Here is a 72089-nt window from a genome sequence, read left to right on the forward strand (position 1 = left end):
GGAAGGGGTCCGACACTTTGGAAAATGAAGGTATCGGCCAAAGGAAGACAAGGGCCACGAAGGGCATGAAAATGAAAGACTCCCTAAGCCTCCATATGTAAAACCATCAGGGTCGGAAAAGAACAAGAGTTGACCAAGGGAGATCGGATAAGATAGATGAAAGTGAGGATCCTGGCACAAGTAAGTGGAAGCAATGTCAGGACTCTGCTAAGGGCCCTGTGGTCGCCAACCCACGCTCCAAAGTACAGACCCCCTGGGGTTTCTTTTAGTCACCTCTTACGACAGGCAGGGGATACCATGGGGGTTATTCTACCGCTCCCACCCACAAGGGGTTCCTGAAGTAGAGAGACTGATTGGGTAGCGTGGGAAATTAAAACTGAAGGTGGTTAGGAAAGAAACAAAAGAAGAACACAAACAATGAAATTTCACATGTATCTTAGGAAAAACCTTGTTATTCTGGCACCGAGCTCGATAGCTGCAGTCGCTTAAGTGCGGCCAGTATCCAGTATTCGGGTGATAGTAGGTTCGAACACCACTATCGGCAGCCCTGAAGATGGTTTTCCGTGGTTTCCCATTTTCACACCAGGCAAATGCTGGGTCTGTACCTTAATTAAGGCCACGGCCACTTTCTTCCCACTCCTAGCCCTTCCCTGTCTCATCATCGTCATAAGACCTACCTGTGTCGGTGCGACATAAAGCAACCTAGCAAAAAAAAAGTTATTCTAGTCTGAGACCAATGTGAGATGGGTGACCCTAAGCTGGCTAAGCAGCCAAGGAGTCAAGGAGTGTACAAGTCTCCTACACTGACTTCGTGGCCTTGATATCTCTAAGTTTGCAAGTAATTAAGAAAATTGTATGTACGTCTAACTATTAGTCCCGTTTCCTTATATAGGGTCAGATGAGATGAAACTATAAGACTTTTTTTTTAATAGCCGAATGCCTTTTCTGATACCAACCTCAGTTGTGGAGATATTTAGGAGAATTTTTAAAATAATTTAATCTTTCTTATCTCTTGAAATTCAAGTTTCTCTGGGGCTCAAGGCAAAGAAAAAACAAGAATGTCATACTAATAATAATAATGTTATTTGTTTTACGTCCCACTAACTACTCTTTTAAGGTTTTCGGAGACGCCGAGGTGCCAGAATTTAGTCCCGCAGGAGTTCTTTTACGTGCCAGTAAATTTACCGACACGAGGCTGACGTATTTGAGCACCTTCAAATACCACCGGACTGAGCCAGGATCGAACCTGCCAAGTTGGGGTCAGAAGGCCAGCGCCTCAACCGTCTGAGCCACTCAGCCCGGCAGAATGTCATACTAAAAGAAAGTTTGTTTCAGTCTGTCTACATCAATCTAACTAATGGGGTGATACTTTAAGAGTAAGAACAACTTGGTAACCATCCTATCTTATCCTAATCAGAGAGGAAAAACAGGAAGAGGGCTTATCCTTCGAAGAATGATCGGCAAAAGAAAGGGAAAGGCCACAAAGGGCGTGAAAATTAAATATTCCCTAGGGTTCGCAAACCTGATACCGGTACTGTCAGGGTCAAAGTGAACAAGAGTTTACCAAGGAAGGTCAGGTAGGAAGAAGGAAAGTGAGAACCCTGGCACAATTAAGTGGAAGCTATGCCAAATTCAGCTAGGTGCCTGTTGGTCTCTAATCCATGCTCCCAAGTTGAGAGCCTGTGGGATCCCCTTTCAATCGCCTCTTAAGACAGGCAGGAGATACTGCAGATATGTTGCACTGACCCCACAGGGGTGGTTGATCTCGCTGGGTTCTTGGGTACCATAGGAGTAATTTTGGCGATTTTAGATGAGGAAAACCTTCGACAACTCTGGTTTCTTTGCTTGAGGTTTCCCATAGATATAGACCTAATGCCTTGCGGTAACAAGCCTGAGTATGTGGAGTGATTTTTCTGTCTGGATTTAGTGTAAGGGCCATTGACATTGAGGTCATCAGCATTATTCCCGGCGTCTTAAATATGGCGTCACTTCTATGAATCTGGCCTCCGAAGAATACCTTTTTGCCATACCGTATTGAATACTTGGAGAATATTTCATAATCAAGGTCATATTTACGATTAATATTATGCTCATATCCTGTAATGCTTTACGCCGGCTGCTGTTGTGACCTATCTTTTCTTAATTATTCATTTGTGTCACGACCCTTTTTGTAAAATTCACATTACTATGCTTGCCTGGAAACTGGCCTTCTAGATACTCTTCATTCCTCAATGGGGAGATGGGTGGCCGGAAACATTTCAACAAAAGGAATACTGTTATCGTTGTTGTCTCTGATAGTTTTGATTCAAGAATTTGAACATGGTCCATAATTAATTTTTATTGCTCTCCTGGTGAAAGAAAACGAACCGTTGTTATTGTTTATCAACACATCTTATCATTCAACGTGATTTTGACTAAACAATCGACAGTAGGCTATCTGTCGTGTAGTCACCATTTTTCTCGTGAACAGGTGTATGACATCGTTTATTATTGTGTAAATATTGAAAGAAATTGGACATTTTGAAGATAATGGTACGTGCATACGGGTTGTGGGGCTTAATTTTATATTCATCTGAAACTATATTACAGATATGTTTCATGTTGTACCGTGGAAAAGTGATGTTCGTAAAGTTACGTTCACACCCCTTTTCTAGTTGTTCATATATGCTTTGGACTAGAAATAACCTATACAATGCCACAGTTCAGTTTTAAAAATGGTTTTAGCTCACACTTTTGATCATAAGGCTTGATACGTCAACTGCAGTGCTGCATTGGTTTCTGACAGAATGCTTTTTTTATATATCAGACTAAGAATGAGTGTCTTCTGCAGATATGCTTGTCATTAATATTTCAGAATTTGAACTGTTGTGTGACAAGAATATCAGAGTGTAACTACGTAGTAAATATGCTTCACAGCTTTCAATTGTGGAATTTATATTGCTTTTCAATAAATGTTCAGTTCTTTGCATTTTACAAATGTTGAGAATGTTAAGGTTAGGTCCATCTTTAGTATATCATTATCAATATATGCATTTGCATTCTGTTTCCAGTATGGACTAACTTTTTCAGATTTTGGAAGAGATGTTGATTTAATTGCTTTGTAATCACAAGGCTACTTTCCGATTTTCATTGTTCAATTTTTTTACCTGCAGACGGACCAGCAAATGGACTGTGCATTAGATTTAATGAGGCGGTTGCCTCCGCAACAGATAGAGAAGAACTTAAGTGACCTAATTGACTTGGTGCCGAGCCTATGTGAAGACCTCCTGTCATCTGTGGACCAACCTCTAAAAATTGCTCGAGATAAGGAAATGGGCAAAGATTACCTTTTATGTGACTACAATAGAGATGGTGATTCATACAGGTCTCTGAACTATTTATTTATATTTTTGCCAATTTGAAAGGTTGATATAAGCAAATTAGCGTATAGTATTAATAGTAATGATTGCAAGAAATTACATATTTATGGTCAAGAAATGATAATCTGGTAACAGAGAAAAGTGTTTTAAAGTCATTTAATGTTATGAATTCAATGCTTAAACTAGTAGGCTAAAGTGTTAAAGCAGAGCTATTCTAATGTATTATGAAATATTTTAGTTACACTGTATAACACTTGACATTGTCTTAAAAGTGGGCTTAATCTACATTAGTGCTGATGCCAGGTAATTGGGAAAAGTCAGAAAAGAAAGAGAAGTAAAATTATAACATTGCATTAATTCTTTCAGAGAAAAACGTCTGTGTGAAGTTATCATATGCTCACCCTCTTTAAAGTTAAAGAACAAAATCTTCATAGGATATCAGTATACTTTTACATAATATGTTACTTCACAGGTCTCCTTGGAGTAATACGTATGACCCTCCTCTAGAAGATGGTTCCATGCCATCGGAACGTCTTAGGAAATTGGAGATCGATGCCAACCATGCATTTGATCAGTATAGAGAAATGTATTTTGAAGGTGGTGTGTCTTCAGTATACCTATGGGACTTGGATCATGGATTTGCAGGTGTGTTCAAGGTTTAAAACGATTTTAAAATTTTCATGAAAACTTATTTAACCCTACTTTAGTCTTTTGCTACCAACATTTATAATCATATTTCATAGGCTGTTGCTGTGTTAAATGTGATAAAATGTGTTAAAGACAGCAAGGATTGTGCTTCTTTACTCGGGCCACATGTTAGGAAAGAGAAAAATTTACCTGAAGTAGCAGATCCTTCCTGTATGCATGCCAGGAATGCAGTATCTTGCCCTGAGAAGTATTCTGACTTATATTGCAGAATAAAAACTGGTACTCTGTAAATCTGTGAATTGTGGCCATTTTCTGTGTTGCTCATGGTCGTTTCCTATTGTGTCCAAAAAAGCTTGCATCATGTCTGGCTACAGGGCTGCTGCATTAGGCGAAAATGAGAAAACTGCTCTGTCCCGTATACAAGCAGACTACAGTACCCGAAACTTTTAGTGATACTTCGGCTCTCAAGTGCTGAATCGGTAGACCTCGGTTATCTTCGAGATTCGTATTGGCAACCTCTGACACAAAAATATGAAACCATTATGCATCACCGTGAGACATCTGGCGGTATAATTGTAACACTTTAAAATAGTTGTTATTTACACAGCAAAGTCAAAATATAGGTTAACACTAGGATTACCAAACACTCTTTCTACCTACTTTTACCGAAGCGGTCATTTTGACCGATAGTGGCTCGTATTCGTTTCCTGAGGATATTGGTGCCAGAAAAAGGTTCGAATTGAGTATAAAAAATCATAGACCATAATTTAATTATTATCATGCATGATTTGTAAACAACTATTATGAATAAATAAATAAATAAACAAATAAGTACACTAGTAAGGCAGAATGTTATTCTTACATACTTTAGCTTACATTATATACATATCTACATGAATGTCACTTTCTGCTTTTCAACTTATTTGTCGCACTGTACACACACACTTTGCTTGGTCACCTTTGAAGTGAACTTAACCATAGACCAGTTTTCTACAGTTTGCATACCTTTCAATTGTCTTGTTCCCATTGCACACTTCTTCACTGATTGGTAAAAAACTCAGCAAGACGCAATAATTCGTATTCACTTAGGGTCCGATCGGTGGGTCGCGTTTCATCTTTACCAAGATAGGGAAAACCGTTTACAACATACTTGGCTTCCACATCGACAGCCAGCCAAAATTTCATACCAAACTTTTCTGGTTTATTGGCCATATACTGCATAAATGGGCATCTAGCTTTCATTGGAAAGAGTTGTTCATCCAAGGTAATGTTCTCACTTGGTCTGAAGCAAATAGTAAAATTAGATGTAAATTTGTCCCGCACAACAGATACAAGTGCCAATCTATCAATTTTCAGATGGTCCCTGCTGGTAGATTTTCCATCAAATACAAGAAACCTCATGATATCCAGGAAATGGTTTCGTGCCACAGTTCGGAAGAAAATTTCAGGACCCCACTTCTGTGACCACAGTTTGAGAACGTTCGTGTCAGCTCCATAAGTTCCGCGTTCGTATAAAATACCAATGACAGCGTCCAATTCTTCCAAAGAAAGTGTCCGTTCAGGATTGTTCAGAACTTTGCAGGCTCCAACCTCATATCATTCGATGTGGCGCAGCTCGGATTCGTCAATAAAAAGACGACAAGCTGTAGTGGAACAAGTTCCTTCAATGTAGCGTTTTGCATGTTCTGTGGGACCTCGGACTTCCCTCAGTACATTTTACTGTCCTCGATAGCCTGGCAGGCTTTTAGATCAACAAGAGTCCGCACTGTTCCATCCAAAGCGACTTCTTCCTCGCCGACCGTCATGTGCTGACCACGCCCATATGTTGACTTACCACAGCGTATGTTCGGCCTTCTGTACTTGATATCGTGCTCCTTGTCAGTAAATTCATTATCTTCCTTAGTGTTTCCTTCACCTGCAAAATATAATACCAAACTTACTTACACTGTGCACAGAATTATGTAAATACAAAATGACTAACTTCAAATAGGCTTACCTTTGTCATAAGCTGCTTTGCTAGTGTGCGTGCATCGCCATTTGACGGATAGTTTCCTAACCTTTGAAGTGGAAGGCTGCTGTGTGATTACATGTTCACGTGAAAATTCTACAGGCTCGAAGCAACTAGAATCACTATCCGAACTATTTCTGTTTGTCAAGTTATACACGTCTTTGCAATTATCGAGGTGTAAATCAGTCCCAGATTCATCGCATGATTGTGATGGGGAAATTATATGCTTATGCTTCAGAATTTCGGCATCCATTTGCAGACTACGCGAAAATATGTTTCTTCCGGGTAATTACAAACATTCGGGAAACGTAGTTTGAATGTTTGTAACGAGTGAACACGACAATTGACTGCTCTTTACGATTGCACACCTTTTAACTGAACAAATACTGACTATACTTTCCTGTCGGTGTACTTGTATCATTGTTTGAAAAGAGCCAACAGCTGTCCCATTGCAGCACAACAATAAGTTCTATTCGATACTACGGTAATAAAGTACACTGTAACAGCTTGTTAGAATGATATCCCGTAGTAAATGAATGCCACAAAAGTCTGATCGGGTAGCTACTGCAATACCGGTCAAAATGACCGTCCAGTAAAAGTAGGTATATGACCTCGTAGCGCTAACTAGAAAGGAGTTACGGGATTTTGAAGCTATATGCCGAAAAGTACACTTAATATCAATAAAAGCCACCGAAGGGTTTGTATGTTTTAACCATATAACGAGAGTGATAGAGAAAACAAAACTGAAAACGGTCATTTTGACCGCTGCGGTAAACCTAGTGTTAAGCTTGAATTTGAGTCAGGAAAATCAAGGTACATCACAGGAACAACCTAGAACTCCTACATGGAACCAACGGTTTAGAAAATTCATATCGATCTATCATTCTATTGATTCAATTCAAATTTCATTTCCATTCAGTTGGCAGTATTACCGGAACCGGGGTAGTTCCCTCCTTACTCCTCAGCCCCGTAAAACGAAGTATCGCTAAAAGTTTTGCGAACTGTATCTCCAGTTCAGGTCTCAGAAATTTTGTACCCTAAAGGGCGAATTCTGCCATGTCCAAAGAAGGAACTTAGTTGCAAAAAGTATGATTTTTTTTTGCCAGGTAATCACTAAATGCAAATATTTGCCAAGCACTACGGCTCTTTTGTCATGGTAGCCATGTTTTTAACATCATAGCCTTCAACTTGTAGGTCAGCCATGATGAAAGAATGACGTCACGGGCCAACATCTGACATTTAAATTGACGTAAAAAGACAAACTAAGCACACCATGGGTTACAGCAGGAAATGATCACGTCACATAATGCATACTGATGATATAAAGTCACCATAGAGATCACAATGAACCATTAAAATGTAGAAATTCAGTATGTGTAGTATAACTTTAATAACATCATAAGGGATTTTAAATGTTACAAATCTTGTGTAGAATACCTTGTAGAGGAGAGATGTGTTCACTATGACAGCCAGGGGCCCACCCCCAGTTCTCAGAAGTACATTTACTTTTATAACCTAATATATTTTATCACACGCCATTATTCATTGCTCAAGTGCGCCGTAGCATTTCCATTGGCTGAGATACAATCAGATATGACATCATTCCCAGCAGTCAAGTGAAATGCATTCCGTTACTAACCTGCGCACAATAAAACACAACTAAATGCAATCTGTAACAAAACAATATACAATAAAGACCAATAGCTTTGTTACTAGTAGGCATGATAAATTACTGCATGTTTTTGAATGCGCTGCTTGCACCGTATGGAATGCTGAGGCCTAACAGCTGCTTTGTGGCCCTAACCTGGAGGCTTACGCCCCAAAGCCCCCTTTGCTTGATCCCAGTCCAATGGTTTTGACAATAACCAATCCAGACCAATGGTTTGGTCACTATCCAGACCTAACCAATTCAGACCAATGGTTTGGTCACTAGCTGGATCTAACCAACCCAGACCAATGGTTTTGTCACCAGTTGGACCTAACCAATCCAGACCAATAGCTTTGTCATTAGCCGGCATGATAAATCACTTCAGCTTTTTGAGTGCACTGCTATAACCATACGGTATGCTAGAGGCCTAACAGCCGCTTCGCAGCCGTAACCTGGGGGTTGTGCCCCCAGACCCTCTTTACTCGGTCACAGTCCAAACTAATCCGCTAGTTTGTAAGTTTGAAACTAGCACTGCCGCACCTAACAATGTAAGACTAGTTCTTAATGTCAAGAGTTGGCAGCCCTGTGCACCGCACTATCATAACTATTGCAAGAAGTCTGAGAGAAAGAAACAAATGACAGTGCAATCATGCCTAGATGTCTGTGCTAAAAAAGTGCTGTAGTTACTGAACTTTCGCCCTTTAAATTACTTATTTAAAGTTAAAAACTTCATATTTAGGTTCCGTATTGAAAACTGTCACATAATATAATGTATTGAAAAGGTGGAACTTATTGTACTTTTCTTTGATGCTTTAAATTACTGGAAATTAAATTTACAAACGTGGGTGCATGTTTAGGAAGCAGAAAAGCATGTACAAACGATATGAAACAATATGTGAAGCAGCATTGAGGAGAGATCCTTCCTTTATGCTTGCCAGTGACTTACCGACCCACCCAGAAAAGTGTTACCTATTACTCTCACAGAAAAATGAAAAGGAAGGCTACATTACATTGCAAGTTCACACAGGTTATTTTGGTATCCACTTGCATGTACTGCCGGCATCGTCTACAAAGTCAGCCAGCTTTAATTTGAAAGCTCAAGGTTAGTTTCATCGCACTTTGATACGCAATTAAACACCTAAAAGAACGCACATAAATCCACCTTGAATGTACGAATCATTCCTTAACTCGTTAACTACACAATACCGCACAATGTGCATGTACGAGCCATGAAATAAATATGAAAACTTGAATTGATAGTAATGGCACCACTATCATAACCACGTGGTAATGGCTGCGGGTAACCGCCATGCATCTTTGATCTACAGATGTGCACGAAAAGTACCAACCTAACGAGCCGTGATCGGCCATGGCAGAATACTCACTAAAATGCAGGCATTCAGAAACAAAGCAGCAGTGTCACCTCTACAGTTATATACTTGAAACAGGGAAGGTGTGCGCAAAATTTTAATAACATAGTACATAAGTTGCAGTTTATATTTGCTTTTCAAATGTGTCAACTATTCGTGCGCCACCCTGTATAATATCGTAAATTTGTAATAATTGTATTATGAAATATTCTTTGGTATAGAATTTGCTTTTAAAAAACCTACATTTAGAAACGGTGAAACACAAGCTTCTGAAAAGAATAACATTTATAATATTGGAAGATTTCAAAAACACTTTCATTTATAAAAGCAGTAATGCTGTTACTGATCTTAAGAATAAAGCATGTACAAACGATATGAAACAATATGTGAAGCAGCAATGAGGAGAGATCCTTCCTATATGCTTGCCAGTGACTTACCGACCCACCAAGGAAAAATCACGGAAATATGTAGTGACTGAAAGGATTTTGACATATATGAAGATAAAAATGCATAATTTATTACATCTCAAGGATTTATATCCAGACACTTTTCAAAATTATCATGCTTAGTAAGTACATATCTACAAAAAGTAAGAAAGAAGAAGAAAGTTCATGGGTTCTTATGATGTTTATAGAAAGGAAGTAGTCACTGTGTAGGAGCGGACTAGTTAATACCTGGCAGTAGGTCATAAAATGCATATGGGAGTGGCGACCCCATCTTAATAATAACCTAAAATGTTGGCAAATATGGTTCAAACTCGGAAAATGCTAGGATACATGTAATTAATCTCATTATAGAACCGTATTGAGGATAATATATTAAAATTATAAAATCCTTTTATTAACAACCACCTACTCAATACAATACACTCATTGAATTATAAAATAATCATTAGGTGTCTTAAATAATGGAACATGTTTCGTTCGGCATAGCGAACATCATCAGCCGTTAATGTACAAAGACTACCATAAATTGATGAAAACGTATGCAAACCGGTTTGCTCTCTTATAAAATAACGTGGATTTAAAAGAACAACAATTTAAAAATAAAATAGTCTTGAAGAAACATTAGCTTAATTTATCACATGATTCTACGTCACGTTTTAAGAAGTTTATGGTTTAAGACTCGCAAGTCTCAGACTTGTAGAAAATATAGACTTTGAGACAGTATAATCATAACACAGTTTTAAGTTGTTAATATGGTTTTAAATTGTGTTCAATTTGGCGTAGATAAACTTATGCGATTGCCAATTTTTCCAAGAACCTATATCAGCTGATGATGATGCAGAGGGGAGTCGAAACTAGTTCTGATTGAAATATATGTTGTAATTTCATCTAAACAACAGTTTTTATGTATTGAATAAGGTGGATCCAAATTATAATAAAAGTTGTAAAGATTTGAGAGTACAGATGCCAAGGACAGATATCAGCGATGTGGTACAAGAATGGGAAAATTTTAAGAGGTTTTTTGTAAGTAGTGCAGAGACAACATGTGGAAGAACATCAGGAAAAGTAAGGGAAAAGGCAACAAAATTGTGGAATGATAGAGTGAAGGAAAAGGTAAAAGAGAAGAAGAAAACTTGGAAGGAATGGAAAACAAAAGAGGCTGAAGAAAGTAAAATAAAATATATATAGAAGCAAAAGAGATTGCAAGAAAGTAATTGCAGAGGAAAAGAAGGAAAGCTGGGAAGAATTCACCCAGGAAATCAGGGAGGATTTGAATTGTGTTCACAAGTTTTTCAAGATTGGTTTTGATCTTTTACAGAGGAATTTCTTACGTAATTTGACCACCGCATATTAGTAAAAAACAACAGATTATTTATCTAATGAAAAAAGTGTGTTACTCAAGGTCGAACCCAGGACTCTCAAGATTTTAACTTGAACGAAAAAGCATAACATGACCTTTCTAAAGTGTTCAGAGTGTTGCATGAATAGTGACTATCATGACTTTAACTCGTGATTACAAGAAGTTTTATGTTCCATTTTAGCTGTAACTTGTATTATTTTAACTATGTCTTCAAGTGTAATGTTATAATGAGTTTTGTATATATTTTTATATGTATATACATATGTATAAATGCCTTTTCCCAAGATTGGCTGAAGATGATGCATATCGGCGTCAAAACTAGTACCAAGTAAAATGTAATCAGCGTAACATATTTTGTATCGAAAAGATGGGCCTTTTAAGTTTACTTCTGTTATTCTCAGTTCAATACGGACACAAGATGAAATTCTTAACTTAAATGATGATGGCCTTGACCTTAGGTCGAAACTAGTACCACGTAAGTTTTACTTGTAATGTAAACTGCATTGAAAAAAAAAAAAAAAAAAATTCATTGAAAAGGTGGAACTGTTAAACTCTTTTAATTATCTATGTAATCACAGTTCAATTTGGACAAATCAACATGAAGTTTATATCCCATACTGTTGAGCTGTTTAGTTCACTGCACGGGACTGTGTTAAGTACTGCATTATATGTGCAGTCGAACCAACGAACAGTCGTGTGTTGCATAGCCAGTGGCACTGGGTTCAAATCCAGCTGTCTACGCACACTGGCTGTAGAAGGTGACTGGACTTCGGGAAAGTGAAAGTAAGGATTATAGATGTTCCCAGGTAGCAACCGGCTGGGACTCCCGGATGTGTGTACAGAAGAGAGATTTGTAAATAGACTGGTAATTAGTGTGGCCATTCATAACTGGTTATGATTATTTTCTTCTTTCATAGGGATTTTCGTCTTTGGCAATACAGTTATGTTTTTAAACAATAACCTCATTACTCCCGAAACATATCTGGACTGTATAACGTGTCAACTTGGGCGGAGAAAGCCAGTGCCTTAACCTTCTGAGCCACTCAGCCCTGTTGATACTTCTTAAACTGACACGATGTGCACGTGGTACGCTTCTCACTTATGGTGGAACACAATTGGGATTAAAATACCAACTTCCATATTTTTGTATGTCAGAAGCACTGTAAAATGTTGCAAATAATAACCGCACCCCAGTTTTTCTCTGCCAAATTCTGAAAAATTATGCAGGGATTATTTGTGAGTATGCAGTATATAGGACGACACCAAATTCATCCTGAGGGTACCTGCAATAAGTTTTCCTTCACATTAATTCATCAGCAAGGTCAATATTGCAACATTTCTTCTAATTATCTGTTTCCACAAAAAACATGTTGCCTTTAGTTGCTTTATTTTACCTCACTTGCTCATAAGAGAAATTTGAATGGTATATTTTTCATCTTCATGATCATTAATATACCTCTGATGACAGAAAGGTTCCTCCCCCTAGTGGTTTTCATTGCACTATCGGATTGAAGGTTTCTGGTGATGCAAGGGTGGGAAAGATAGTGGCTGTGACCTTAAGGTACAGCCCCAGCATTTGCCTGGCGTGAAAATGGGAGACCACACAAAACCATCTTCAGGGCTGCCAACAGTGGTATACAAACCCACCATCTACCGAATGCAGGCTTGCAGCTACGTGACCCTAACAGCATAGCCAACGTGCGTGGTGAAAGAAAGATAGGAACACATATTTGAACTCAGCGACAGGTCAGTGCAGCAGGCGTGGTTTTAGTATGGATTTATTGAACCTTACAGGCTTTCGCCCAGTACATAGTTCAAATCCATAATAGCCTAAGCAAAATACAGTAAAATAAAATAAACGGCAATTGCCTTCTTTGCAGAATCACAGTTCATTATTTTCTGTTAATTTGCACTAATATTTCAATTCTCTTTCTGCATGAAAAACCATTATAGTGCTGATGGTCACATCTACACTAATACCCTAACAGCATTTTAGGTCTCCTCACCACCTCCAATAATCCTGGGTTTGGGCCTGGTCTTGAGATGTGTCATAATGCCAAAATTGATTATTTTTAAAACAAGTGTTTTTAAGTGTTTCAGTCTGTCAAAACTAATTTACGAATAAATACAATTTATAAATTGACAGAGTCAAATTTGAAAAGAAATGGGTTCAAATACAACAACAAAATGTGGATTATGTGATAATCCATAGAAGAGGATTCACAAGACCAATGTGTGTTCAGTTGGAGGGTCGAATTGTCTCACTCTTACAACAGTAGTCATTTCTACAGTCTTTATGGTCGCTTTGCCTTGATTGGTGGACTAAACTTCCCCCATGTTTAAGGCAACCTTCAGTTCAAAGAATTGTTCAACAGTATTCTGCTTTAGAGTTTCTTTAAAATTTGAAATACTGTAATACAACCCCTGTTTCACCCTTTGGGTATATTGCAGGATATTTAAGTATCATAGGGTGTTTGAAGGGCATAATGTCAGTATCATCCTGCTAACGTACGTGACAGTACTACCTGCAACTGTTTGTCTCGGTCTAGTTTTATTTTAAAACAATCCTGTTCATCGAAAGGGGGGTAGCAGCCTTTCGGTAGTTGCAAGGGTGGCAGTCTAGATGATTGACTGATATGGCCTTGTAATAATACTCAACATGGCTTAGCTGTGTTGATACTGCTACTCGGCTGAAAGCAACGGGAAACTACAGCCGTAACTACCTCCCGAGGACATGCAGCTCTCTCTGAATGAATGATGTACTGATGATGGCTTCCTCCCGGGTAAAATATTCCGGAGGTAAACTAGTCCCCCATTCGGATATCCGGGTGGGGACTACACGAGAGGGAGCGATCATCAGGAAGAAGGATACTGACATTCTGCGAGTCGGAGCGTGGAATGTTAGAAGTTTGAATCGTTGTGGTAGGTTAGAGAATCTGAAAAGGGAGATGGATAGGCTAAAGTTAGATGTAGTTGGTATAAGTGAAGTACGTTGGCAGGAAGAACAGGATTTTTGGTCAGGAGACTACCGAATTATCAACACGAAATGAAACAGGGGAAATGCAGGAGTTGGTTTAATAATGAATAAGAAAATAGGGCAGCGGATAAACTACTACGACCAGCATAGTGAAAGAATTATTGTTGTCAAGATAGACACCAAACCAATGCCCACCACAATAGTGCAGGTCTATATGCCTACTAGTTCAGCGGATGATGAAGAAATCGAAAGAATATATGAGGAGATAGACGATTTAATTCAATATGTAAAAGGTGACGAGAATCTAATTGTGATGGGAGACTGGAATGCAGTGGTAGGCCAAGGAAGAGAAGGTAGTACAGTAGGAGAATTCGGATTGGGACAAAGGAACGAAAGAGGAAGTCGGCTGGTTGAATTCTGCACTGATCATAATTTAGTCCTTGCCAATACTTGGTTCAAACACCACAAACGACGGCTGTATACGTGGACGAGACCTGGAGACACTGGAAGGTATCAAATAGACTTCATTATGATTAGGCAGAGATTCAGAAACCAGGTGTTGGATTGCAAAACCTTCCCAGGAGCAGACGTGGACTCTGACCACAACTTGTTGATCATGAAATGCCATCTGAAGCTGAAGAAATTGAAGAAAGGAAAGAATGCAAAAAGATGGGATCTAGACAAGTTGAAAGAAAAGAGTGTGAGAGATTGTTTCAAGGAACATGTTGCACAAGGACTAAATGAAAAGGCTGAAGGAAACACAATAGAGGAAGAGTGGAGAGTCATGAAAAATGAAGTCAGTAGGGCGGCTGAAGAAATGTTAGGAAGGAAGAAAAGATCAACTAAGAATCAGTGGATAACTCAGGAGATACTAGACCTGATCGATGAACGACGAAAATACAAGAATGCTAGAAATGAAGAGGGCAGAAAAGAATACAGGCGATTAAAGAATGAAGTGGATAGAAAGTGCAAGGTAGCTAAGGAAGAATGGCTGAAGGAGAAGTGCAAGGATGTTAAAGGCAGTATGGTCCTGGGAAAGGTAGATGCTGCATACAGGAAAATCAAGGAAACCTTTGGAGAAAGGAAATCTAGGTGCATGAATATTAAGAGCTCAGATGGAAAGCCACTTCTAGGGAAAGAAGACAAAGCAGAAAGAAACAGTTGTATCAAGGTAACGATGTAGATAATTTCGTTCTGGAACATGAAGAGGCTGTTGATGCTGATGAAATGGGAGACCCAATTTTGAGGTGAGAGTTTGACAGAGCTGTGAGTGACCTAAATAGGAACAAGGCACCTGGAATTGATGATATTCCCTCTGAACTACTGACTGCCTTAGGAGAAACCAGCATGGTAAGGTTATTTCATTTAGTGTGCAAGATGTGTGAGACAGGAGAAGTCCCATCTGATTTTCGGCAGAATGTTGTTATACCTATTCCCAAGAAAGCCGGTGCTGACAGGTGTGAAAACTACCGCACCATTAGTTTAGTATCTCATGCCTGCAAAATTTTAACACGTATTATTTACAGAAGAATGGAAAAACAAGTTGAAGCTGAGTTGGGAGAAGATCAATTTGGTTTCAGGAGAAATGTAGGAACACGTGAAGCAATCCTGACTTTATGTCTGATCTTAGAGGATCGAATCAAGAAGGACAAGCCCACGTACATGGCATTCGTAGATCTAGAAAAGGCATTCGATAATGTTGATTGGAAAAAGCTATTTATGATTCTGAGGATGATAGGGATCAGATACCGAGAACGAAGAATTATCTACAACCTGTATAAAAATCAGTCTGCAGTGATAAGAATCGAGGGCTTTGAAAAAGAAGCAGCAATCCAGAAAGGAGTGAGGCAAGGCTGCAGTTTGTCCCCTCTCCTTTTCAATGTTTACATAGAACAGGCAGTAAAGGAAATCAAAGAGAAATTTGGAAAGGGAATCACAGTCCAAGGAGAGGAAATCAAAACCTTGAGATTTGCCGATGATATTGTTATTCTATCTTAGACTGCAGAAGATCTCGAGAAGTTGCTGAATTACATAAAATCAGCTTCATGGTCCGTATCGCACTTCAATAGATTCACAATTAAGTATTTATTTTCCACCTAGTCGATACAATGATTGCTTAAGGCAATTTTTAATGGTCAAAAGTGGTACATGTTTCGTATATTATCAACATCTTCAGCCACATAACACTGTTTAGATGAAAAATGTATAAAATTGACAAAGTAATGCTTTAGAGGAAGTGTCCTTAAAATTAACATAAGATTGACAAGATTAAAACAAACAAATAACTCAAGAGAAAATATATAAATTATTTCTACAATAGAAAGCAGTCGTCAAGGAAACACTTGTACAATATTCCATAGAGAAATTGTCCTAATAAATATTCTTTTCTTAATAATTCATGAAAAAAGATCAATTTATAAATTAAAAATTATACAATTTACAAGTAATTATCGAAATGAAGAAATCTTGATATCACAGTGCGGCTCTTATTATTAATGTAGTTATATCTTCATCTACATTAATAATAAGAGCCGCACTGTGATATCAAGATTTCTTCATTTCGATAATTACTTGTAAATTGTATAATTTTTAATTTATAAATTGATCTTTTTTCATGAATTATTAAGAAAAGAATATTTATTAGGACAATTTCTCTATGGAATATTGTACAAGTGTTTCCTTGACGACTGCTTTCTATTGTAGAAATAATTTATATATTTTCTCTTGAGTTATTTGTTTGTTTTAATCTTGTCAATCTTATGTTAATTTTAAGGACACTTCCTCTAAAGCATTACTTTGTCAATTTTATACATTTTTCATCTAAACAGTGTTATGTGGCTGAAGATGTTGATAATATACGAAACATGTACCACTTTTGACCATTAAAAATTGCCTTAAGCAATCATTGTATCGACTAGGTGGAAAATAAATACTTAATTGTGAAAGTTGCTGAATGGTATGGATGAAGTCTTAGGTAAGGAGTACAAGATGAAAATAAATAAGTCCAAAACAAAAGTAATGGAGTGCAGTCGAACGAAGGCAGGTGATGTAGGAAATATTAGATTAGGCAACGAAGTCTTAAAGGAAGTAGATGAATATTGTTACTTGGGTAGTAAAATAACTAAGGAGGACATAAGATGCAGACTAGCACAAGCAAGGAAGAGCTTTCTTAAGAAAAGAAATTTGCTCACTTCAAACATTGATATCGGAATTAGAAAGATGTTTTTGAAGACTTTTGTGTGTAGCGTGGCATTGTATGGAAGTGAAACATGGACGATAACTAGCTCAGAAAGAAAGAGAATAGAAGCGTTTGAAATGTGGTGTTACAGAAGAATGCTGAAGGTGAGATGGATAGATCGAATCACGAATGAAGAGATACTGAATCGAATTGGTGAGAGGAGATCGATTTGGCTAAATTTGACGAGAAGAAGAGATAGAATGATAGGACACATCTTAAGACACCCAGGACTTGTTCAGTTGGTTTTTGAAGGAAGTGTAGGTGGCAAGAACGGTAGGGGTAGACCAAGGTATGAATATGTCAAACAGATTAGAGCAGATGTAGGATGCAATAGTTACGTAGAAATGAAAAGTTTAGCACAGGATAGGGTGGCATTGAGAGCTGCATCAAACCAGTCTATTTACTGATGACTCAAACACATAGCAGATATCCTGGATTCAGGAGGTCAAAAGGACTGTATCGCGATTGACCTCTCTAAAGCATTTGATAGGATGGATCATGGAAGACTACTGGCAAAAATGAGTGCAATTGGACTAGAAAAAAGAGTGACTGATGGGTGGCTATATTTCTAGAAAATAGAACTCAGAGAATTAGAGTAGGCAAAATTTTATCTGTCCCTGTAGTAATGAAGAGGGGAATTCCTCAAGGCAGTACTATTGGACCTTTATGTTTTCTTATATCAGTGATATGTGTAAAGAAGTGGAATCAGAGATAAGACTTTTTGCAGGTGATGTTATTCTGTACAGAGTAATAAATAAGTTACAAGATTGTGAGCAGCTGCAAAATGACCTCGATAATGTTGTGAGATGGACAGTAGGCAATGGTATGATGATAAACAGGGTTAAAAGTCAGGTTGTTAGGTTCACAAATAGGAAAGCTCCTCTCAGTTTTAATTACTGCATTGATGGGATGAAAGTTCCTTTTAGGGATCATTGTACCTAGGTGTTAATATAAGGAAGATCTTCATTGGGGTAATCACATAAAAATGATTGTGACCAAGCTCGATAGCTGCAGTCGCTTAATTGCGGCCAGTATCCAGTATTCGGGAGATAGTAGGTTCGAACCCCACTATCGGCAAACCTGAAAATGGTTTTCCGTGGTTTCCCATTTTCACACCAGGCAAATGCTGGGGCTATACCTTAATTAAGGCCACGGCTGCTTCCTTCCCACTCCTAGCCATTTCCTGTCCCATCATCGCCGTAAGACCTATCTGTGTCAGTGCGACGTAAAGCAACTAGCAAAAAAAAAAAAAAATAATAATAATAATTGTAGATCTCTGCACATGGTTATGAGGGTGTTTAAGGGTTGTTGTAAGGATGTAAAGGAGAGGGTATATAAGTCTCTGGTAAGACCCCAACTGGAGTATGGTTCCAATGTATGACACCCTGACCAAGATTACCTGATTCAAGAACTGGAAAAAATCCAAGAAAAGCATTTTGATTTGGTCTGGGTGATTTCCGACTAAAGAGTAGCGTTACAAAAATGTGCCAAGTTTGGGTTGGGAAGACTTTGGAGAAAGGAGACGAGCTGCTTGACTAAGTGGTATTGTAATTAGTGTGTATATTTGTCTTTAGTTATTCTCAACAGTTCATAAAGGACATGGGTTGTTCCGTTTTTAAATTACAAGACAGCAACAATGAGTGTTGTATTCTGTTACAAGACGTTATAACGGGCAAGTCATGTTTCAAAAAATGTTTCAAGTTTTAACGTTGAAGATAAAGTTTCTTGCAGGAAGTGAGGACAATTTTGTGTAATGTGTATATTTTATCTGTAGTGCATTCTCAAATAGTTATTAAAGGACATGGGTTCTTCCATTTTTTTTTCAATGACTAGACAGCAATAATGAGCTTTGTAATCTACTACGAGACTTTATGGCTGATGAAGTCTCAAATGAGACGAAACATGTTCCAGGATATGTGTTGTGTTTTTTTTTTTTCTTCTTTCCATCGCACCGACACAGATAGGTCTTATGGTGACGATGGGACAGGAAAGGCCTAGGAATTGGAAGGAAGCGGCTGTGGCCTTAATTAAGGTACAGTCCCAGCATTTTCCTTACGTGAAAGTGGGAAACTACGGAAAGCCATTTTCAGGTCTGCCGACAGTGGGGTTCGAACCCACTATCTCCTGGATGCAAGCTTACCGCTGCGTGCTCCTAGAAGATGTGTTTAATATGTTTTTATATTAAATAGTTTTCACTTGCAAAGTGAGGGGTATTGATTGGGTGGACCATTGAACGTAATGTTGTTTCTTATTTTAAGTGGTATGTTCCGAGCTGTCGGTAGAGAGATGGCGTGGTATGACATTAGTGGACGAATAAGTTTAAGTGTAGTCTTTAAAAGTAGGAAAGATCCCTATATGAGGGCAAGCTGGAATTCAAGGGGACAAATTGGGGCGAATATTAATTTATAGGCAGGGGAGTTACAGATTGGAATAACTTAATAAGGAAGATGTTCAATAAATTTCCAATTTCTTTGCAATCATATAAGAAAAGACTAGGGAAACAACAGATAGGGGAATCTGCCACCTGGGTGACTGCCCTAAATGCAGATCAGTAATGATTAATTGATGATTGATCTCCTTGAGGCAGCACCTACAATGGGAATCGTTCTGAGATCTTCCTGTTGTCGATCTAACTGCTGAAATGTTTGCTGTCATCTCAATTGCCTCACTCCATTTACTACATGACAAGCCTTGACGTTCTCACTTAATACAACATTCAGAGTTGGACATTACATAGTTAGTAGTCCTATTTTTATATGTTGTATTTTGGGATCAGTGGAGAAATGAATCTGTCATTATGCTATCTTTTGAACTATTAATGAATGTGTATGTTGAAAATTATGTTAAATACAATCTTATTGTTAATCAGTTTACTTAAAAACGCAACAGCCGCGAAGGGACCAGGCCTACCAAGCGACCACTACTCAGCCCGAGGACCTGCAGATAATGAGGTGTCTTGTGGTCAGCACGACGAATCCTCACAGCCGTTATTCTTGGCTTTCTAGACTAGGTTTGCCATCTCACCCTCAGATAACTCCTCAATTGTAATCATGTAGGCTGAGTGGACCTCGAACCAGCCCTCTGATCCAGGTAAAAATGCCTGACCTGGCCGGGAATTGAACCTGGGGCCTCCGAGTAAGAGGCAGGCATGCTATCCCTACACCACAGGGCCAGCACTTAAAAATAGAAAGGAAACTGAAATGTATCTAAATTGTATCTTTGAGTTCCCACATTAAAACTGAAATGCACCTACAATGATGAAAGTTGAGAATTCTTGTTTTATATTAAATCTGATTGTAATCTATGATGTACATGTTTGACAAATCTGACCATTTAATTTTACTGGTTATTTGAAAAATACATTACACTTAATTTTCAGTTCATCATTTTTTACCTTATCAACTTGGATAGCATAAAATTTTAAATCCATTGTAAATTGAAAATGTGGTGGCCAAGACAGTAATGAATGTTGTACGCATGATCAGGGACACCAAAATACCTGGTACATGTTACTGCCAATAGTGTTGAATGAAAGTATCACTGGGTGAGTTGGCCGTGCGGTTAGGGGCGCGCAGCTGTGAGCTTGCATCCGGGAGATAGTGGGTTTGAATCCCACTGTCGGCAGCCTTAAAGATGGTTTCCCATTTTCACACCAGGCAAATGCTGGGGCTGTACCTTAGTTAAGGCCACGGCCGCATCGTTCCTGTTCCTAGATGTATAATTTTGTGATAGATACTGATTTGTGATGACATAATGAATAAGTCTCTGCATTCTAGAAGGCAGTTCATTTTGGCATAATTCAGAAAAATGATAATTTTGCATAGTTTTTTTAATTAGCATGTGAAGTTAGTTATGTCTTCTAAACAGATGGCAGCACACACAGTGCAGTATATACATTTGAAAACCTGTGTCACTCTTTACTGAATGTTGCTGACAGATGACATTAATGGGTAGTTAAGTGTACGATAAAGTTACTGTACTACCAGTTGTGCTTCAAGGTGAAGGTAAGTAATGTTGAATATCATTCATATGCGAAAATTGCAGTTTTCTAATGGCAGAAATGTTCATCAATCTCATGTGGTATTAAGAGAAGCATTGGGTGATAATCACAGAACACTCCCAAGCCTATGCTCTGAGCAGTCAACATCGCCAGAGAGCCCAGCCACCGAGCGAGTACCCTGACAACTGACAGCGCTTTGCCGTCTCCCGCTTGCCACTCTCGCCTTCGGTACCAAAGTACTGCTCCCCGCCGCTTGGAGCGCTCCACCGAGCTTTCCTGCTAAGCGAGCCCGGCTCGCCCTCCAGTCACCGACCGCCAGCTGCATCAAGGTTCGCCCGGCAACGGCCGCCATCTTGTCGTCCACAGCCGTTCCCAGCGCGGTCCGACTTTTCGGATATACTCCAACGAGTCGTCCTGCGGTCGCCATCAGTCACCCAGCTACCTCCAGACCATTACAGTCCGCCTGCCTTGTGCGGGCACACTAAAGAAGCCTGAAAAAGAAAAAGAGCTTTTGTCTAGTGCACAGTTTGGTTGCCTGCTCGTGACTTGTCCCGGTGCGACCCGGCAAATCTACACCTGGCACGACTGGTACCTGCTGTGTACACCCTAATAGGCGATTGGTCCTCCACGGAGTTTGACCGTTCCAGTGCTTCTTTTTCCCAACCCACCTGCCAAGACTGACAATACCAGTAAGGAATATGGACAACCCTGGTGGATTGAGTAGCTGGGGCCCATATTCCGATTTCGCCCAGCCCTTGAACGTTACTTTCAACCACCAATTAAAGCATGATCAAACCAACTATTTTATAATAGCCTGCCCCAATCTCGATAAACTACCATCCTTCAGGAAAATGTTCGCCTCAAAATTTCGACCCTGCACCCACTTCATCCATAGCATCAGAGAAGAATCCCACTTCATCCACCGCACCCAAAAACATGCACTATTCTTCATCCTACTCACCAACCACCCTACCCATAACCAAGCAATAGCCGACATTCTCACCAGCACCAAAATCCCGTACCAATTCCGTGAAAACCAACCCACCCCCACCGCGCAAGAAGAAACTCCTGAGGAAGAAACTGAATCATCCGAGGAAGAGGCAGAAGAAGAGGAGGAACAGCACGATTTTGAGCACCCCTTCCGCTACATCAGACACGATTCTCCATTCCCCACTTCGCAAAAATGTGACATCCTCCTACTACCCCTAACTTCTCCAGGCCCCATACCACTTTCCCGTAAAATCATCATTGAAACTATCCAGCCCTTCATCAGTAAATTCATTGCAGTTATTGAGGAAACACACAACTGTCACCTCCTCATCACCCCCATCAGGAATAAATTCATCCCAGATATAATTAATATTTTACAAAAGGCAGGTATCCCAACTCCAATCCTAATCCATCCTGTACCCACCGAAACCATAGAATCATCCTCCCAAACGTACCCTCCTCTTCCCCCCCCTCTCCCTCCCCCAACCACCTACACCAAGAACACTCAAACTGACGAGACAGAGGCAGAAACTACCCAGGAAACAGCCTCTAGTCTACTCGCAAACACTGACACACAACAGACCCCTCCCCTCCCCCCCCAAACAACCACCGAGCCCGGGCGTGGGATCTCATCAGTCTCACCACCGGGCACGGAAACACTGCACAAATACACTCAGACTAGGAGCAGGCGTAAAAAACCTGCTCCCAAGTCCAAGCAAACACCAACACCTCACACAACTACAGAAACTCGAACCCGTCCCCCCCCCAGACCCACACTTGTAACTCAGTGCTTTAACTGCCTCAAACTCCATCACTCAGCTGCCAATTGCACTGAACCCACCCGCTGCAACAGATGTGGTGGTTCCCACCGTCACACTGTCTGCACGGTCCCACGGAACGAGGCTAAGTGTGCTAACTGTCAAGGCGGCCATGCCGCCTCTTTCCCTGGATGCCCCTTTATTAAAAAGGCAGTCAAAGCACATCACAAACATTCACGGCACCTATTCACACGCAGTACACCAGTCTCTCCTCAGTCGACCCCAGTACCTACCCAGTCGAACCCAGTACCTACCCAGTCGAACCCAGTACCCACCACCCCAGAACAACCCATCCAAATAAACCAGGACATCTCTACCCTCATCCATCTACTACTACTCAAACTCCTTACACCCCAGAATCAGCCCACAATTCCCATGCCCACTAGACAGCTTATCATTAACTAATCCCCCCCCCTCCCGCCAAGAAGAACCACCAAGCAATTGTCCTCACTTCCAAAGCACTGGAACTCGGGTACAGCCGAGGCGGTGTGCCAATAACTGCACATATCAGATGCTCACTACTTTCCAAATTTAACACCTAATGCTGTTCTTTACATAACACCCGCAATAGCTGCTATTTTACAACACAAAATAGTATGCTGCGACAGTAAACACGATGTAGCGTTGCAAATTTCTGAAAGCAACACTAGCTATGCAAGCCCTATAATCAGGGCAAGCAACATCGTATACACAAACTGTGCTAGCCATGATCACGGAATGTCACGTTTTCCCCGGCCAAATTAACACACTTACAACACTACTACTCAGACGCACAACACTCACACACACACATACACACAAACACACATACAGACAGTTAAGCAACATTGGGACTGGTCACCCACTGGATGGGTGACCAAAACACATACGCACACAGAAACCCACTATAATAATGAACCTAACACATAACTGATCAATTATACACATAAGGAAAAATCACACAACAGTCAATAACACATAAAAGCCGACAGAGGAGCGCGGAACAGCGCACCGGTATCGGCACCTTACAAACCATCTATCTCTACGGAGATAGGTGGAACATACGGATGACCAGGGTGATAATACTTTACCATATTGCAGTGTTGCTTGTTGGATTAAGGCCTTAACCTTTTGAACTCCATTACCCTTAGCGTATGCTTCCTGCTCCACTCCTAATTAATTTCTGTACTATGAACAGCTGTAGGATGTGAACAATGCAAAAGAATCTAACACAAAGTATATGTTACATGAATATATTTACAATTAGGCACACAAAATACATTAATCCTTGTAGTTTTCACTGTGTGGTACTTTTCAAAACAGTTTTCTGGGTGGAGACTGTTTCCTTTCTACCACCTTTAGCATATCTGTTGATCTCGTTGTCAGTTTCCGTGAATAACTCGTCACTAAAAATAAGTTGAAAAAATCTGTAAGGTGTTGAGGGATTGTTTCTACCTGATGCTTTGTATCCACAAATTTTTTCATTGAATTAGAATACAGGTAAATCAGGATCGCCAGCTTTCCACTTGTGCCATGGGTATGGAGGAGCATCACCACGTCCAGTTTCATTATCACTATCACTTTGTTCACTTTCACTTACATTATTCACTAATAAATCATCAAAGTCAGTTGTTGATTCATCATCGTTACTATCACTGTCCACTAACTGTCCTAAAATATCCAGTTCCGTGAGTGAAGACGAAGCAGAAGCTCTTTTTACATTCAAACATCATCTGTGAACTTGCATAAACATTCGAGAATAACAGAGCTTAAAAAAGTTACCACAATTCCCGCGAACTGTTGTAAATAGGAAAATGTGTTCTCTCAAGATAGCTCTACAATACCAGAACACGGCACAGTCATCATACGAGCGCTGAAAGTACGAGATATTGTCATGTCGAGCGGAGCTCGACATCGGAGCACAAGTCTAATATTTTAATGTCGAACCACACTCGACATAGGAGTGCAAAAGGTTAAAATATAGGCGTGTAGCAGTGGTTGACTCATTCAGTGAATGTCCTGTGTGTTGCGTCAGTGGCCATTATTGAACAGTTCTTAATGGAAGATGGGCGTTGGACTGTGCAGAAATTTTACACTTTCATGGGTATTTCTTTCGATATCAGTGTTCCAAATTTAATGTCCGAACTTGCAGGTGTGCAAGATTTATGTAAGGTAGTTGCCATATTTGTTACCTAATGTCCAACTTCATGTGGTTTCATGGTGACATAGTTGTCGTCATATCTGGTTATGATTTTGACTTCCAGTAACGTTGATGCAAAATTCTTACCTATACAACCTTTACAGTCCTGGGATGGATTCCAGAGAGGAGAAATTTGATAATTTACATTCCTGGCATTGCTCCTTGGGCATTTTCCCACATGAGCTCTTCCATACAAGAAACGGGAACAGCAATCCAAATGTGTACAGTATCAGATAATTTCAGTTGGTAAATGTAAATGCTGCAGCATTGTGTTCATGATTCTGCATTTGGATGCTGAGTCCATTGGTAAGGAAGCCAGGTTGGCATGGAAAGTTGTATCAAAACATTCTATGGACTAAAGCCCCTGCAAGCTGCTTTACGTCACACCGACGCAGATAGGTCTTATGGCGACGATGGGATAGGAAAGGGCTAGGAGTGGAAATGAAGCGTCCATGGCCTTAATTAAGGTACAGCCCCAGCATTTGCCTGGTGTGAAAATGGGAAATCATGGAAAACCATCTTCAGGGCTGACGACAGTGGGGTTCGAACCCACTAAAGCCCCTGAGCACACAACCAACCATGCAAGGAAATTGAAATGTTGATAGTTGCCTCATGTTCTTATACGAAGGCAGATCAAATATAAATGGGAATTTGAATATACCGCTGCTGTTAGTAATAATGTTGAGGCAGGTCTCTGCCAGGATGTTGGTGGGGGTATCTCGAGAAAGAGATTGTGCATGTAAACGAAGGTGGAGAGCTGGGCTGCTTCAGTATGCCATGAGTGAGCAATAGGTACATGCGTCTGTTAGAAACACACCAAAATCAAATTTCTCTCAAAAGAGGTCACCAAACCTTCCAAAATTTTGAGACGGCTCTGCGCACAGTTTGGGGAAGAAACACTTTCGCAGACTTGAGTGTATGAGTTTGCTAACAAATTTGTGGCAGGAGGAGAAGCTGTGGAAAATGAACCTCATGAAAGCAGATCGCAGGCAAGCATCACTGCAGACAACATTGTTGCCGTTCGTGACATTATTGGTGAAGATCTGTGAATAAAAATTTTGCAAATTGTTTTAGCCGTAGGAATAAGTTACAGAAGTGTTCAAACCATCATCCAAGATGAACTCCATTTCAGAAAATTTTCTGCCAGGTGGGTTCCTCGTCTCCTCAACCAGGAACAAAACCTTTACGTCAGGAAGTTTGCCAGAGACTTCTGCGTTGCTACGAGGAGGAAGGAGAGGATTTCTTACGTGATCTTGTGACTTGTGATGAAACTTGGGTGCATCATTACACCTCAGTGTCAAAGCAAGCAAGCAAGTAAACAAGCATGGAGTAGCGGCGAAGAAACGAAGCAGGTCCGGTCAAAGCCAAAACATGCCCATCTGCTAGAAAAGTGCTTGCAACCGTTTTCTGGGACTCGGCGGGTGTTTTGCTGGTGGATTTTCATCATGAGCAAAGGACAGTTAATGCAGCCTATTACTATCGCCTTTTTGGATGAAGCAAAAGCTGTGTATCGCAACAACCGGCAACCAATCCGAAACGTCATTTTTCTCCATTATAATGCAAGGCCGTATACTGTTGCTTTAATGTGGGGAAAGCTGGAGGAAATTCACTGGACACCTCTGGAACACCCTCCGTTCAGTCCAGATTTATTGCCCTGTGACTACTGTTTGGACCACTCAAACAAGACCTAGGTGGACAGCAGTTCGATGATGATGCAAGCGTAGAAGAGATTGTGCGCAATTGGCTCCACACACGTCCCTCTTCTTTCTATCAGGACAGCGTTAAAAACTTCCCAATCTGATGGAGAAAATGTGTATCGAAGACAGGACACTATGTAGAAAAGTTATCTCTACAGTATATGTGTGTTTTTTTTGGTTGATGTAATAAATTTAAAAAAATAATTTCTGTTTATATATGATCCACCCTCATAATATACACTGCTGGAAAAAAAACATCCTCAAGGACAATGTCATTTTTTTCACAGGTGATGTGACAGGTTGGTCATCATTGCAGGAGTATATGATTACAAATTCAGACCAAATGAAACACACATCACAGTAAAATGTGCCCAAACAGTTGCATCAGTACACAGTGTACCCTCCCTCTGGCGGCAATGCAGGCATGTATTCGTGCATGCAAATGATCATAAAGGTGCCAACTGTCATCCTGTGATAGATTGTCCCAAGCATCTTGCACCTTTTGATGCAGTTCAGCAATGGTTCTTGCTAGCTGTAGAAAACGCATAAGTTCCTGCTTCATTATGCCCCATAGATATTCAATTGGCAAGATGTCCGGTGATCTTGCTGGCCAGGGCAGTTGTTCTACACCACATTGAGCACATTGCTTCGCAGCAGCTGTATGTGGACGTGCATTGTCCTGCTGAAAAAGCACATCACCTTCCTTTCGAAGAAATGGCAGAAGCACGGGGACAACAACTTGCGCAATGTAGCGAACACTGTTTACGTTACCCTGCAGAAACGCCAACTGTGTCCACGACTTGTAACTGATGGCCTCCCACACCATGAAGCCTGGGGTGGGATCTCGGTGTCAAGGGCGAATGCACTCTGGAATAGGCCACTCACCTGCTCTACGCCATACACGTGTATGTTTATCACTTGCATACAGACAGAACCTACTCTCGTCACCGAAGATAACAGAGCACCCTTCCCCTCTCCGGTCAATTCTTTCATGACATCAGAGTAGCCGTGCTTGGTGGTGTCAGTGGTAGCCTAGTCAGAGGCACACGTGATCGTAATCCTGCTGCAAGCAGACTGCTGTTTCCAATGATTCTTGGTGACACAGCAGGTGCAACATGTGACCGGATTCATTCCTGGATGATGTTCAGGATTCATTCCTGGATGATGTTCAGTCAGCCACAATGCATCGATCTTGAAATTTATGTATACTACGTGGACATCCGGAACCTGGTCTACAGGTGTGAGAGTGTTCCACATACCACTGCTGAAAGCTGCGACATACCACCGATACATTGTGCCCAACATGTGCAGCAATCAGTCGATACGTCCATCCAGCTTCCCTCAGGCCCACAATGCGACCCCGTTCAAATGGCTGCAGTTGTTCAACAGGAGCACGGTTGTACCCTAGAATGAATGTTGCAAACACTCTTCACCTCTAACCTCAGTACAGTTACTGGACAGGCCTCCTGAGCATCATGTGATCGCTGATGTCCGTGACTCAACCCCTCAGTGTGCACATATTATACCCTGGTTCTTTTTTTTTTAGGCAGTGTAGAATTATTGTATTGTGTATGTGATCACTTTACAGCACACAAATACTTCTACTGAGCAAGATGGCCGTGTGGTTAGGATCACATAGCTGTGAGCTTGCTTTTGGGAGATAGTGGGTTCGAACCAGACTGTTGGCAGCCCTGAAAATGGTTTTCTATGGTTTCCCATTTTTACACCAGCCAAACACTAGGGCTGTACCTTAATTTAAGGCCATGGCCGCTTCCTTCCCACTCCTAGCCCTTTCCTATCCTACCGTCACTATAAGACCTATCTGTGTCAGTGCAATGTCAAAAAAGAAAAGAAATTTTTCATTCATAGGAGTAATCTCAGTGAGGTGGCTATGTGGTACTTGTGATGTTGTCATAAACTTGCTTTCAGGAGACAGTGAGTCGAACCCTTCTACAACCATGAAGATTGTTTGTGGTGATTTCCCATTTTCACACCAAGCAAACGCCAGATCTTTTCGGTAACAGCCTTTTTAGTCCTAGTCCTTTCCCAGCCCATCATCTAAAACCTGTATGTTAGTTTAACAAACCAGTAGCAAAAAGAAATTATTACATATAAACGGACTGCCTGCTTGAAATTGATATGATAACATACTTGTAAAACATATTAGTGTGATTTTTTTACTTAATATCCTGGAATTCATTCAACCTATTACAGAAATATTGTTTCTGATATGACCTTCCATGATTTTTATGCTGTTTATTTCTCCATTTTCAGCATGGAAGGAAAGTTGTAAATCCCCCTTTTCAAATACTCTCTTGCTGTTGTTAGTTAAGGATATCTAATGAGCCTAAAGTTCACAAACTTTATGAACATTACTTGGTTTGTCGTTCATCCCATCCCTGAAAATATCTGATTCCTCTCCCTCTCCTGATATGTGTGTACTATTTGGATTGTTCATCATCTAGACATTTCCTTGAGAGTGTGGGTAAATGAAAACTGGAGAAAGATTGTATAATAATTGGTGTTAATGAATGAAATCTAAATTAATTTACCTGTAATGCTAATAAGGGACAGAGTGCATATTCCTGTTTGTCCAACTCCACTGTGTTTCCAAAGTGAAATTTTCATTCTTAAAGGACTTATGTTGACTTTGTTTGCATCAAAGAAATGTAACTTGGGCAGAGGATAGGACATGCTGAGGGAGCAACAGGAAAGAGAGCTGTTGACAAATCCAAAAGGACAAATAGAACTTAATGCATTACCATCTTCATAGATGGAATCTTCTCAGCAAACCAGATTCTTCCAAATTTCTTTTACCTCAACCCTCACTGACACATGGTTGTGGACCTTAATTGCACCCTGCTCTTCTGTTTTTATCCATATATCTGTAATCTTATGATGTCATGTTTTTGTAGGTGTCATCCTGATCAAGAAAGCAGGTGATGGTTCCAAGAAAATTAAAGGTTGCTGGGACTCTATCCATGTTGTTGAAGTGCAAGAGAAGACCAGTGGTCGCAGTGCTCATTATAAATTGACATCAACAGCAATGTTGTGGTTACAGACAAACAAAGCTGGTTCTGGTACTATGAATCTAGGAGGTAGTCTCACCAGACAGGTATGCATCGTCATCAAGAGTGGACAATAGTTATTCTAATTTCTGGATATGTAGTAGTTCTGTTTACCTTGGTACCCAGTTCTGAATATAAGTAATATGCATGAGAAAGCAGTTCAGCTTTGTGTTTATAGATTGCAGTAACAATATACAGTAGAATCCCTTTTATCCAGCACTCAGTAGCTGGCAATCTCAAAACGACAGTAGTTTTGCTTGTGGGTTTCAAAAGCATTAAAAAAAAAAAAACAAAAAAAAAAACAAACAGCATTCCGCAGGAATTTAGTCACTCTTGGGCGGCTGCGCGATACAGTGATTAGAAGTATCGCACTACACAAACTTTCCTTGAGCAGTTCTAATATTCTTTTTTTAACCTTTCATTTCGTTACAGACTGAGGAAAGCTAATACACAATCCTAATACGAATGTTCCCCCTGTGGGTGGGGGTGCTAGAACAACACCCATGGTATCCCCTGCCTATCGTAAGAGGTGACTAAAAGAGGCCATAGGGGCTCTTAACTTGGGAGCGTGGGTGGGCGACCAGGGAACCCTTAGCTGAGTCCTGGTATTGCTTCCACTTACTTGTGCCAGGCTCCTCACTTTCAATCTATCCTGTTCGATCTCCCTTGGTCAATTCTAGTTGTTTTCCAACCCCGACGGTATTAGGTTTTCGAGGCCTAGGGAGTCTTGCAATTTCACGCCCTTCCTTTGGTCGATACCTTCATTTTTTGCAGTGTTGGGTCCCTTCCATTTTTTTCTCTCTGATTAGTGTTAATAGAAGATGGTTGCCTAGTTGTACTTCCTCTTAAAACAATAATCACCGCCATCACTAATACAAAAGTACTCAGCTTCAGAGAGTTCTCTAAACAGCTTAAAACTCAAGATGTTCAGTTTTACCATAACTGTTATAGGAACTTATTTTAGCAACAAAGAGCAGCTGAGTAAGCATTCCTAAAACCAAGACACAACATTGAAATGACATGATTTTGAAAAACAAAATTCTTAAGAGGACAGTTAAGAAGTAACTTTAGAAACATAAAATTTTAAAAGAACCAGAGAGTTGTGTAACTTTAAGAACTAATTAAGCAATTAGGAAGCGTTTTAAACTAAGATAGAAGTTGCAGTTCTCCATTCAACTCCTCCTTCCATTCCCCACCCCCCCCTTTTTGACTAGGTTAATTTTAAGCATAAGTAAGGTACTATTTTAAAATGGTTTTTAATGAAAACTATATTTCTTTGTAAAAATATCTTCACCTAAGCAAGGGAAAGGTAGCTCAGGATGTTCCTAAGGAATGAAACAAGTAAAAAAAAAATTTCTAAAGGAAAAGGCTTGTTTTAATAAAATATATACTATCAAAGAGGTGGAAATTCTTACTTTTATTGTATTCTTGTTGCGCTACAGTGCTTGATGGTCAGTATTGTTGCTGTCATTAATAGAACTGCTCATGTGATTGAGTAGCCATCAGTTGGTTTTAAGGGATGTACATTGTCAGTACATCAGTCGCCAGCAGTAGCCCTAGAATAAAATTTGGTGCGTGCATGTGGCTTGTGTACCGAAGTGCAAAATTGCAGCAAGAGTAATAAATCCATGAGTGTTAAAGAAATATCTTGACCATTTAAGCAAAAGCTAGAATTGCTGAATAAAATGGGGGAAAAAAAAGTTATTTGGGGACGATTAATAAAAGAATGTGGAATGTTCAACATTATTATTGAAAGAAATGCGGATGAATATGCAAATAGTTACAGATTGAATAAAACTAGTTGCCTTTACTGTAGCCCAGTCGACTTTGTCTTTTCTTGCAACTTTTAATGTGGTAATTATCGCACACTTCGCCACATAATGAACAAATGCTATTCTCATTCATTTCATGAAATGTAGATATAGCACAAATTTTGTGATAGAAACCGTGGACGGGTAGTCTCTTGTTTGCTTGGTGAAACTCCTGGTTCGTATCCATGCATTTCTTATTCAGCATGGCATCCATAGTGTAAAATTCCATTCAGATGTCTTCTTTTTTCTTATATCCTTCGGCAATAATTCCTATGCTTCGTATTATGTATGGTAGAGAGCAGTTACACCATTGATCTTGAAAATCCATAGCCTGTTTCCAGTCATTCGACCTGGCCAGGAATGGAATGAATGAAGCCCCCATCTAGCGATGAAGATAGGAAATTTGCCGGTTGCGGAAGCCTGTCGCACTCCTCTGGGGCAATGATTAATGAATGATTAATGAAATGAAATTATATTGGCGAGTGTTGCTGGAATGAAAGATGACCGGGAAAACCGGAGTACCCAGAGAAAAACCTGTCCTGACTCCGCTTTGTCCAGCACAAATCTCGTATGGAGTGACCGGGATTTGAACCACGGTATCCAGCGGTGAGAGGCCAGTGCGCTGCCGCCTGAGCCACGGAAGCTTTATACCATAGATCTTCTATGTAGAAAATATTGTTCACTAATTCATAAACCATCTTGATATGGATTTCTTAGAAACACCTAGACCCCGTTTTAGAAATAACATTTTCACTTCCCCTATTACTTTCAAATCCTTTTTTTGTGAGTTTTTCCCAGATTATCTCAATTCCATATGAGATAATTGGATTCATTACCGTAGTGATGAAGTGAATGCTTTGGTATTTGCAGATGTGGTGATTTGGGGAAAGGGAGAAAAGGAAGTACAAAGGAGACTGGACATTTGGAATGAAAATCTGGAGTTTGGAATGGTAATTAGTAAAAGAAAACTGTAGTCATGCACTGTGAAAAAGAGAAAAAGAGAAGCCAAGTGAACATAGACGGAGAATGGTTAGAGAATGTAGAACAGTTTACATATCTGGGTAGCATTATTAATGGAAGTAATGTAATCAACCCTGAAATTAATAAGTAAAGGTACATCTTTTATCAAGTCAGAGAGCTTTTATGGGATGACAAAGCCCCCAAGACAACAGAATTAACATTATATAAACAGTATTTCATACCAGTTGTAACATACAGACTAGAAACGCCTGGTAACTAATAAGAGATAAGATAGCAAGATCCAAGCTGTAGAAATGAAAGTTTTAAGAACATCGGTTAAAAAGACAAGAAGAGATAGAATTCAAAATATTAAAATCAGAGAAGAGCTTAAATATAGAACTGTTAGTACAGAAGATACAGAAAGCAAGACTGAGATGGTTTGGACATGTAAAAAGAATGGGAAAGGAACGGGTAGCAAGAAGGGAATTGTAAAGAGAAGTTAAGGGAAAGAGACCAGTTGGAAGACCGAGAAGAAAGTGGATGGACAAATTTGAAAGGACATTAGAGAAGCTGGATTGGATGTGGTGGATGTAATGGAGAAGGAAAAGTGGAAGGACAGAAAGGAGTGGAGGACTCTTGTTAACCACACCCGGGTGACTGGAGTGGGACATTGATGATGATGATGATGATGATGATGATGATGATGATGATGATGATGATGATGATGATGATGATGACAGTATAAAAAATCTGTGTTAATGATAGTCTTAGATATTATATACAGTATAGCCCTGATTGTTGCTGCTGCTTTGTCATGAATGTATTGTCTATATGATGAGCCTGTTGTTTGCAGTTTGATGCCTAGATTTTTAAAGCCGTTCACAACTTTCAACTCTGTTTCTTAATTTGATATTTTCTTCTGCAGCAATTTTTCCTCTTATCCTGAATATCATCAGAACTATTTTTAGTGCATTATCATCAACCCATTTCGTTGATCTATCAGAAGTGTTTTGTAAATCCTCACTGTTTGTTGATCCACTGAAATTGTCATTGGCATATGGCATAAATATGCATAGAGGTTGTCTCCTTCTCTATAATTGTTGTAATATCTGCTGTTGCAATATTAAATAGGATGGAACTGAGAGGGTTACCCTGGCCTGGAGTACCCCGTTCGTTTGACAAATATCTATATACTGTAGATGTTGATTCCCATAGGGAACCTGAAATATTTGTCCCGAATGACAAATATCTTTTGATGTTGTGGTTGTCAGTCGCCCTCTAGGTGGGGGCGGTAGAATAACACCCACGGTATCTCCTGCCTGACGTAAGAGACGATTGAAAGGGGCCTTAGGGGCTCTGAACTTTGGAGCGTGGGTTGGCGACCACGGGCCCCTTAATTGAGTCGTGGCATTGCTTCCACTTACTTGTGGCAGGCTCCTCACTTTCATCTATCCTATCTGACCTTCCTTTGTCAACTCTTGTTCTTTCCTGACCCTGACGCTGTTAGATTTCCGAGGGCTAGGGAGTCTTTCATTTTCATACCCTTTGTGGCCCTTCTCTTTCTTTGGCCGATACCTTAATTTTTGGAAGTGTCGGATCACTTCCATTGCTTCTTTCTGATTAGTGTTATATAGAGGATGGTTGCCTAGTTGTACTTCCTCTTAAGACAATAATCAACACCACCATTTGTTATCAGTGTCAATAGTGTTGTAAACCAGAATGTTTAGAAAGGAAAAAATTAAAAGTATCCTCCTGTTCAATACATACAGTACTGTAATATCTTGTAACCAGAATTTTCCTTATTAGTGTCAAAGAATTTCCAATTCTGATAATGTTTTCTAACTTTGTTACTAGTTTATCCTTGTTCAGAAGGTCAAAGGCCATTGTATAGTCTACAAAAACTGCATAATATTTTCCTCACAGCAGTCTTAGGGTATCTTCTATCTCATTGTTCAGGTTCTATACTGCGTGGAGTGTACTGCGTCCCTGTCTGAAGCTATATTGCTGGTCTGGTGTTTTCTGATCCTCAGTACTGTTATCAGTAACCTTGAAACTATCTTTACTCACTGATTCATCACTAAACCACTGCCTTTGGAACCACTGTCTAAAACACTTTCTGAGAAATTTCTTCTCTCTTATTCCTCCATGATACTTCAACTTTTCTACACCGTGATGGTAGCCGAGGCCACTAAAGAATGTGAATAAAGGCACCACCACAGAAAGTAAAATAAAATAAAAAACATTTGTTTCTTGACAAAGATACATGGAGTGAGAGTTAGGTTGGGGAATTTTCAAAGTCACTAGTCTAGAGTTCATTTTGGAATGCATACTACACATATCTGTGGGTTATACTAAGCCGTGTTATACTGCAAGCTGTGCTTATCAAATGGTTCATACACTGTGCCAACTTGGCACAAGCACAGCTCGTGGGATGATGTGATCAGGTTAAAGCACTGTTTGCCATGAGATTCCTCTTGAATGGCAGGATCTCTGTAGTTTAGAGTGATTTGTAAGAGAGTTTGGTGGTGAAGATAATCTACTTAGAGCATGCCATGGACTCAATTCCATATTGTTTGCACAATGTGTCATAAAATAATAATAATAATAATAATAATAATAATAATAATAATAATCATCATCATCTTGAACCAGCTTCAGTTTCCTGGGTGTGCTGAATGAGTGCTTTCCACTTATTTCTCTCCATGAAGGTGTCTTCTTCCATAACCTGCTGCAAAGCCAGGCCTTGCCCAGCTAGATTGTTTCTAATCTGATCAATCCATCTCTTCCTTGGCTGACCTCTTGATCTTTTGCCTTAGAGTTCCTTCTCAAACTACACTCCAGCTGTGAATCCATTTGTGGATCCATTCTTTTGAGATGATCGAAGCATTTCAGCCTGGCTTTGATACAGATCTCACTAAAGGGTTGTTTCACTTGGACAAGTCGGCATTTTTTGCTTTAATTAGTTCTTAAGAACTTCATTTCCACTGCTTGTAGTTTGCTGATATTTCTGTTGGTTTACATGCAGGTTTCTAGACTGTATGTGGTAACTGGTACAAAGAAGCTTCTGTAGAGTATTAATTTTGATCTTAATGAAACTTCCTCATCCCAAAGATGATGATAAATCTGTGTTCCATTCTGTAGTCTGCTAGTGATTTTTGAAGATGATTGGCTATCTGTTGTTAATACACTGCCAAGATAGCGGAACTGATGTACTTGTTCCAACTTTGATCCATCCAGAGTGATGTTAGTACAGATGTTCTGTCGACTAATAGGCAACTCTACCATTTTGGACTTGCTTATTTTAAGACCAAATTGTTTGAATATAGCATTCCGGTCATTCAGCTTCTGTTGTACTTTGGCCTCATCACCCCATATCACATCATCATCTGTATCGTACGAATGGCTTCAAAACTGAATACTAGCCCCCAAGTTTTGATTGAAGGAAAGCATTGAAACATAGTGTGAAGGGTATTAATTACATTAAGGTTTATCATTGTTAAACCACTTTCGTACACCATTTATTTGTAATGCATTTTAGAACTAAATGAGGCCACAACACTAGTTGCAAATCGAGGATTGTGGCGACGTTTAGTAAATTCACCGAGGCTTGCAGACTGAACGCTGAAAGGCATAACAGTCTATAATGATAATGTATGTATGTATGTATGTCTATTCTGATTATTTTTTTGTTTTCATTTTCAGTGTAGAAAATAAGAAATTCCTCAGTATAATTGCGTAATGAATAAATATAATTCATGTGTTAATGTTTTATTGAATCTGTAGGTAGAACAAGATGCTGGAGTAAGTGAAGCATCACCTCATATTGCGAACATTGGACGCATGGTGGAAGATATGGAGAACAAGATCCGTAACACACTGAATGAAATCTATTTTGGTAAGACAAAGGATATTGTCAATGGGCTGCGAAGTGTACAGCCTCTGGCAGAGCAGAAACAGCAAGTGGCTCTGCGGCAGGACCTTGCAGCAGCGCTACAGAGGAGACAAGCCAAAGGAGAATCCAACTGAGAGGACGAGCTAGAGATTTATATATCTCCATTCTCTTGAGAACATTAACTTCTGCTGCTGCAGCAAACTTACGCCGCTGACTGGTGATAACACCAGGTGAACAAGTTCTATTGTTTATTTTGAGTGTTTTCTCATTTCTTACAAAGTTACTTCTCCATGTCCAGAACTGGCATCTATTTTCTTATTCTTCTGTGAAGAAGGTGTGGTGCAAGTGAAGAATGACCTTTCAAAATGGATGAATTTTCTTGCCTGTCAATGCCTTGTGCAAGGGTCAAAGTAAGCAACGAGCCATTATGAGAATGGCTTGAGTGAGTGTCTTCCGCTGTTGATAGCCTAGGGAATTCTTTAATAATACCACTGCTTAATTTTTCATTCATTGTTGTTCCACATGCAGCTGTTCTTTTGAATGGCCTTTGTAATTCTTTTCCTCTCAAGTTTTGGAAAATAAAGTTCAGTATGAAAGGTTTTTGTAAGTCTCTTTCAGTTTATACATTTGCAAATATTGTAGTATGCTGTCTGCATTTATAAACATATATCTGTAATGCTAGTGATGTGCATGGAGAAGTCTTATTGTATATTTGAATTTAAGGGGCAAAGTCATTGCAAATGCCTGTCTGCGTTGTTAAATTAACTAATTGTACTATTCACTTAAAATCTTATCTCTTCAAAATTCTATAGCAGACATGTTTGTAAATTGACCATATCCTCTGGCTTCCGTTATAATAGTTTACCTCTTTCAGCCTGAAAAGTATGATCAGAATTAGAGACTCCTGCATTTGCCTCGCACATTTAGAGAGAGCATGCAGTACCCATCATGGTGCTAAGTTGGTGGTCATTTATAAATGGTGTTTGCCATAGTTTAAATCAGTTTTGTGGCTGTTTTTAATAAATATATATTTTTATTTACTATTATAATAATTATTATATCATCGTATAGTTACAATATAATGTTTTATTAATATGGTCAAGCAAGCTACTTTTGAATGGCTTGTTTTGTAAGATATGCTCAATATATTGGGCCATTCAATTATAGCTTTGGTCTACTCTTTACATGATAGCTGATCATCTTAAACAGACATTTCACCAGCTTCTCCCTCCACTTGTAGAGGATGTTAACACCAGCTGAGGTATAGTTGTACATAACTCTTTAATTGGCCTGTGACAAAGAAAAGAGACTTGTGACTAGCTTATAAAAATGATTGTTGTGATGGAATGTTAGTATGCAGCAGTTAGAATGTACATGTGTGGTTGATTGATATCCAAATAAGAACTTGGAAGATCTGCTGAAAATTTAAAATGTCATTGTAGCATTTAAATCATAAAACTACTATGAAATTCAGGTGATGAAAAGTTTGTGAACTAATATTCCCCTGTGTTGAGGTTTGTGTTCAGAACACTGTTCCGTATCAATGAGGTATTGTACATATAGAGGTTGGGGCCTTCCCAGTCAATTGAGGATATATGGAATACATGCTAGAGAAATAATGCAGTGCATTCCACAATATCCATCAATGATACTTTGTTAAACTCGTTGATAACTTGGAAATGTGTGGAAATTGTAGTTTTGAGACCTTCACGTTGTATGCTGCTTCTTTTTTTCTTGGTAAATGGAAGTTGTGTGTAGTGAGATAAAACAGCTAGCAACTTGAAAGTCTCAATACTGTTATTGATAGCATTGTTATCTGAAGGAATAAATCAAAGTTAAAATAATACCAGAATACTAGGGTTACAGTACATATTTCTAAGACATACACTGCATATGTAAATCTCTGAGGCAATGAATGAGGAGGACTGACAAATAACTGAAAACCAAACGGCAGATCTTACATTGCTGATCACTGTACATAGAATGTTAAGAATTGAGTTGCTTTTGTCAAATTTCTTTTCTATGTGATTGCAAATTTATTACTGCTAGGGAATAAGAAATACTCTCGTATGTTTATGGGGCACTAAGTTATTGATATTTTCCTTCATTTTAATAATAGAGAGTGTGTTTTTCTTAAGTCCTGCTCCTCGGCTGTATGGTCAGCATACTGGCCTTCGGTTCAGAGGGTCTCAGGTTTGATTCCTGGCCAGGTTGGGGATTTTCACTGTGTGATTGCCTGTATACTGTTGCTGTGAGTTAATTTTATTGCACAACAAATGGTGAATGGGAAAGAAACTGGACTGAATCCACATCTTGCACATAATACAACACAACCAAAGAACACGTTCAAAGGATATACCGTAGATTTTTTTTTTTAAGATCACCTCTTACAGAGATTTGAAACCCTATTCTATATTGTTATTTTTACACCCTATTCATAAAACTATTATTCTTTCATGTACTCTTTATCATGGAAAAATGTAATACATGGAGGTACAATCCAGTTGGACTTGCTACAAGAATATCAGCTTCAGGAACCTGTCGAGGGTTATTGATTTATTAATTGGCTGAAAAGAGTGTATTCTTATTGAAATATGTATTGTTAACCACAGAATTTATGTAGACCTCATTTATAATGTTATTATGTAAATTATTATTTGTAAGTTTTATTTCCTCTCTTATCTCTCTCTATGGTTCATAATTGCTTTTATTTTACCTGATGAAGTGACAAATAGTGTTATTAAATGAACTGTGGCCTGATGTCTTGACATTGCATTGGGGAGCTTTATCACATTGTGTGTAGGAATGTTAATGAAATCCATTACATTTATGATTAATGCCGGTAATGAAACAATGAAAAATGACTGTGATTTATGGTTTTCAGCTGTCGCAACCTTGAATCACATTGGCAAGTATTGGCTAGCTCCAGAATGGTTATGAACATTTTTTTTTTTTCCTTTCTTTAATACCAGTGACATTTTCATTTATTGCCATTTGATACAAATTTTAAAAATTGAGAATTCAGTAAGTCCTATGTTAATGAGTTCATAATTATTACAGGTGATGCATTTAGGAATGGAGAGATATGGTGGGTGTGCAGTTTTGATTGTGAAGGAGCAAACTGTCCTCATAAGACTAAACAGTATGCAGGAAATTTGTTTTATGTGCAGAAAAAAGGGTGGGCTGTGAGGAAATAAGTTGTTGTTTGATTATAGCCCAAGAATATTTTATTGCTATTTTTCTTGCTGTTCTGAAGTAAGTTATTCCTTTACATGTTCCAGTAGGTCTATAATGTGAGTTTGATGTTAAAGAATGAACCCATTGTAAATCTGCAACAAACATACAAAGCCTGTTACATAAGAAGAAAAGCAACTATAAGGCTATATGAAGTTCATTTCCTTCATACAATGAGAAATTTGTTGTATGTATATAGCAACCTAGGTAATTTAGCCTTTTCGTGTGTATTCCCTCTCTCAATAACAAACACCATTGTTTTGCCCAGTTGTGAATTTGGAATTGGTGATTATTTCTTTTGTATGTCGGCTACTTTATTCCTAGCGTGAATTTGAAATCAGTTCAGATCTTAAGACAAATGCGGGGATGCTCAGTCCGGTGGTATTTGAAGGTGCTCAAATACTTCAGTCTCATGTCGGTAGATTTACTGGCACGTAAAAGAAGTCCTGTGGAACAAAATTCCGGCATCTTAGCGTCTCCAAAAACAGTAAAACATAGTGGGATGTAAAAATAAATAACATTAACAAGTGATTAGTTGCTATCAATATGAGTAATAATTTTTTAGTTAAAAAGTGAAAATATCTTGCATTTGAAACTTTGAATTAAACAAATTGGTTGCCTTGACTTTTTTTTTTTCTTTAAATAGATTATACAAATCTCAAATGGAGCTGTTCATAAAACCAAAAAGTTTCAAGGTAGGTTGGATTTTCTGCTAGGTCTAGATATGTTCATATTTTGATATGAGCACAATTTTTCTTTCAGTTAAACATAAATACCATATGGCTGTAGTTTTGTCAGCATGTTTAACTGCTTTACAATTCTGTTCAGTAAAGCGTAGAAATTATAATGTATTATGTTTAGATTTATACTTTCTCGACCCAGATTATTAGATATGATCGCAGTCATTGTCAGTCGAATTTCTCTTCAGAGCATGCAGATTATAGTTTTTGCAAAGCATAAAGTTTCCTTACAGTTTGTCACTTTAACATGGCAAAATCCAAAAGAATTATTTATAATGTAGTAGCCACCTGTTTTTTGACAGTAAATGAATTGGCTTCTTGTACTGTTTTGAAAAGGCTGTAATTAGGTAGTTTGCTCGGTGTGAAAATTTGCAGTAAAATCAAATAATTCATTGTCATTGTTATCACCTGTAATGGACGTCGATCTTGAAGAACCTAAAAATCTGTACAGTCATACAGAAGGTTATTTTTTTAGTAAGCATGGTATTTTGCAAAGTTAATTTTTGTTAATAGCACTTATGGAGGCTGAATATTTTACAGTAGCATTTTAGGGTTTTGTGAGCCTCCGTGGCTCAGACGGCAGCGCGTCGGCCTCTCACCGCTGGATACCGTGGTTCAGATCCCGGTCACTCCATGTGAGATTTGTTCTGGACAAAGCGGAGGCGGGACAGGTTTTTCTGCAGGTACTCCGGTTTTCCCTGTCATCTTTCATACCAGCAACACCCTCCATTCTCATTTCATAGCATCTATCATTCATTAATAAATCACTTTGAAAGCGGCGACCCCATCGTACCAACAGCCTATATCGGCTTCATTCATTACATCCCTGACCCGGTCAATGACTGGAAAACAGGTTGTAGGTTTTCATTTTAGGGTTTTGTTCTGTACCCTTTTTTTCACTGTGTTGATAAATAACTGTACTTGGGCTATAATCATCCATAATATTTACTGTGTATGCCATAGTATTCCTTATGAGGTTGAAATATCAGACAGAATATTTTCGTATTCTAATTCTGAAGTAGAATAAGGACCAAGATCAGTTATCTTAGTACTTTTTTGTTAAATTCTGTGTAGTGAAATTGTTACAGCAATAGTTGCCAGTAAAGACATTCTTAAAATAATGAATACAATGCCAAGTTTCTCGTTGACATGTAAATGGCTGTTAAACTGTCTCAAGCTGAAGAAATATTCAGTTTTTTTTTTTTCATTGTTTATGTTTCGTATATAGTTGAATGGGTCCAATAGTCTTAGTCCGGAATCATTATTCACAAGATTTATCCTCGTGATGCGCCTGCTGATGATGATAGCAATTTCTTCTGAAGCCAGTAAACTGCCATGCCGTGAAAGTGATTCAGCTCAGTGTCGTAATACTGGTAGTCATCCTTTTAAACTTGTGGTTGACTATACTGCTCTTCCAGTGTGAAAGTTTTAAAGGTGTAAGCATTCAGATGGAAGATTAAAAAAAAAAAAAAAGAAGTTTGGAAGGGTATTCGAAATCATGCCAAGAAACCTTTCTGTATCATAGATGAAAACTGTACATTTTCTAAATACATATATATATATATAAAAGTTTTATACTCACAATGTAATAATAATCTCCCACAGTTCGTTTGAAATGTAATATCATCTAAAATTAACAATTAACAAAGATGGCAAGCACAGGCTTTGTTTTTCCATTTTTGCCTGCAAAAATGTGCTTGCTAGCATTAAGTAGCAATGCAATGGGCGTTGACGAATAACAGTATTTTGTTAATAAATACAGATAAATCTATTGCCTAAAATTTATGTTGCATTTTCCTATTAATTGTGTACATCCAATGTGCAGTGCACTTTGGATGATGATAATGATGAGTGAAGAGTATCATATCTGTTACTGAGAATAATTCCTTTCAGAATGTGGTTGGAAGGTTTAATGCCTTCATAGATAATGGGTTGACAAATAAAATTATTTTGAATGAAAAAAATGAAACTTTTCCATTTGTGAATATTTCATGTCAATAAAGAACCCATCCTTTTTGGTTATATGCAAGATAGCTTGTGAAGAACAATGTAAATATAATGTATTATAATACAGAACATGTTATTCTCATTGATTCCTTCAACTGCAGTTATGAAGATTCCATCTTTGAACTTAAGTTTGTTGCTGAAAAGAAGAGTTACCAAAAAGCTACTTGAAATAGGCGTCTCTTCTCAGAGGATTTGTCTTTGAAGACTATTTCCAAGGCCTTCAATGACACATCATCATAACAAAACAACAATATGGTCATTTATTTTTCACTTATATCAAGAACTGTTGTCTAATAACTTGAAGTGGACTTCTGGTTTCTTTTTATACTGTTTGCTATACCAACAACAGGAGAATGACGTGTATTAAAGACATTTATCCTTCAAGTATTTCAAGGCTTGTAATATTTAGCTTCTACTTCAGCTCTATGACCAGTGCTAACACAAATTTCAGCTATTTTATATCGAGTTATAGTCAGGTAAAGGAAAGCCACCATGACTTAGTTAAGGCTGTAATATTGTTGATAAAACAAATGTCTACAGTCAGTGATTTAGTTGGAAAAATATATTTACAGGAACTCACCTTATTAATTCAGCAATTTCCAGATGGACTCGTATTGGGTGTCAAAATCAGCGGCCTCATGTTTCCGACAAGTCGTTTCATCAGATGAACGTCTCCCCTTTCGTAGCCATGACTTGACATATGGTTGTATGCACAGGAGGTCAAACGCTGCTTGATCTTGCAACCAGCAGCCTATTTCTCTTTTCGCTGTGGATCTCATTCATGGTACTGAAAGCTCTTTCAGCTTCTGCTGAAAAGATGGGAATAGTCTGTACATTCTTGATTAAAGGCATCAGCTCCACTGGAATTTCCTTGGTCTCAACATACTTTCTAAAAGCATTAATGTACCTCCTCTTGTCTGACATGTGGAAAAAGGTTGCCAACACTCATCCCCATAGCAGATATCCAAAGTAGAAGTGCAGGGCCAATTATTTTTGTATAGTACCTTTGAATCAGTGACAATTATGAACATTAAACCGAGGTTCAATATTAGTCCGCTAGAGTACACCCATGACGTTTCAGGGCTATGTATGGATTATAAGATTTTCTTACTGATTGTAAAAATGTTGCATCATAAAGCGGGAAAATGTTTTCCGGAACGGCGTTCCGGTCCAACTAAACCACTGTTTACAGTAATGTTGGATGTCGGCGGCAGCTGCTACTTGTTTCCGAGCATACAAATTGTCCTGCTTACTATCTTCTAGCATGAAACATGGATCCACACAGGTTGCACACGGGGGGAGGATTGGGCTGCATCTGATGGAGTATACAATAACTGTCGTTTAACCTCTTCATACCTGCAACACTCTTGCTCAAACATTTCAGCAGCAGTAGAGATGTGTTCCGGGATGGAGGGTTGATGTTAGTGACCTTCATAGGTTAAGTTGGTCTTGCCGGGCTGAGTGGCTGAGTCAAAAGGCAAAGATTTTGACTGAAACTTGACAATTAATGGAATAAGTAAACTTGATGAATATACTGACTTCACAAATTCAAATGCTGCTTTCTGTTCTTCAGTTAAATCCAGTTCCGAATCCTTAGCTTTTGAATTCAGAATGTAAGCTAAGAAATGAGTTGGTGTTAGAGCCATACTCTATTTGATTTTTTTGTGACATGTTTGTCATTTAAAGGTTTCTCCCAACATGTACTAACTTGGAAATAGTACAGTTGTTTTTCCAAGTATGGTAGCAATAGTCTTCAAACTCTAAGCATTCCATTTTAATACAAAAATGAATGTGCACACTGGTTTTTCAATTGTTTCGAGAATTTCTTCACAAATCTTTAAGATATGTCTCCAAGCAATCTACCATGGTATCCAGCTTACTTCACTTGAGAGAACAAGTTTACGGACTTCAGACTTTCTGCAACATGCATTAGCAGATTTAGTACATTTCTGAGTATCCATGTGATGATGTTCAAATTTTCATAATTCAAGCAGGAGATGCATTTTTGGAACGCTGGCAGCATTATTTGTAACAACAGAACAAACTTTACACTTTGTCGCCTTCACACTTTTCAATGCTATTAATAGCCTTTTCTGCCAAATAATTGACAATGTGAACATAACCAGAAGTGGCATGCATTTTGAAAGATTATAAAAATTTACTCAGTCTGTGCTCTTATCACACGGTCAATAACTGCAATAGAATTACACCATGTTCAAACATCATTCCAATTCACCTTCACCACCACTATCATCTCATCATCATTGGTGTACAGTCCTAAGACAGAGGAGTTGCCATAAAACATTTTCAGATTAACCTGTCATCTGCCATTTCCTTCACTGAAACAAACAAACAAACAAACAAACTCACTCACTAACTCCAAAACGGTTCTTTTCCTGTGGCATATCCCGAGAGCTACCAAGGCTATCGGTGAAGCGCTAACATCAAATGAGAACGATGGAAATCTAAAGCACATTATTTCGTAAGCATGTGGCGCATTGTTCCATTTACAATACTTGATCGCAATGAGATAAAACGTCGCTCGTATTTCTGAGTGCAAGGTATCGGAGAAAGATATTGCAGCCCAGGCACAGTGTCCCTCTTCCCTCGCCTCATCTTGCACGACTTGCTGCTGAATGATGATATAGATGTTGATTCCTATAGGGTATTATTGCTGCTGAATGCCCGATAGCTGCGGGCACCAGGGTGATAGGTGTGCTAGGCTTTGGTCCACCAGATCGCCACTGCTAACGAAGAGGAGGTAGCCCAAAGACTCTAAGTTCTCCGGAAATTTCTGAATTGACACATGCATTCCTAATCGTATGTATTTCCTCACCTCGTACTTCAGACTTAATCATAAAGATAAGAGTGCTGGTATTTCACCTTGTGGAAAGACACTGCAGGACTACTGTTATAAGAATAATATAGTTTCACTTTTAATGGGTAGATCTGCTAAAATGAAATGCAGTCTTCCAGGTTTAGTGTTCTCTTTGGTTGGTTGGAATTGTATCTGTGATCATGGGTTGGACACCACCACTGATCTCCCGAGGATGCTAACAAATAGAGCCCTGCGCAGATATACAAAATAACATCCGCAAATGGTTATCCACGGATATTATAAATATTTACCTACAGTATATTACACCCAAGATATTGAAACTGATAGATCTTTTAACATAATACAATAGGCCTGACACCTGGCACTACAACCCCTACAGTCACAGGTTTATGAGGGATTTTCTCTTGCGACAACTACCGACGTTACCTTTGTTCCTTCCCTCCACTAATTGTGGGCAGAAGCCAGTTATGCTTAGGTTAGATTTACGGTTTTATGGTCTCAAGGCTCTTTATATATATCACCATTCTCCCATACCAATGTCAAGGGTCGCCTAACTACAAGCAATAAACACATTATTTAGAAATTGTCAGCAAAATTATCTGCACTTGCATACACTTTGTATTCTCCAAGACATTAATTTCGCGCATATCCGCGGATATCCTCATCCGTGCAGGGCTCAACTAATAAACCAGTGAACAATGTGTACTATTGCTGGTAATGCTGTTAAATTCAAAATGTTAATTTAATAATAATGCCTGGCATCTGTATAGGCTTGGTGGCGACATAATGAGGGTAAAATGAATGGTGAAGACGTGATAAACCCCAGTCCCCAAGACAGGGGAATTAAGAGTACGAGGGTGTTGATTCTGAGAATTGAACCGGGCCCATCGGACCAAAGGGCCAGGCTGAGTGGCTCAAACAGTTGAGGCGCTGGCCTCTGACCCTAACTTGGCACGTTTGATCCTGGCTCAGTCCAGTTGTATCTGAAGGTGCTCAAATACATCAGCCTCGTGTTAGTAGATTTACTGGCACATAAAAAAACTCCTCTGGGACTAAATTCCAGCACCTCATGTCCTCGGGCACTCCCGGCACTAAAAGCCATACACCATTTCATTTCCGGCACCTCAGCGTCTCCAAAAATCGTAAAAGTAGTTAGTTGTATGTAAAGCCAGTAACATTATTACTTCAGACCAAAGGCATGCATTCTGTTCATTTCACCACAAAGACAGACTTTAATTTGCTAAACTTCAGGCTACCACCTCCGCTGATCAGGTGTTGATTATTGACAGTAGCAGAGGCCAGGGCAGTAGCTTGCGGAACAGCCACTGATAACAACTTTTATTACAATTTGGGTCCACCTTATTCAATACATAAAAATTGTTCAGTCTAGCTTGAGCAACCATGGAGTGAAGTCGCGTGGTGCAGTGCATGCCGGGGACATGGTCGGTATTGAGCAGTACTCGGCCGCGATTGGGAAATGGCAGGTGAAGCAGAGGAAGGAGGCCAAGAATAAGCTGGTGATAAGCAAAGAAGTAAAAATGGGAGAAGCGGTGCTGGTAGTGACAGTCATAGTTGTGATGCTGGTTATTGGGGGGGGGGGTGGAATTAAACCCAGGCCCAAATACCAGCGAAAAATTTAGCATGGAGGGCTTGGCAGCACTTAATGTGGTAGTGAGCGAAGTTGTACAAGAAATAAAGGACATGATGGAAGAGCAGAGAAAGGAGATAGGGAACGTGAAGAAATGGTTAGAGACGAAGACTGAAGAATCGAACAGGAGAGTGGGAAACAACGAGAAGAAAATAAAGTTATTAAAAGGGAAAGTAAAACTTCTAGAAGAGGAGGTGATGATGATGAGGTGAGAGGCAGAGGGGTACAGGCAGGAGAGAATGAAGAAAGCCATATTTATATATGGTGTGGAAGAAGGTGTGAGGGAGGGCAAGATTGATCTAATCTCCAAGGTGGTAGAGGTCATACAGGATAGGATGGAAATAAACTTCAGTGAAGTGGACGATGTGGAGAGAATGGGAAAAACTAAAGGACGGAGGCCAATTAGGGTAAAAATTTTCTCTACCCTAATGGCAGAAATTGTGATAAGAAACGGTAACAATTTACAGGGCCAGAAAGTAGGGGTGAAAAGAGGCATGGGAAAAGAAGGAAGTGAAATTATGAAGATTCTGAACAGACACCTGTGGAGAGCGAGACAACAGGGCCTAAAGGCCCGAATAAGAGGTCAGAGGCTAGTGGTGACGAATGGAAGATGGGTTAGGGAGCACTCAGTGGCGAAGCTGAAAGAGATGGATGAACGCGCTAGTGACGAGAGGAGAGAGGTGGCAGTGCAAGATGGAAGGAAGGAGGAAGAAATAACGAGGGGTGGAGCGGAGGAAAGAGAGGAGATCAACCCAACTGGAATTGGACAGTGCCATGCGGATACAGAAGAACAGAACAGTGAAGGGGTGAGTGAGGGTGAGCAGCAAGAAACGGCAGGAGCAGAGTGCAGTGGTTTAGTGAGCAAGAAAGGACATGAGGAGAGTGATCGAAAGGAAGGTAAAGCTGTTATGAGCAAAGGAAGAAGTAGGAGTCTGAAAGACTTGTGGGGTAAAGTATGTAAGGGGATGGAGATACAGAGGGCATAGAATGGCAAAGGTTGCTAAAAAAAAAAGGAGGAATGGAGTTAGGTGTTGAGGGGGCAAAAACTACAGGGAGTAAGAATAGGGGAGGAAATTTGAAGGGAGGGAGGGTAAGTTATAACTATATTGGAAAATGGCATGTGTGAATATTGAGGGATCAATAAGCAAACTAGGAAATAAAAAGGTTCGGGGAAGTAGTAGAAAGTTTTGACGTTGTGGCACTCTTAGAGACTTGGTTGGAAATGGGGAAAGAGATTTCGTGGAAGGGGTTTGTAGTTGAATATAAATATAGAAGAAAGGAGAGGGCTAAGGGACGTGCCCCAGTAGGGATGTTAGTATTAATTAGGGAAGAAATAAGCAAACTAGTGGAGGATATCGAGACAGATATGAAAGAAACCATAGGGTTGAGATTTAATATGGGATGGGTAGAGAGAAGGATGAAGAAAATAAATCTAGTGTTCATTTTTTGTCATCCTAGTAGCTCAGCATATGCAAATAAGCATCTTTTTGAAGAGCTATTGGTGGATATTGGTATGATAAGGGAGAAGTTTGCTGAAGAAGAGGATATGTTGCTATTCGGAGATTGGAACGCGAGAATAGGGGAACAGAGCCCAGTATATAGTAGGGAAGATGGGAGGTGTTTGTTGAAAATAGAAGAAGTGAGGATAAAATTATAAACAGTTATGGAGAGAAGCTGCCTGCTGTCATTTCTTGATGGATACAGTACTTTAGCATCCATCTCTTGGCACAGGCCAGAGTAAAGTGTAGCTTCCACCGAAGTCCCAGTCAACATCCATGCCTGTGACAACATGGAAGTTGCTGGGGTATGGATAGTGCTGAGTAATGACATTCAGAGCATGACTAGTGCATCTGAGTGTTATGAAAGGTGCTGCTCATAGGATCAGTCATACTGCAGTAGTACTTTCTGACCCAGTGAGGAAAGCAATGGCAAACTACCTCATCTTGCCTAGTACACCTCATTTTGGTGCTGCCATTGTTTTTGGGGTTTCCTTATAACAACATAACCTTTGGTGGTGCTATTTGAGGATCCAACCAGCCTCTGGGCTGATGACCTAACAGACAGACATGGAGAGAAGCTCCTAGAGATGTGCGTTGCGGGAAATTTGTATATTCTGAATGGATGGATGGATGGATGGATGGATGGATGGATGGATGGATGGATGGATGGATGGAGGGTGACAGTACGGGGAAATTGACCTATGTTACAGAGAAGGGAGGTAGTGTGATAAATATGGCTTTAAGCTCAGGAGGAGTGTTGGAGGATATTGCAAGGGTGGAAGTAGGAGACTGGATTGAATTGCACCATTTCCCAGTGTGGGTTATGTTAAAAAGAGGGGATGAGAAGCATATAAGGAAGGAAGTTAAGATGAAGGATGAACCAGGGAGTGGATATAATTACAAATCGTCAGAGAAAGTGGAACGGGACTGGGATACGGTAGCAAAAGAGGAATTACAATTTCTGAAATATGGATGGGAAGGAGTGTTAGAGGAGAATAATATTGATAAACCCTTGGAATTGCTGCAACATGCAATAAAGATGATAGCACAGAAGGTAAAATGTAGAAGGAGGAAAAAGAACAAGGGTGAAGAATGGTTTAACAGAGAGTGTGAAAGAATGCGGAAGAGAGTGCTGGGTGCTTTAGGGGAGTATAGAAAAAAAGGTGGGAGTGCTGAAAGGGAGGTCTTCTATAAGTTGAGGAAAGAGTATAAAAAGAAAATTTGAGAGGTAAAAAAGGCGTGGTTAGAGGAACAAACTGAAGCCATAAATAAAGAATGTAAGACTAACAGCATTGAAAAAGTTTGGGAAAGGATTAACAGAATAATTAAGGGTAGAAGGAGTCTGGAGATAACGAGTATTGAGGGTGTTAAGTGGGTGAGCTACTTTGGTGAATTACTCGAGGGAAAGGGGGAAGAATGCTGGAGAAGGACGGGGGAAGAAGTAATTTGGAGGAATAGAAGAGTGGCAAATTACGAACTGGACAAGGAAATAACCAGGGAAGAAACCTTGAGAGTGATAAAAAGAATCAGGGGCAAGTTGGCGGGGGGTTGTAATGGGATCAATAATAAGTTTTGGAAAGAAATTAGCAAAAATGTGAAAATGATAGAGGGCATAGTTAAACTATTCAATAAGATCTTTGATCAGGGGAAGGAATAGGAAGCAGGAATTGTATGTCCAATATATAAGGGAAAGTGTAGTAAAAACAGTTTGAATATTTATAGGGGAATATCTCCGTTAGATTACTTAAGTAAAATTTACACAGGGGTGTTGGCGAACAGGTTAAGTGAATGGGCCGAGAGAAATGAAGTATTGACAGATTACCAAGGGGGATTTAGAAGAAAGAAAAGAACAGTGGATAATATAATGATAGTGATGACGGTTTTGGAGAAGTATAGGATTCTATCAAGAAGGAAGGTGTACGGTATGTGGCAGCAATCGATTTTGAAAAGGCATTCAATAAGGTGAAATTGGGTAGGTTGGGGGTTTCAGAAAATATGATGAGGGCAGTGGAGGTAATATACAGGGTAGTCAGGTTCTGTGTAAAATTGGGAGGAGATAGGTTGAGCAGACCCTTAGAATGTAAGGCGGGTTTAAAGCAAGGGTGCAAATTATCACCAATATTGTTTATTTATTAACGATATCTTGGTGGGGCATGGAGCAAGTAACTGGGCCGTGCCGGTAATTAATGGGGTGGAGGTACCAGAATTGATTTTTGCTGATGATGTGATATTGATGACTCTAACTCCAGGAGGGATGCAGAGGGCTCTAAATGCAGTGTCGGATTTTGCAAAGAAATGGGCTTTGAAAATGAATGGGAATAAATCTAAAATGCTAGTAGCACAGGTACACAAAGGAAGAAGGGAAGACAGGAAATGGGTCGTGCAGGGAGAAAGGTTGGAACAAGTAAGTTGGAATATTTAGGAGTCATTATTAACAGTAAAGGCACTTGGAAAGATCATATTAGTAGGGCGAGAAGCAGAGGTTTGGTCGCCCTAGTCTCAGTCAAAAACTTGCTAGCTAAATTTCCGGCTATCAGTTATAAAACCTTGAGGTTAGTTTTAAGATCGGTGATTTTCGGTAGGGTATTTTATGGCGCTGAAGTATGGGGGTTGGATGAGAAAAAAGTTGAATTAAGATGAATTATTAGTAATTTCCGTAAGATGGTCATGGGGCTCCCGCTGTGCACAGCTAATGCAGGGGCGGAATGAATGTGTGGGGAGGATTTGGAATTTGAGGGTGTGAATAGAATAGTTAGATATTGGATGACTTTAAAAAGACAGGAAAGGGGGACGGTATTACAGGCCGCGTACGAACAACAACGGAAGAGCATGTATTAAGGGATACTTGGAGATGATAGGCCTGGGGCACATGTGGGAAGAGGTGTGGACGAAGACAGAAGCTAGAGGGATGAAGGTGCTGTCAAGGAGGATTAAAGATATGTATAGGCAGAAATTATTGGCAGAAAGTAGATTAAGAAGTTCTCTTAGTGTTTTTAATAAAGTAGAGGAAGTAACGGGGATAAATATTATATACGTTGATAGGTTAAACAGGCGAGAGTTGGTATGGTGGCTGTTGAGATAACATAAAAATAAGGGATGGTTAAAAGGTAGAGGTAAGTCAGTATGTATACTTTGTGGGGAAGAACACGATGATTTTTCACTTATTAGGTAATTGTGATGAAACAAGTAAAATTAGGAACAGTTTATTGAGTGCCAAACATTGGAAAATATTAGGTATAGGAGATGAGCGGAGTATTATAAAGTGGATTATTAAGGAAGGAGAAGACGGAGGAGAATTGAACAGGTGCGGTTAAAAATTCCTGTGTGAGAAAAATGGAAGAAGGAGAGTCTTAGGACGATAGCTGGGAGGGAATAAGGGGGTATGTGTTTGGAATGGGTATGTGTTTGGAATGGGGATGTGTGTTTAGATATGTTAATGGGGGTCTGGTTTAACATTATTCAGTGGATTTAGTTTGTTTGGTAACATTAACAGTAAATGCTGGTTATGTGTATATAGTGAAGAAGGTAGAATTCGAGCCTGGAGGTTAAGTAAGACCAAGTGATAACAAAGTGCATTCAGTTTGCGAATTAGTTGTGCAAGTAAATGATATGGTATGTTCGAAATGTAGAGGTCTTACCGATTGTGAGATTGCAGGATAGTATGCAATTGTTGTCATTTGGTGTATTTAAATGCAGTGTAAGTGGGTCAAGGAACAATGAATGCAGAGTAAGCAACTGTGTATGCAAGGACTTGAGCTGAATCTGTTGTAACGTGAAGTCAGCGGATTTTGTAGATCTATCTGTTGTGACGGTCATGTGGTGAATACAGGTCAGGGAGGGGCTAGATTAGTCTTTAGATTCTTGTTTATTATTATTATTATTATTATTATTATTATTATTATTATTATTATTAATAGGATTTTATTTTTATTTCTGTTAGTATCGATATTTTATTATATAATTGTACTGTGAATATGTATTTGGGCGGATAGCCTGTTATGTTCTTTAATAAATACAAATACATAAAAAGAACTAGTTTCGACGCCCCTCTGCGTCATCATCAGCTGATATTTGTAGAAAAATCGACAATCATATAAGTTTATCTACTTCAAATTGATCACAGTTTAAAACCATATCAACAACATGAAACTGTGTTAAAATTATATTATATTTTCTACAAGTCCAAGACTTGCGAGTCTTCAGCCAAAAACTGATAAAAACATATGTAAACCAGTTTGCTCACTTATGAAATAATATGTATTTAAAAGAACAACAACTTAAAAATAAAATAGTCTTGAAGTAAGTTACTTTGTGCTTAATTTATCGCGCTTCTTGACGTAAAATCGTAGTATAAATGATTCAATAAAAACTACAGTGTCCCTTTAATGGAGCAATCCTAGTGAGGTGGAAACAAATACAGTAGAGACAACGCGACACTTCCGGATTTAGCCTTGTTAAAATGGGAGACAAGTCGCAAGTGGCGCTCCTAGTGGCTTGACCTGAAAATTCGCGCTAAATTCAAATATAAATGGAAATGTATATACGGAAATGGATAAATAAATTACGTCTAGAAAGGAAGTGTTACTAAGATATTAACTTCAAAGTTGTTGAAGCAATTTTGAATAAACGAATGAAGAATTATTTAGCAGGTTATTATTTAAAGACTGAAATTACATCATATAATCAAGATGTGAAATGGACTGCTGTGAAAGGGCTTGATCTTTCATTTATGCATTACTTTTTTAGCTTTAGAATTCCTGCATGAACGTTCACGGCTAGATTTATCTTTTTTCTCATTTGAAAGCATTGTATCATCATATTAAAACACTTGTCAACAAAAATATCGGCACATTCCTTACACATGTGATTCAATTAATTTACATTTAAGAGCTGGACAATTTTCCTTTTAACTTGAAGCCTACTAACAATAAGAACTATAAATTTAGCCTCAAACACATTTAAACTTTCCCTATAAGCAATACTTGCCATAATGCCATTACACTAGTGTAAAGCAAATTTGCATCATCATATTGTTTCAACAAAATATGTACATTTCTTAAATCACTCATATTTTCTTCAGTGCTTGACAACGCATTACGGCATTCCAAATGGGGTAACTTGGAACACAAACAGCCACACTCATATGCATATGTATTTTCCTGAATTAAATCAAACCCACCTACAACAACATATCGGTACTGAAGGTTAACTGCTGCACTATACAATAAAATATGGGTATTATATTTTAAGCCAGTTAAAATATGGGTCGAGCTGTTCAGAAGATTATGAAGTACTCTAAAAATCTCTATGTCACTGGAAAAATATATATGCAAACACAATATTACTTACATTTTCTTGTCACGAGGGGAACGGAAGAAAGGCCGCGCATTCTTCTCTACTTCATAGTTACTGCAGCCAAACACAGCACGTACCTTTCCCCTCATGTTGAGAAGAGATATCAAGGAATGACATACGCAACTATTTAATTACGTCAACTCACTGAAAACGCATACATAATACCAAAAACTTCACACACAAATACACGTGCTCTTATGACTGAATCAGTAGTTCTCAGGTCAATCCGCTAAAGAGAGCTCTAATAGCTGTCCCTCGGTATCTCGCAGAGTGTCGCGTATTGTCTCTACTGTATTTGGTGGAAACGAGCCATAAGTCCCACTGCCCGCTCATGGACGCGTCCATCCGCGGCGTGCAAACCGTCCGTGTAGACAACTCTACAAATACTCCATGGTTCTATTCCGCAAGCGGGTTTGTAGTGGGCGAACAGCGGCGTTTTACCTGCTCGTGGAGAATCAGCCTTTACGCCAGCAGAAGCGTTATTCCCGCTAGCGGTAGAACAGCGAATCATACTCCACGTGGCGGCAGTGTGCAGTTCACCCGCCTCTGTCGCACGACACGAACTGTCTGAATTGTAATATATTCTAGATATTATACTCTTTATCTTTGTTCCGTATTTGTAAACATGTTCGACACTGAAAAGTTTATTTGTGAAATTGAGGCTTGACCTGCATTGTACGATTTTTAATCTAAAGAATACTCAAATAGAGAAATTAAATCTAAATGCTGGTCCGACGTAGGAAGGAATAGGTTTAAATATTGGAATGATATTGATGTTACTGCTAACGATGAACGAGGTGAGTAACATTTAATCTACCTATAGTTTTGTTTCGTCGTTGGCGGAACAAAACCTCCTATGTAATAATATTTTTTGAGATATACTGACCCGCAGCACATACATTATATAGAGCGAGAATGCCTTGACAATATTCTCACAATATTGCACCTTACATGACAGAACCTTACCGGCCAAAGTTCTAAGCTAAAGCATTTCACATAGGAGGTTTTGTCCCGGCAGCGACGATATGTTTGTTATGTTATGTGTGTTTGTTTAAATGTAAACTGGTTTCAAAAATGTGGCTTCACGCGGCTAGGTCAACATATCGTCATGTGATACAACACCAACGAAATGTAAATGACCCTATACTTTTAACAAATAATGTATTAATACATTAGGGTTTAATATATTTTGTTACGGTGATTAAAAAGTAAATAAAGAAATATACGGTACTTAAGAAAAATATATTGTCTACGTACGGTAGGTTTACATAGTTTACATTTTTTTACATTTTACATTTTTACACATCGTTGATCGTACTATAGTCACAACAAATCTGTGCATCGTTCATATTACTTCATAAACGTTTATTCTGCCACGGAAGCACTCCAGGACCGTTGAAATATTGGCAAAACGATTCACTTACATCAATCCCCTTCGATAAACCTCCTACAACAGATATTTCATCAATTTCTGCTAAAGTACATGTTAGAGTATCCTCAAAATGTACCCACCTCTTCGTCGAACAAAGTTGTGCAGAATACAACAGGCCTGCACTACAGTAATGACGAACTCCGGGTGTATTAATATGGATGAATGCAGTACTCGCCATTTGTTACTGAGAATCCCAAAGGCACATTCTACCACACGCAGTCCTCTGCAATGCCTGTAATTATAGACCCGTTTTTCAAGCGTAAGACCATTTGTTGGATAAGGCCGTATCATATGCTTAGATAATCCAAAAGGTTCATTCCCGAGCAATACACAGGGCATATTAGGTCCTTTCGTACAGTTGTCTGGTACTGGTAGTGGCTTACTAGGTGAAAAATCATTGTTCTTCAGTCTTGCTCCCAAATTTGACCTCTTGAATATACTTGAATCACCCTCACATGGTTGAAAAACGCTCTATATAGCAACACATGTTTCTTTGATAATTTTTGGAATCGTTTTTCTTGATATTTGAAACTCATACTCCAAAAGTCATTCCCGAAGCCAAATACCTCTAATAAATACTTTGAAAGTATCTTAAAGGGGAGCACCACCTCTGACCGACAAAAATGCGATTTTTCAATTTATTTGTTTCATTTAAAATTGAACTTTTCTGTTTATAACAATGAACATTTTTGGTTAATAACTCCAATACTGTTGGACCAAAAACGTGAAGTCCTGTCACCTAAGGAAGTCCTTTATCGGTAAGTTTGTTGCTCGTTTCCTGTAACTTGTGTTTTTCACAACCGTTTCCCTGACAACTCTGAAAATTTTAAAGATATTACGATAACATTTTTCATGCATGTATATTTCATTGAAAAGAAGAAGATATACCAGAATCAGTGGCGGCGCGTGGATGAAACGTCTGGGGGTTCACTGTTGTGGAAAATAACGTGTTCAGATTAATATTGTTACTCGATGTTTACATAGATGTAAAATAGTGACATTGCTTGATTAGAAACGCGACTTTGCTTTGCAGAGACACGGCTACAGCTCAAAGAAGTTACCAAAACAATGAAGAATGAAAGACAGAGAATATGAGGTGCAATTACTTTAAGCTGATCCAATTTCCCCTCATTTTGAAGACGTTGCTTACGTAGGAATAACTTCTTCAAGAAAATGTTAGGCAGACTACTGTTACGTATGTGTTGACGTATTTTGCCGTTTACTTTTCATAAAGCACATATTACTAATGAAAAGTTTCATTTAATTACATAAACTTAGGTTACGTACGCCTATTGTTGCTATACAAACCGTAGTTAGCAAAATATTCTGGCCCATTGCGGTTAATTACATCAGAATGGCAAAATAGCCAAATTAAAATCCCTTCAAAACCTACCACGTACGGCAAATTTTAACCGCGCGCTCTGACAATGCTTCGGCTAATTTCGGAACTGCTCGATGTAACTCGTGTCTATCGCTGGTCCAGTTGCCAGCGATTCCTGGGCTATGTTTTCCCCGCTTCTCATAACCCCTCGCCTTGCGCACCCTCCTTACGTCTCACGGCCCCGAGCGTTCGGTCCTGAAATTGAACCTCTTCGCTGGTTCCGGAGAGCAACCGAGTACTGATGTCAAAAATACCGCTACGTGCGCTGATATACGGAGCAAATTTAAGGAATAGGCTCTGATAAACCATTTTACCTACACTTATCTATTTCTAGGGGGTTCACTCAGTGGCGGTGGGCTCTCAGGAGCACAGGAGCACGTGAACACCCAGTTTCAATTCATATTTACGCATTCATGGATAATTTAAAACTTTTCTTTCTTTCGACCTGATTTCGAAAATCGATCGAAAGCATTCGACTTATATCGAAGCTCCGTTACACCGACAGTTGTTCGTTTTGACTGACAGTGCAGCGAGCACACTGGATAATGCGCTATTGTGCTGAAGACTATACGCATGCGCAAAGCAGATGACGTCATGGTTTATGCACTGAATATTCCCATCAGCGAGGAGCACGGTAAGGTACGTGCCTTGCTGTCTAGAGCAACCCTCAACCCAGTGACAGTATTACAGTTGACCACAAGGGTCCGCCACCTCCCCTATTACGGTTAGCCACAGCCTCCCAGGAGCTACTATTGCATTACATTACCGGCAGATTTCGCTAGTACCCTAATTCTAAATAGGAATTTTCTAGCTCTTTGTGAACAGGTGTTTGTAATCGCGGGAAGAAGTTTGCTTTACCTTGTGACTGGAAAATCTTTTCAAGTGAAATTAATTTAAGTGTTGTTTTGCTTCTCTCTTTGTATGGTTTGTGACCGTGGTACTCTCTGTGTAAGAGGAAATGAATTCCGTTCAGGTAATTTTAACCAGTGAAATATTAACCTATCAGGATAAGTTAGAAATTAAAAGGCTTGGACCGGCCAGACCCAGATTTGATTAACGAAAAAGTTACAAAAACTGACAAACGCGAGTATAGGCGTAAGTTTAAGAGAGAAATGTACGAAACATGCAAGTGGCTCTGTGGATGTAGATCTAGGAATGCCTTTTTTGTTTGCCCTGTTTATTGTTCAGCAAAGAAAGAAGTGTATGGAATTCAGCTGGGTGCACAGACCTTGCTCATTTGAGTGGAAAAATAAATAAACATGAACATTCTCATACACACAAAAACGCGAGTATTGAATACTCTATGCTAGGCCGTGTCAATAACACCACGCAACTGGATTCCGCTTATCGTGAATCGATTAAGAAACATAATTAGCAAGTCGATGCAAATAGGTATATACTGTCTAGATTAATCGACTGTGTTAAGTTTTGTGGAGCTTTCGAACTATCCTTGCGTGGCCACGATGAAAGCGATACTTCTGGTAATCCTGGGATTTTCAGGGGACTAGTAAACTTTGTAAGCTCTATTGACAATGCTATGAAATAGCATTTGGAAAGTGCTACCGTTTTTAAAGGTACTTCTCACACTATTCGAAATGAACTTGATTGCATGTTGAGCGTGTGCAGAGATTCGTCGTGCTAACCACACGACACCTCGTAATCTGCAGACCACCGGGCTGAGCAGCAGTCGCTTTGTATGCCATTGGGTTTGGTTTGGTTCTACACTAACACCCAGGTGAACTTCGTGCTGTTTAAAAACCCAAGAAGTCTTCGCATCCTTCAATATTTGCAGTGTAGTAAAGTTATTGTGAATTTTACTTTTGTTCTACAGTAACAAATTAGTGTCGTATAAAATTTATCCTCGGTTACAGGGGTTATACCAAATTATTTGTGAAGAAGGAACCGTACATGAAATTGTTATTGAAATGATTTATGTCCCTATGTTACTTTTTTGCTGATTTGAGACATGAACAAAAATGTTGTTGTGAACCCCCTAAAAATTTTGTCACGAGCCGCCACTGGGTTCACTGAACCACTGAACATATAGAACGCGCCGCCACTGACCAGAATTATTGAGCTAGCTTCATTGGTCACATTTAAAAAAATATATATTTTCAAATGAAAATTAATGAACAAAATGACAATTCAATGAAAAAATTCACTGATTCTAGTGCAGATTGTAGCTATGACATTATTAATCACAACAAACAAATAAACTTAGACAAACATTCGTGTGTTTGGAAATTATCAGGGAAACGGCAAATAGTGTCCATGATACACCGCCATTCGGATAATTAATTATATATAATTGCATAGGTTTTTATGATTTCTAAGTATGTAGGCATATTATTAAGGAACAAAGTGTTAGTCATGCTAAGTGTCCTTTTAGTATTCATTTCAATTGCTGCAGAAAAAAATTAATACACCCCATATTTCTACGTTCAAAGCTGTAGCTACCCCATTAAAGGATTTTAAATACGTGGGATTTTTTCAGTTAAAGACCTCTTGAAAAAATGGAAGGCTATAAGGGACTGCTTCGTAAAAGACCACGGGTCCGTCATGGCCACAGGCCATGGTCAACCTGCATTAAAGAAAAAACGGTAGTGTACTATGATCAACTACAATTCATTTTACCTCATTTGAAAGGTAACCAAACAACATCGTCTAACATTGCTCCACCTAGAACCGAAGGAAATCATGTTGAAGAACCAGCATAGATTACACTGGGCGACAATACAAGCCCAAATTAAAATGAATCAGCTGCAAACTCCCCCAACTCGTCAGCAATAATTAGTAATTCTGCTCCAGCTGAAAGGTGTGGAAACAAACAAATATGTAGCAATCCTAATGTAGTTACTGGCAAGCGAACTGCTCTGGAAAGATGTATTGTCTCATCGACCAAGGACCTAACAAGTATATTGGCTGCAAGTTTGGAGTTACAAAAAGAGGAAGGACATTCGGATAAAAATGGACACAAGGCTTTTCTTTCATCATTCGTCCCCGTTCTTGACAGTGTGCCCCTACATGCATCAATGCACGTACGAAGTCAAACTTCGCAAGTTTTTCGAACTACTTTGAACAGTTCGAGGAAAGTATTAGAAGAAGCCCTTCATCTATATGTAGTGTACCACCGACCACCCTAACGAGTTACAGTACTGACACCAGTGATCGTTACAATGTATCTGATTATTTGAATATATAACAAGATTGTACTGTATTACAATAACTCGTATTTGTATTTACGTAATAAATTCATTTGTGTTTTTTCTCATATGGTCAATAATATTAATTCATTTCATGTTTTGGTATTGTATATTTCGTTTATAAGTGGCTGCTTCATTGATTGGCTCATTGTCTTGCATAATGAATAAATAGAATGTAAATTACTTGAGTTGTAATTTGCACTTACCTTAATGTCACCACAAGTCTCTCTATTGGATCTGCTTTTCCTCATCACGCTGCCTCGTTTAGTAATATGCACCTTAATAAGTTCAAACAACTCATCGAATGAAGCAACTGACATTCTATAATATTGGGAAAACATTTCCGGATAGTCCCTGCGTTCGAAAAACGTTAAATGAAATTGTCCAGTGGTGAGCCGATTTGATAACGCAGGGTGAGCCCACCAACGACTTTTCTTACCAGGTTTCTTTCTTAATATTGCTAATAACTGTAGTTGAATAGCTCCGACAACACAACCTATTTGTACGACATCCATCATTATAGTATGGCAGGTTTATCGCTGGTGGAGAATGGCTGCGCGTGTCGCCAGCGTTTTTGGCGCTGTTTACATGCGTCAATTCAACCGCTCGTGTAGAAAAGGCAAAACGTTTAAGAGGTCAGGCGGGCGAACAGCGGCGTTTTACCTGCTCGTGGAGAATCACCCTTAATAGTGCCAATTGCTAATACCGTTTACAAAATTACTAATACAAATGCGGTATATTCTTAAGTTACAAAACTTCATAGCTGCATTACACGGAATGAGTGTAACAATGTGCAGAATGACGTATTTAATTTAATATTTAATATTTAGTGCTTGACAATAATGTATTTTAGTGCACCATTTGCCACCGAGGTAGACACCTCAATTGCAAATAAAGAGATTTTGATTTGATTTGATTTGATTTGATTTGATTTAACTACACGCAACAGCTAGCGATATGAAGGCATATTTACTCTTCAACGATATAAGGTTATGTTAGATCACAATCATGGGATACATTATTTCAACGGTATTATTATTATTATTAGCCTCCGTGGCTCAGACGGCAGCGCGTCGGCCTCTCACCGCTGGATACCGTGGTTCAAATCCCGGTCACTCCATGTGAGATTTTTGCTGGCCAAAGCGGAGGCGGGACAGGTTTTTCTCCGGGTACTCCGGTTTACCCTGTCATCTTTCATTCCAGCAACACTCTCCATTCTCATTTCATAGCATATATCAGCCATTACTATATCACTTATTATTATTATTATTATTATTATTATTATTATTATTATTATTATTATTATTATTATTAATTTACGCATTAAAACACACCACATACAAGAGCGGCTGGTGTAGGCCGATTCACTCTATAAATGCACAAATTTCGCTCACGGTGATACATTATTTTACAGGTTATGCCACAGACATTTCAATGGCAGTAATTTTTTTGGGGGTGGGGAGTAACTGGTACTGATCCTCAGGAAATTTTTTTTTAACCACACCTCTTCCAAGACCATGATTGTCAGAGAATGCATGGGCCGATGACCTTCGATGTTACGCCCCTTTAAACAACAAGCATCATCATCATCATCATCAGAGAATGCAGTGCCTTATATCTTTCCCAACTACCTATCATATTTATCGTCACATTCTGGCAAGTGAAGAGAAGATCCAGGCAAAAAAGTAGAATAGAGAGAGAAGCAATAAACAGAGGCATTGAAAACAGTATTAGCAACCATACCTCTTACACAGACAGAATTTCAATCTACAATCTTACACAGTTGAAAAGTATAATAAACATGTTGTCACCTGATGGTTGTTGTTCTGTGTTGAAGGGAGCGTAAGTAATGTTTCTGTACGTGGATACATCAAGGCAACCATACTGCATGCCATAATTATGTAATCATGGAATAGGACATGGCCTTTATTCAAAAGGGGTTTTATTAAAGTATAATATATTTCTAATGTATAGACTATGTGGACAAAATTACTAATACAAATGCGGTATATTCTTAACTTACAAAACTTCATAGCTGCATTACACGGAATGTGTGTAACAATGTGCAGAAAAATACAAGAAGTCATGGGCGCCCATATGACAGTTTGTATAGGCGAGGGGGAGGCTAGACCTGGGGTTATGTAGTATTTTTAATATTTTGGAAGATGAATGGCGACTTGTATTCCGCGGTAGACTAACACCCACGGTATCCGTTGCCCGTTGGTGGGGGTCGGTACTACCACTTCTAGTAATACAGACTTCTAAATCATTTTCTTGAAAGAAAAACACCTGACTACATTCGATTTTTTCCTTTACCTGAGAGTTAGAGGAGGGCCGCGGCTCCCCTTGCTTCCGGGCATGGGCGCCCTTGCATGAAATAAGTTACTTCTAGTCCTAGTTGGTGAATTGAACACCGAGGGTGATGACCCCACAGTTAATTTAATAGTCACAGTTAAAACTTTTCTTAGTTCATAAAGGAGTAGGTTAATGATATTCTTGTTATTTGTTCAACCTTCTGTCTGATATCTCCTCATGCATACAAATGTGTGGCGGCCACGTGGTGAAGGGATATCGTGCCTGCCTCTTACCCGGAGGCCCCGGGTTCGATTCCCGGCCAAGTCGGGGATATTTACCTATATCTGAGGGCTGGTTTGAGGTCCACTCAGCCTACGTGATTACATTTGACGAGCTAACCGATGGTCAGATAGCGGCCCCGGTCTAGAAAGCCAAGAATAACGGCCGAGAGGATTCGTCGTGCCGAACACAAGACACCTCGTAATCGGCAGGCCTTCGGGCTGAGCAGCGGTTGTTTGATGGGCCAAGGCCGTCCAGGGCTGTTGCGCCGTGTGGTTTCTATACATTTATGAGACATAGTAAGTAGTATAATGGGAAAGTTCGGCGGCCGCCGCCGCCGCACGCCTCCTCCTCCGCCGCCTCCTCCGCCTCCGCCGCCACCGCCCGCGGGAAATTTGAATTTTGGCGGGCAATTTGAATTTTGGCGGGAGATTTGAATTTGTAAACAAAGCCACGTGCTTTTTGACAGCTGTCATCGACAACAACGCAACGCTAACCTCACTGCTGCCATCTTGACGGGCCTAAACCTCACTAGTGCCAACTTAACCTAACTAGCATGAGGTAAACAAAGCCACGTGTTTTTTGACAGCCACGTGCTTTTTGACAGACAACAACGCATCGCTAACCTCAGTACTGCCATCTTGACGGGCCTAAACCTCAGTAGTGCCAACTTAAACTCACTAGCGCGAGGTAAACAAAGCCACGTGCTTTTGACAGACAACAACGCATCGCAAACCTCAGTACTACCATCTTGACGGGCCTAAACCTCAGTAGTGCCAACTTAACCTAACTAGCATGAGGTAAACAAAGCCACGTGTTTTTTTGACAACCACGTTTTTTTTGACAGCTGTCATCCGCCATCTTTAAACCACAAAGCACTGTGCTGCCCTCTATAGATGTAAAATTCGTCACCTGTCATCGGCAGTGCTGCCATCTTGACGGGCCTAAACCTTAGTGCTACCAACTTAACCTAACTAGCTCGAGATAAACAAATCCACGTGCTTTTTGACAACCACGTGCTTTTTGACAGCTGTCATCCGCCATCTTTAAACCACAGAGCACTGTGCTGCCCTCTTTCATCACCTGTCATCGGCAGTGCTGCCATCTTGACGGGCCTAAACCTTAGTGCTACCAACTTAACCTAACTAGCGCGTGGTAAACAAAGCCACGTGCTTTTTTGACAGCCACGTGCTTTTTGACAGCTGTCATCCGCCATCTTTAAACCACAGAGCACTGTGCTGCCCTCTTTCATCACCTGTCATCGGCAGTGCTGCCATCTTGGCGGGCCTAAACCTTAGTGCTACCAACTTAACCTCAATAGCGTGAGATAAACAAATCCACGTGCTTTTTTGACAGCTGTCATCCGCCATCTTTAATCTATAGAGCACAGTGCTGCCCTCTTTAGCTACTTACCTTTGAAATGTGGTGGCGGATAATTTGAAAAATGCTTTTTGACAACAACCATCTTTGAGCACCGTGCTGCCCTCTTAAACAAACTCACGTGCTTTTTTCTGACAGCTATCATCCGCCATCTTGCATCACAAACCTCAGTGCTGCACTCTTTAGCTAGATACCTTTGAAATGTGGTGGCGGTAGTTTGAAAAATTCTACATTCTCTTGTTTGGAAACAAACCCATGCGCTTTTTTTGACAGCTATCATCCGCCATCTTTAATCCAGAGAGCACCGTGCTGCCCTCTTTAGCTACTTACCTTTGAAATGTGGTGGCGGCAAATTCCACGTGCTCTTGTTTGGAAACAAAGCTATGTGCTTTTTTGACAGCTGACATCCGCCATCTTTAATCCAGAGAGCACCGTACTGCCCTCTTTATCGTAGTAGATGTAAATTCGTCACTGCTGTCATCCGCAGTGCTGCCATCTTAACGGGTCAAAACCTTAGTGCTACCAACTTAACCTCACTAGCGCGAGATAAACAAATCCACGTGCTTTTTTGACAGCTGTCATCCACCATCTTTAATCCATAGAGCACAGTGGTGCCCTCTTTAGCTACTTACCTTTGAAATGTGGTGGCGGATAATTTGAAAAATGCTTTTTGTTAGCAGCCATCTTTGAGCACCGTGCTGCCCTCTTTAGCTAGATACCTGTGGTGGTAGGCAATTCCACATGACAGCAGCCATCTTTAATCAAGAGGGTACCGTGCTGCCCTCTATGTGGTGGCGGCAATTTGAAAAATTCGACATGCTCTTGTTTGGAAACAAACTCACGTGCTTTTTTCTGACAGCTGTCATCCGCCATCTTGCATCACAAACCTCTGTGCTGCGCTCTTTAGCTAGATACCTTTGAAATGTGGTGGCGGCAATTTGAAAAAAATCAATGTGTTCTTGTTTAGTAAACAAAGCCACGTGCTTTTTTTGACAGCTGTCATCCACCATCTTTAATCAATAGAGCACTGTGCTGCTATCATGCGGGTAATTTCATCACCTGTCATCCGCCATCTTTAATCTACAGAGCACCGTGCTGCTCTCTGTAGTAGCGGGCAATTTGAAAAGTTCTGTTAGCTATCATCCGCCATCATTAATCAAGAGAGCACCGTGCTGCCATCTTTGGCTAGATACCTTTGAAATGTGGTGGCGGCAAATTGAAAAATTCCACGTGCTCTTGTTTAGTAAACAAACTCACGCGCTTTTTTTGTCAGCTGTCATCCGCCATCTTTAATCTATAGAGCTCAGTGCTACACTCTTTAGGTACATACCTTTGAAATATGGTGGCGGGTAATTTAAAAAGAAAAATTCTACATCAGCCATCTCTCGACGCTAATTGCACAAGATGGTGGCTATACATGACTCCTTAAAGGTGCTTATGCAAGATGACCGCTATACATAGGTTCTTAAGAGATGCCCTTGGGATGCTTGCGCAAGATGGCGGTTATACAAGGCTCCTTATGAGACGCCCTAGAGATGCTTGCGCAAGATGGTGGTCGCTCTTATGAGGCGGCTTAAGGGTCCTTGCACAAGATGACTAGAGACGCCCTAAGGATGCTTACGCAAGATGGCGGACGCAAGATGGCGGCTATACACGACTCCTTATGAGACGCCTTAAGGGTGCTTCCGCAAGATAGCTGCTGCTCTTAGCTTAGAGGCTAACGTGTCGTGCTAGTTCGATTCATTAAATTTGGGGCTTAAATGCATAATGTTAAATATCTCGAAAACGGTGCATCGTAGAGCAAAACGGACAAAATTTTTCTACCCAATACCTCGGTTAGCAGTATGGGGAACAAGTAAAACATAGTCTAATGATGAGATCAACGGTTCGGTTCTAACTTAGGCCCTTTGGCATTAGCTCTGTTTCAGCTTGTAATGAAGCAAGTCTTCGTAACATGATCAGGTCTAGCTATGGTAGAGAGTATAACGTACCGTGCAGGTTCGATTCATTACATTTGAGGCTTAAATGCAAAATGTTAAATATCTCGAAAACGGACAAAATTTTTCCACCTGATACCTAGGTTTGCAGTATCAGGAACAAGAAAAATCATAGCCTAATGATGAGATCAACGGTTCGATTCCTACTTAGGCCCTTTGGCATTGACTGCTATCTATTTCTATAAGATGGCGGCTATACATAGCTTCTTATGAGACAGCTTAAGAGCGCTTGCACAAAATGGCTGCTGCTCTGATGAAGAAAGCTAGCTTTGCATCGTGCAGGTATTTTTTACAGCACTATACCTCATACCCTTGAAATGTGGTGGCGGGTAATTTGAAAAATTCGACGTGCTTTTTATTCACAGCGGCTATCTTTAGACAATAGCGGCTATACATAAGCTGTTAAGGCCTCCTCTTATGTCAAGGCAATAGCTCTATCGAACAAGTTTAAACCTGCATCGGAATAGCTAGAGTAAGCACGTGCTGCGGTGATGACGTCATTAAGCATGTTTAGACTTGCAAATCACAGAAGAAACGTAACAAGGCTGGAATCGAAAACTGCACTCTATGCCGTTAACTTTATCATGTGATCGGAACATTGACTGAAGTGTTTAGAACACTAAATAAGTAGAACCGAACACTGTACTCGATACAACATGTCAGGGGATATCTTTGTTCTAAGAAGATTAGTTTACCGCACATTCCTTAGCTAAAGGGCTAATGGGCTAAAGGGCTAATGGGCAAAAGGGCTAAAGGGCTAAAGGGCTAATGGGCTAAAGGGCTAAAGGGCTAAAGGGCTAAAGGAGCAAACACCTCATCGATCGCTATCAGCAAGAAAGCTTGTACTTTGTTAGGTGTAGAAAATTAATCTTTATTTGTAAATGGTTTCATGTTCAGAACAAGGAATGGAAAATCCCCGAGGTGCGATGAGTTACGTTTTTCGAACTAGTGTTTGGAACACTGAACTTTTCAAGATGATAGCAGAGAGTTTAGCAATGTTCTGTTGTTGGATTATAAATTCAGCGCTACAACATGCATAAGGGGCAGCCCTTGAGGTTTACTGCCGTAAAGATGACAAGAGTGAGGTTAACAATGTTCCGTTGTTGGATTTTAAATTCCGCGCTATAAGCATGCATAAGGTGGCAGCCTTGAGGTTTACCACCATAAAGATGACAGCAGTGAGGTTAGCGACGCTCTATTGTCCTTCAAAGTGAGGTTAGGGTTCGTCAAGAAGACAGCTGTCAAAAAAGCACGTGGCTATGTTTACCAAACAAGAGCACGTGCTCGTGACGTCACGGTCACGTAATCAATCCTTAGCTCGACGTCGTTAAGAGCAGCATTAGGATTAGCTATGCTTAAAAGTCTTGGGGACAGAGCAGCAGTATAAATAGCCATGTTTCAAAGCGTGTACACATTACCTATCGATTTTGCATGCATCGACTCTCGTACTAAACTTATTCCACTAGATTGTGCTGCTATCTTAGCATAACCTATACGCGTGACCTTAAAGTACAATGAATAGCCATGTTTCAAAGCGTGTACACATTACCTATCGACTTTGCATGCAACAAATATCGTACTAAACTTCTTCCGCTAGGTTGTGCTGCTATCTTAGCATAACTTATACACATTAACTTAAAGTACAAAGAATAGTCATGTTTCAAAGCGTGTACACATTGCTTATTGATTTCACATGCATCGAATCTCGTACTGAACTTCTTCCGCTAGATTGTGCTGCTATCTTAGCATGACCTATACCCATGAACTTAAAGTACAATGAATAGTCATGTTTCAAAGCGTGTACACACCAACTATCGAATTTGCATGTATCGACTCTCGTACAAAACTTCTTCAGGTAGATTGTGCTGCTATCTTAGCATAACTTATACGCATGAACTTAAAGTACAAAGAATAGCCATGTCTCCAAGCGTGTACGCATTACTTATTGATTTTGCATTCATCGAATCACGTACTGAACTTCTTCCGCTAGATTGTGCTGCTATCTTAGCATAACCTATACGCATGACCTTAAAGTACAAAGAATAGCCATGTTTCAAAGCGTGTACACATTACCTATAGACTTTGCATGCAACAAATACTGTACTAAACTTCTTCTGCTAGGTTGTGCTGCTATCTTAGCATAACTTATACACATGAACTTAAAGTACAAAGAATAGCCATGTTTCAAAGCCTGTACACATTACTTATTGTTTTTGCATTCATCGAATCACGTACTGAACTTCTTCCGCTAGATTGTGCTGGTATCTTAGCATAACTTATACACATGAACTTAAAAGTACAAAGAATAGCCATGTTTCAAAGCGTGTACATTACCTATCGACTTTGCATGCAACAAATATCGTACTAAACTTCTTCCGCTAGGTTGTGCTGCTATTTTAGCATAACTTATACACATGAACTTAAAGTACAAAGAATAGCCATGTTTCAAAGCGTGTACACATCACGTATCGATTTTGCATGCATCGACTTTCGTATAACGATCGCATATGTGTATTGCTAACGTACGTGTATAAAGTTAAACTTCTCCCGCTAGAGTGTACAACGATCGCATATGTGTATTGCTAACGTATGTGGATAAAGTTAAAGCACAAGGAATAGCCAAGTTCAAAGCGCGTACACATCACCTATCGATTTTGCATGCATCGACTATCGTACTAAACTTCTACCGCAAGAGTGTACAAAGTTCGCAATTGTGTGCTGCTACCTATGTGCGTGAACTTAAAGCACAAAGAATAGCGTGTACACAACACCTGTCAATTTTGCACGCATTAACTCTTGTTCTAAACTTCTTCTACTAGAGCGTGCGATCATTGCTTGTGCATGCTGCAATCTTAACATAACCTATGTGCGCGAACTTAAAGCACAAAGAATAGCCAAGTTCAAAGCGTGTACACATCACCTATCGATTTTGCATGCACCGTCTTTCGTATTAAACTTTTTCCACTAGAGCGTGCGTCAACCTTATAACTATGCCGCTAACTTAGTATAACTTATACGCATGAACTTAAAGCATAAAGAATAGCGATGTATAAAATTCTTGTGAACATAGCAGCAGCAGTAAGAATAGCAATGTTTTAAAAGCGTGTACGCATTGCCTATCGATTATACATGCATCAACTAGAGTACTAAACTTCGCCCGCTAGAGTGTGCTGCTATCTTAGCGTAACCTATGTGCATGGATTTAAAGCACGAAGAATAGTTAAGTTTCAAAGCGTGTACACAACACCTATCGATTTTGCATGCATCAGCTATTATACCAAACACATTCCGCTAGAATGTACAACGTTCACATGTGTTTGCACTGCTACTTTAGCATGACCTATGCGCACGAACTTAAAGCATAAAGAATAACGATGTTTAAAAATCTTTCGAACATAGTAGCAGTAAGAATAGTAAGGTTTAAAAGCGTGCACATATCACCTTTTGATAATGCATACATCAACTATCGTACTGTGTTTGCTCCTTTAGCCCTTTAGCCCTTTAGCCCATTAGCCCTTTAGCCCTTTAGCCCTTTTGCCCATTAGCCCTTTAGCCCATTGGCCCTTTAGCTAAGGAATGTGCGGTAAACTAATCTTCTTAGAACAAAGATATCCCCTGACATGTTGTATCGAGTACAGTGTTCGGTTCTACTTATTTAGTGTTCTAAACACTTCAGTCAATGTTCCGATCACATGATAAAGTTAACGGCATAGAGTGCAGTTTTCGATTCCAGCCTTGTTACGTTTCTTCTGTGATTTGCAAGTCTAAACATGCTTAATGACGTCATCACCGCAGCACGTGCTTACTCTAGCTATTCCGATGCAGGTTTAAACTTGTTCGATAGAGCTATTGCCTTGACATAAGAGGAGGCCTTAACAGCTTATGTATAGCCGCTATTGTCTAAAGATAGCCGCTGTGAATAAAAAGCACGTCGAATTTTTCAAATTACCCGCCACCACATTTCAAGGGTATGAGGTATAGTGCTGTAAAAAATACCTGCACGATGCAAAGCTAGCTTTCTTCATCAGAGCAGCAGCCATTTTGTGCAAGCGCTCTTAAGCTGTCTCATAAGAAGCTATGTATAGCCGCCATCTTATAGAAATAGATAGCAGTCAATGCCAAAGGGCCTAAGTAGGAATCGAACCGTTGATCTCATCATTAGGCTATGATTTTTCTTGTTCCTGATACTGCAAACCTAGGTATCAGGTGGAAAAATTTTGTCCGTTTTCGAGATATTTAACATTTTGCATTTAAGCCTCAAATGTAATGAATCGAACCTGCACGGTACGTTATACTCTCTACCATAGCTAGACCTGATCATGTTACGAAGACTTGCTTCATTACAAGCTGAAACAGAGCTAATGCCAAAGGGCCTAAGTTAGAACCGAACCGTTGATCTCATCATTAGACTATGTTTTACTTGTTCCCCATACTGCTAACCGAGGTATTGGGTAGAAAAATTTTGTCCGTTTTGCTCTACGATGCACCGTTTTCGAGATATTTAACATTATGCATTTAAGCCCCAAATTTAATGAATCGAACTAGCACGACACGTTAGCCTCTAAGCTAAGAGCAGCAGCTATCTTGCGCAAGCACCCTTAAGGCGTCTCATAAGGAGTCGTGTATAGCCGCCATCTTGTGTCCGCCATCTTGCGTAAGCATCCTTAGGGCGTCTCTAGTCATCTTGTGCAAGGACCCTTAAGCCGCCTCATAAGAGCGACCACCATCTTGCGCAAGCATCTCTAGGGCGTCTCATAAGGAGCCTTGTATAACCGCCATCTTGCGCAAGCATCCCAAGGGCATCTCTTAAGAACCTATGTATAGCGGTCATCTTGCATAAGCACCTTTAAGGAGTCATGTATAGCCACCATCTTGTGCAATTAGCGTCGAGAGATGGCTGATGTAGAATTTTTCTTTTTAAATTACCCGCCACTATATTTCAAAGGTATGTACCTAAAGAGTGTAGCACTGAGCTCTATAGATTAAAGATGGCGGATGACAGCTACAAAAAAGCGCGTGAGTTTGTTTACTAAACAAGAGCACGTGGAATTTTTCAATTTGCCGCCACCACATTTCAAAGGTATCTAGCCAAAGATGGCAGCACGGTGCTCTCTTGATTAAAGATGGCGGATGATAGCTAACAGAACTTTTCAAATTGCCCGCTACTACAGAGAGCAGCACGGTGCTCTGTAGATTAAAGATGGCGGATGACAGGTGATGAAATTACCCGCATGATAGCAGCACAGTGCTCTATTGATTAAAGATGGTGGATGACAGCTGTCAAAAAAAGCACGTGGCTTTGTTTACTAAACAAGAACACATTGATTTTTTTCAAATTGCCGCCACCACATTTCAAAGGTATCTAGCTAAAGAGCGCAGCACAGAGGTTTGTGATGCAAGATGGCGGATGACAGCTGTCAGAAAAAAGCACGTGAGTTTGTTTCCAAACAAGAGCATGTCGAATTTTTCAAATTGCCGCCACCACATAGAGGGCAGCACGGTACCCTCTTGATTAAAGATGGCTGCTGTCATGTGGAATTGCCTACCACCACAGGTATCTAGCTAAAGAGGGCAGCACGGTGCTCAAAGATGGCTGCTAACAAAAAGCATTTTTCAAATTATCCGCCACCACATTTCAAAGGTAAGTAGCTAAAGAGGGCACCACTGTGCTCTATGGATTAAAGATGGTGGATGACAGCTGTCAAAAAAGCACGTGGATTTGTTTATCTCGCGCTAGTGAGGTTAAGTTGGTAGCACTAAGGTTTTGACCCGTTAAGATGGCAGCACTGCGGATGACAGCAGTGACGAATTTACATCTACTACGATAAAGAGGGCAGTACGGTGCTCTCTGGATTAAAGATGGCGGATGTCAGCTGTCAAAAAAGCACATAGCTTTGTTTCCAAACAAGAGCACGTGGAATTTGCCGCCACCACATTTCAAAGGTAAGTAGCTAAAGAGGGCAGCACGGTGCTCTCTGGATTAAAGATGGCGGATGATAGCTGTCAAAAAAAGCGCATGGGTTTGTTTCCAAACAAGAGAATGTAGAATTTTTCAAACTACCGCCACCACATTTCAAAGGTATCTAGCTAAAGAGTGCAGCACTGAGGTTTGTGATGCAAGATGGCGGATGATAGCTGTCAGAAAAAAGCACGTGAGTTTGTTTAAGAGGGCAGCACGGTGCTCAAAGATGGTTGTTGTCAAAAAGCATTTTTCAAATTATCCGCCACCACATTTCAAAGGTAAGTAGCTAAAGAGGGCAGCACTGTGCTCTATAGATTAAAGATGGCGGATGACAGCTGTCAAAAAAGCACGTGGATTTGTTTATCTCAC

The 72089-nt window shown here is 39.7% G+C and overlaps 1 protein-coding gene across 1 annotated transcript; it reads left to right on the top strand.

The window, feature by feature from the left end:
* Positions 1-2252: 2252 nt before the first annotated feature.
* Positions 2253-42785, top strand: cpb (F-actin-capping protein subunit beta). Its single transcript, XM_067138621.2, has 5 exons — positions 2253-2532; positions 3153-3364; positions 3832-4004; positions 29654-29853; positions 36361-42785. The coding sequence occupies exons 1-5, from the start codon at positions 2530-2532 to the stop codon at positions 36601-36603; spliced, it is 831 nt and encodes a 276-aa protein (XP_066994722.1). The 5' UTR covers positions 2253-2529; the 3' UTR covers positions 36604-42785.
* The last annotated feature ends 29304 nt before the right edge of the window (positions 42786-72089 follow it).

The sequence above is a fragment of the Anabrus simplex genome, chromosome 1, assembly GCF_040414725.1.
Source record: "Anabrus simplex isolate iqAnaSimp1 chromosome 1, ASM4041472v1, whole genome shotgun sequence".
Lineage (NCBI taxonomy): Eukaryota > Metazoa > Arthropoda > Insecta > Orthoptera > Tettigoniidae > Anabrus > Anabrus simplex.

Excerpts from the sequence above, each read along its gene's own strand:
- cpb (XM_067138621.2), top strand. Across the intron at positions 4,005-29,653 it reads CTTGGATCATGGATTTGCAG|GTGTCATCCTGATCAAGAAA; the intron begins GTGTGTTCAAGG and ends ATGTTTTTGTAG. Across the intron at positions 29,854-36,360 it reads GAGGTAGTCTCACCAGACAG|GTAGAACAAGATGCTGGAGT; the intron begins GTATGCATCGTC and ends TTGAATCTGTAG.